At 35.6% G+C, this 57456-nt stretch overlaps 3 protein-coding genes, 1 long non-coding RNA gene and 1 pseudogene across 4 annotated transcripts; 4 read left to right on the top strand and 1 right to left on the bottom strand.

Annotated features, from left to right (window-relative positions):
* The first annotated feature begins 1911 nt into the window (after positions 1–1911).
* Positions 1912–4665, top strand: LOC132038514 (uncharacterized; annotated as a pseudogene).
* Positions 4666–4737: 72 nt separating this feature from the next.
* Positions 4738–8290, bottom strand: LOC132038507 (uncharacterized). Its single transcript, XM_059429167.1, has 2 exons — positions 7979–8290; positions 4738–5217 (listed from the first exon to the last, which is right to left on the bottom strand). The coding sequence occupies exons 1-2, from the start codon at positions 8190–8192 to the stop codon at positions 5087–5089; spliced, it is 345 nt and encodes a 114-aa protein (XP_059285150.1). The 5' UTR covers positions 8193–8290; the 3' UTR covers positions 4738–5086.
* On the top strand, positions 5869–6155 carry LOC132038521 (uncharacterized). Its single transcript, XR_009410162.1, has 2 exons — positions 5869–5900; positions 5963–6155. It is a non-coding gene; the product is annotated as an uncharacterized LOC132038521 (long non-coding RNA).
* Positions 8291–9685: 1395 nt separating the features above from the next.
* On the top strand, positions 9686–16816 carry LOC132038498 (protein TRIGALACTOSYLDIACYLGLYCEROL 2, chloroplastic). The gene is made up of 5 exons (XM_059429159.1): positions 9686–10390; positions 10928–11257; positions 13086–13201; positions 16162–16252; positions 16334–16816. The coding sequence occupies exons 1-5, from the start codon at positions 9857–9859 to the stop codon at positions 16424–16426; spliced, it is 1164 nt and encodes a 387-aa protein (XP_059285142.1). The 5' UTR covers positions 9686–9856; the 3' UTR covers positions 16427–16816.
* A 19145-nt stretch (positions 16817–35961) lies between these two features.
* Positions 35962–36450, top strand: LOC132047616 (uncharacterized). The gene has a single exon (XM_059438634.1). The coding sequence runs from the start codon at positions 35962–35964 to the stop codon at positions 36448–36450; it is 489 nt and encodes a 162-aa protein (XP_059294617.1).
* Positions 36451–57456: the final 21006 nt, after the last annotated feature.

Raw genomic sequence — 57456 nt, 5'->3', positions numbered from 1 at the left:
TTTGGCATTAAGTTATTGAAAAAATAGTTCAACATTTTTTGCAAATTCTTAAAAATAAAATCATATTTGAGAGTTAAAAGAAGAACAATTTTCTCATTCTAGAGTTTCTTTTTGTTTTCAAATAAATGCAAATGCATGATATAAAAACACCTCTTCTTTTAATTTTAATGAAAGTTTTTTAGAGTATACACTTCAATAACTCAAATTGAGTTTGACTATATGTAGGATTAACTTTGCTTAATTTTTGTGAATTAAATCAACATATATTGACCAACCAACTTATCATAGAAAGATATTTTGATATTCAAAAAATGCTAACATAATTTTCAACATCACATATGTAAAGATACTATGAGTTGTTAATAGCGGAGAAGTGACAGACATATACATGCAAAATGTGCAACAAAACGATACATCAGTTAGCAGGAGTCTACATATGAAGGTTATCATTTGTTTACAAATTCTCTTCTTTATTTTTCTTTAATGTTTTGGGTATTTCTACCTTTGTTGCAATTATATTTTAACTAACTTTGAAGATCAAAACAAAGTATGTTGGTTCATTCTCTTGTCTAGACATTCCTAGAAGAAAAAAAAAAATTCAAGTGTCAATTTCAAGCTGAAAGTAATAAATAACAGAAAACTACTATCCTCAAACCATTACTGATAGCAAGCTCATTATATAAGAATTTGACAGATTGGTCATGAGTATGCCTAAAGTCCAAAACCTCTCGAGGAATGTCATAATCAATGGTGGTACCGGAGCTCATTATACAAGAATTCGACAGATGGTCATGAGTATGCCTAAAGTCCAAAATCTCTCGAGGAATGTGTCAATCGATGAGCCAATCTTTTACATGGTTTTATTCAACATAATGCGTTCAAATTCTGTTTTAATTAACCCATTCCATAAGACGGAATCATCAAACACTGAATATGTACAATGTCAAATGTGTCTTAATCTCTTAATACATTTATTATATCATGGTCTGATATGTGGAAGTTAAGAAAATAAAAAGCTAATAAGTCTAATACTCTTTTCTTTAACTTGAAAAAGTAAACCTATATTGAATGCAATTTCATTACGTTTACTGTCACTTAAAATTTACAAATAGTTATTCTCAATTATTAAATATATAATAACACATTTTCATAATACCATGCGAAATTATGTATCCAAGGAAAGTGAAACTTCGCTAATAACTACTATAGTTTTTAATATTGATATTATTTTCTGTATAAAAAAAATGACTTTTGTTAGTGGAATTATCAGAAATGGAGTAAAAGCTGTGTTGGCAATTTTAATAATTTTTCAAAAGATATTAAGTAAGATTTTAGATTAATATACAATTTCGGTTTGATTAAATTACCCAAAAAATCTCATATATGATGCAACGTACTTCTTTTGTCCCGGTTATATGGTACTTCGTTTTTCAAGATTTAAACTGTATGAATTTTAATCAATATTGTAAAATGTATTTATTGATCATATTGATATGATAAGAGTTGCAACTTGTTGTATTTAATTCAATTTAACTTAAAATAAAATCAAATCGACTCTTGACAAATAAAAAATATCACATAAATTAAGGTAAAGTTATCACGTGACATTATTGAGAAAAACTTTAAAAAGAAATAAGTAGCACAAGAGGAGTTGGAGCTAGATTGTTATATGAGCCTTACAAAATGTCTCAAAGGTTGCTATTATTTACAAAATTACATGGTGCCAATTGAAGCAATATGAAATTAACTCAAGGGCAAACTAAAATGGGACAATAAATTTAAAAATCGGACAACACATATCAAGCTTTCAATGGAGGATGCAAGTTTGTGAGGACGACAAAACCCCAACATTCTTATTTAGCAAGTAAAAGTAATGTAAGTGAAGTTATTGAGAGGAAGCCAAGTTTCTCTCTATACTAGGTAGGTTGTTCCTTTGACTATTCAATGTCCATCATTGTACTCTCGTACGCATTACAATAATAGAGTAGCACTATGCTCATTTATCTCATCAGCTATATATCCAGCTCGAATTAAATGCCTGTGGACACGTACTCTCTAATATAATGACATTTCTAAGATTTATCATCACGTGCAAAATTTGACAGCCACAAATTATTCTGCTTCAAGCATTAATATAGCTATCTAAACATTGTTACCAAAGAGGTGATCAAGAGAAATGGAACTTCCAATTCCAAACAGAGTGAAGAAAGCTTGGGATGAATGGAATCTACAAGTATTTCTCCTCTTAAGCCTCTTCCTCCAAGCAATTTCACTCTTATTAGCACCATTTAGAAAGAGATCAAGGAACAAGTGGCTGATGTTGCTTATTTGGCTGTCCTACCTGGCTGCTGACTGGGCTCCTGGCTTTGTTATTGGTCTTATTACCAACGCTGTCAGCACTAGCTGTCCTTCTTCTAGTAATAGTCCAAATGAAGAATATTACAAGAGTATTATTCTCACATTTTGGACCCCTTTCCTTTTGTTACACCTTGGTGGGGCTGATACTATAACCTCTTTTGCTCTTGAAGATAATGAGCTGTGGATTAGGTATGTTTTTGCCTTCATTTTCCAGGTCGTTGCCTCTGCTTATGTCTTTTATTTGTCACTTCCTCAGAATAGACTCTGGCCTCCCACACTCCTCATTTTTCTTGCTGGAATAGTCAAATGCATCGAGCGGGCACGCGTGCAATATCTTGCTACCAGGGAAAATCTAAAAAATTCTAGTGCTGAAATATTGAAAAAGAGTGCTGGTCCTAATGATGCTACCAAATTAAAGAACTTGGATGTTGTTAAATTTGCATAATAATCTGTTTGAGAGGTATAAAGGTCTTATTGTGGATGATAAATTTACACCGGAGGAATATAAGGCAAGTCAGAAGTTAGTCTGCAACAATATAAAGGATGGGAATGAAGCATTTAGGGTAGTGGAGGCTGAAATGTATATCATATACGAGGCCTTACACACGAAGGCCCCACTTTTAGTTCGTTCCAAAAAGAAGTACGTACTCATCTCCCGTTCAGTTTATTGGGTTTTGTTAGTAACTACATTGGGTGTTTTTGCTTTCATGGATAAAGGAGGATTTCGCTCAGTGGATGTGGCTGTTACCTATGCTTTGCTCTTTGGTACTGTTATTCTGGATGCAATAGCTGTGATGGTTATGATATTTTCATCCTACTTGGTCGTTGCATCCATGTTGCAGTCTCCAATTTTGGGCATTTTGCTACGTCGTCCCTCAGAACTAGTGATGCGAATTTGGAGCCGATGCTTCCCACAAACTGTGCACCAGTATAACCTTATAAGTCATTGTCGACAACAACGTTCAAGAAGTTGTCAAAACTTGTTGAGTTTCTTTGGCCTTGCTGGCTTTTGGGACGAGCTAAAGTATGTATCCCAGGTACTGTTGACCTGTGTAACCAACTCAATTCAATAGCTTAATCTGATAAGAGGAATTAGACTTTTTGTTGTTTAATTATATTATGCCAAGCTCCCTCACATGTTGGAGTGGTCCACTTTTTGGGTGACGTTAAGATTTGAACTCCGAACCTTTTGCCTGCTCTGATACAATGTTGAACTGTGTGATAATTTCATCTAAAAGCTTAAGATATTCGAGAGAAAGCACTTTTAGTTATTTAATTGTATTATGTCTGAATAGGTACCAATCCCGCAGGCTGAAAGGCTGCAGCGCAGAATATTTTCAAAGGCCAAACCAGTTTTCGATCTGCCACGGAGAAAAACAGATGTCCTAAAGACCACTGGGCTTATCACTTCCCGTACCCAACAGAAAGTTCGCATAAGCTCTTCTATGCAACTAGTGATGAGGAATTCCTCATACTCTCCCACATTGCCACTGAAATCTGCTTCCATTTTGATGATGATCATAGTAATGTGATGATCTTAAATTCCTTGAAGTCTAACCACGTTAAAGATTTTCGCGTTCGGTGTAAGCTTATGTCAGATTATGTGTTGTACCTTGTTGCATTCAATCCATCTAGCATGGAGACTGCTTCAAAATATCAGAAAACTATTGAAGAGACATTGGCTGAGGTCGCGGAGTTGTTCCTTCGAGGAAACAAGAAGTCATTAACAGATCAAAGGAAAGCTTGTGAAGAGATTCTTGGCCTAGCCAAGACCAATAATATTACTAATGATTCTATGAAAGAAGATGATCAACTAGTCCTTGATGAATCTGAGAAAGGTAGTAGGTCCAAAGGATCAATATTGTATCGGGCGAGCCTATTGGCAAATGTTTTGATAAGTAGCCAGGATGCATATACAAGATGGAGCAGACTCTTTGATGTGTGGATGAAAAGGTTACTGGAGGCAGCAAAATGGAGCAGACCAAATTTCCACGCTCAAAATCTGTGCCAAGGGGGAGAATTTTTGAGTTTGGTGTGGCTGTTAATGGCTCATTTAGGAAGTGGATCGCAATACCAAGTTGAGGGGCTTAACTTGAGTCCACTGTGGCTCCAACCGTTGCTTCCAGTCAGCCCCCAGTTCGACACCGATGAATAGTAGGACAGTTGGGAAATGCCGGATGCTATTTGCTCCTAGTAGAGAATAGAAGTCTATGTACTATTACTGTAAATATATAATGGTACTACTACCGTTTTTCTGTAGAATAATTAAGGGTGAACATCCTTAAACTTTGGTTAAAAATATGAACATCTTAACAATTGGAAAACGGTCAATTTTTAACCATGTGTAACAGTCAGCCAAAAACCAAAACAAGGGTGGTGTTTCCCACGTCAACCTGATTTATCTGAAAACTAAAACACCTTAACATTGTTGGTTTACATTCTACATCTTCGTAGTTCCATGAAGTCGCATATTCAACTAACCGTAAAAGAAAAAAAGGAAACAGATGATCTATTTGGACAAATTCAAGGACTTGAGGCTCATTTTGACAGCAAACAAAATTTGTATGAGCATAATTTGCATATCCAAATCACATGCTCAAGTTCCAATATAATACTAAAATGTATGCGCAGAATTTGTCGACAAGATCTTGCAGTAAGCAGCAACAAGATATCTATAACCTTAAGCAAGAGGACCATCAGAAGCTACCAGAGGACAAACAGCCTGCAATTAAACATTCTTCCTTCTGATCTTTCCCTTGCCATGATTCTTCTTCTTAGCTATTTTAAGCTTCTTTTTCATCTTCTTTCCAAGAGGTTTTAAGGATTTTGCACTTTCATTGCCATCAGCCATCTCCACATCTGAAAATCAAGATGATGATAAATTAGCATATTGGGAGAAGGCTAAAAATACAGATGTGCAGGTTCCTGTTCGTTTCAGCAGCACCAGCAGATACACAACACTGGAGTAGAATGAGCAGTTAAATCTCACTCACATGCATTGATCTTTCTACAAGAAGTAAATGGAAGAGCACTTACATATCAGGAAGCTAATTTTACCAACATGCGAAGACACACTCAACAGGGGTGTCTTGTTCCCCAGATATGTCTTGATTGTGCATACTGATGAGTTACAAGCTAAACTTAGTGACACTAATGTATTCAATGGACTCTAGTCACGAGATATCTTCCTTTTGTCGCAATATGCTTCAGAAAATTCATACAACTACATTTTTTTCCCAATATAACTACTGAAATCACTGGACATACAGATTGAGACAAATTAGATGACGCTGATAAGTGGCTGTTAATCTAATGGAGTATCAGTGTTAAATGGCCAAACATTATCTCAATCTCTTAAATTGCCTCATCTGCAGCATCTTAAGAGTTAGCCAAAATTTACTAACCATATTTAGAAAAAGAAAGAGGTATTTATGATTATATAATATCGGCCTTTGAAAGTTAGCAAAAAAAACATCTCAATCCCAACTAGTTAGATCGGATATATGCATCATTCATGTTGCTTCATTTTTTTAATAACGGTGGTGCTCTGGCCAACTTGTGCGCTCCTTGACTATTCATGTTGCTTCATTTTTCAACAATTTAGGACCTTAGAGGCCTAAGGTCCACTCTCATTTAACACAGGCGGTCTTAAAACTGTTTAAAGGAAGTTGCCTGCACTTCGGTAGATATCCTTCAATCATCTAACACTCTTGATAACATGTCTCCATTACAACCATCTTATATTAACTCTATATGTTACACTCTTCATCTATTATACCATACTATTGGGAGAGAAACCTACATGTATGAATTGTCTGCATTTAGGCACTACAATCCCGTCTAATCTAACTTTTTCAGTTTTTATGTTGGTTGACGTGGTGTCCTGGCAAGCTTACGCGTATCTCAACTATTTTTTTTTCTAACAATGGTATTCGGGCCAACTTGCGCACCTCGACTATTTCACTGCACATGCTGCCTCTCACCAGAAAAGGTACCGGGTAACTCAGTCTCCCAAAGCTTAGGCAAATGTGAAGAAATCACCTAGTGCTTTTGTATCTTCTAGGATTTGAGTCTAGTCTCCAAGGTTTGCATCCACAATGCTTGATCACTAAACCACACCCTTGGATGCATTACTTTATAAGACATAAACCCTCGTTCACCAGAAACTCTTTGAAGAGCAAAATGATGTTAAGTAGTTTTTGATAGCATTATCAACTCTACTTTGGTAGAATTACTAATAAGCCGAAGTGCTAGTCCAGCACATGAAGGTGAACGCCCAGCCATAAATTAGGGGTGAAGTGGAAACGATTTCCGTCCACCCAAAAGCTCACGCCCCTCCGTTTAAAGTAGGCCTACTCTCCGTTTTTTTCAACGTAGGTTAGTTTGTCTTCTTTTCATTTTTTTGTCCTTTTGTATATTTTGTCTTTTCCCTTTTATTAAAGAAAAAGAAAAAAAAAAGGGGGGTGGGGGGGGTGGGGGAAGACAAAAGGACAAAAAAAAATGAAAAGAAGATAAACTAAGTACACAAATTAGAGTCCGGCGCCCAAATGGCACGTTTTTGGAGCTTAAAGACAAAAGTGGCATGTCCTTTTTTTTTTTTTTTAATACCATAATGGGCATTTCGTTGGATATCCAACAAAATGGTAAAAAAATCTGTTGCATTTCGTTAGACGTGTAGCGAAATGCAAATTAAATTTTTGATTCACGTTTCGCCACAATTCTAACGAAATGGAACAGATTTTTTTTACTGATTTTGTTTCAACACTAGAGAAACATACAATTTTTTTTTTTTGCATTTTGCTGGCCGTGTAGCGAAAAACTAATTTTTTTAATCGTTTTCTCAACCTCTCCACTTTACCCTAAATTTCATTTTAACTCATCACTGTTTGTGGTGGGTCTGATTATTGGATAAATATACAAGTCTTCCTCCATTCTTTCTCTTCTTCCTTTCTACGAATCCATCACAAGGATACCTCAACTTTTGCTCCATAATGTTCTTCAAACTGTTTTGAGATAATTTATTAATTTTTATCAACAATATCCAAAAAACCACACAGGAAAATAAATGAAGAAAAAAAGACATAAAACTAAATTCCAAACTGGAATCAGCCAAAGCAACAAAGTTTTTCCTTTTAGCAAATATATCCACTGCTAGACCACAAGCAGACTCTTTTTATTCAATTTTGCAGCACATATACATATAAGAATCAGAATAACATTTACTTCTTCCAATAAGGAAAGCACCCAAGAAAGAACATAATAAACCCAAAAAAAAAAAGACATCATATTTATTCCAAATCAAACAAACAGATAACTGATTAAGGGTGTGTTTGATATAGAGTAAATTTTCCAATTTTCCCATGTTCAATTGTCAAATTATCTGGAAAACATCAGTTCCTTAAAAATAAAGGAAAAATACATTTCAACCTCATCTTCACCACATATTTGTCTAGATTATATACAAATGCTATAGAAAAATAAGTAAGAAACACACTTATTTTCCAAGAAAACATTTTTCTTCCTACCAAACACACCCTAAATTGCAAAAACATGAAATGGGTTCATGGAGAACACTAAATTAAAAAGAACATAAATAGAAGAAAAAAAAAAAAAAACATACCCATTTTAGTATCATTGTTAGAAGTAGACACATCTGTATCCATAGTTGTGGAACTAAAAGGAGACTTAACAACAAGTTTAGGGGCAGCAAGGGCAGCTTCTTGGGCAGCTAATTTAGCAGCTTCTTTCTTAAGTACACTTGGCTCTGTAGCAACTATTTCTCTCCTTATTGCTCTTAACCTCTTTTCCCTCTTACATCTCATTGACTTTGCCATTTTTTTCTTCTACCTTTTTGCAAATCTTTGTTTTAGTAGATGTCTTTGGTTTTTTTTCCTCCTGTTGAGCAGCTCTGTTAGCTCTATGGAGAAAGTTTTGTTTAGGGTTTAAAGGAGGCAACAACGGCGGAACTTATATGTCCAATTACTACAAGGCTTAAATTACGTTTCGCTCCCAAAAATAATTCTTTATTGCACTTTGTGCCTTTTTTTTTTTTTTTTTTTTTTTGGTTTTCCATCCGGGTCCGGTACCCGCATTGAACCCGAATAAATCCGGATTGATTTGGATTAGTGCCGAATAGTCCCAATGGGAAAACACTCCCTAATAATGGTGAGGCTCAAACGAGCCTGTTAGATGAAGGATAAAATATTCCATCCACTATATCACTAACCCTTGTTGGTGCACTTTGTACGTTTCGTATGGTGGAAAATATTTTTTATGAATAATGTCTCAATGTTATTGGGTCATGTAAGGTGAAAATTAGAGTACATAGATATAAGTGTTTTGATGATTCATTTATTGCAATTAAAGATTGATGATAATAATTAAGTAGTGGGAAAAGGTTCAAATATACCTTTCAAGTCTAAAATTTATCTTATATTAGTATTTTCTATTTTAAATATACCGCTCTCGCTAACAATTTTTCATAGTAAAAAAATTAATTTGATTTGGCTAATATGGTAGAAGCTACGTAGGGTATATCTGAACTTCTTAAATTGTTCAAGAATATATTTAGACATTTTCAATTCTCCAGTGGAATGTTCTAGATCATTGTTGATGGCGTATATAAATCAATTTGATAATTTACAGGTAAGTTTGAATCTTTTGTTTGTCTAAGTGATTCCAGTATGACAGATTATAGATCCAAAGTGGACAATCATGAAAAGGAGGAGAAAAATACTAGATAAAATTAATGGTGCATGCATTTTATGGACAGAAAAGTAAAACAAAACAAAAGAAAAAAATGTAAGACAAATCAAATATAGTGTGATTGAATTTGGTTAGGTGAAACCAAGAAAATTAATAAAAGTGTATTGACAGAGGGAAAGGAGTAATATTTAATAATTTTTGAAAATATTATTCAGTGTAATTTGGAGAAATTCTAAATTACAAAAATATGCAAAGGATGTTTTTTTTTTTTTTTTTTTTTTCCATTTTGTGTCCAATATTCGCATTGAGACCCGATTAAATTTGAATTTGCGTCGAAAAGTCTCACATTGGGGATAAAATCTCCTAACAAAGCGACTTCCGTATAAAAACGACTCGGTTATCCAAAACGATTCAAGAGAGGTTAATTGAATTTTGTTAAACTAGAGGTGTGCCAGGTGATTGATGAAAAAACCCCCTTCGCCTCCAGGGCCCAAAGATCTTCAAAAAAAGGCCCAAAGCATCTAATCTTCCTCACTACCAACTCCAAGTTATCTTGGGCCTCCAAGATGTTCTTAGCCTATTTTCTCTTTATCAGCCCATTTTTGTCACTCTCCCAGTCTGAAGTGTAGTGTCTAAAAATAGTTTTTAACAGATTCACTCAGTGGTTGATCTGCTCTAGGGTTGCTTCCAGCCTGAACCATCCAAATATGCTTCCATTTTGTTGATCTTCAATCTCTATTCCCATTTTCCCAGCTCAATTTTGCCCAAATAACAACAAAAGTACATAAAGTAAATGATGGCTGGAAATGCTTTAGTCCATGTATCAACAAATTCTACCATGTTTCCCATCATACCCACTAGAAAAAACATGTTGGGTGATCGTTTGTTTTGTTCAAAAACACAAATCAGGCCTAAAAATCAAACCTTTAGTGTTAAATCAATGTCTGCAAATACGGGTCATAATCAAGAACAAGAACAACAACAACCTGCATCATCTTCAGTTCCACTCTCTGTTATTCTTGATGTTCCAAGAAACATATGGAAACGAACTATGCGTCCATTGAGCGATTTTGGGTTTGGAAAAAGGAGCATTTGGGAAGGTGGGGTTGGGTTGTTTATGGTTTCGGGTACTGTTTTGCTGGCATTGAGCTTGGCTTGGTTGAGAGGGTTTCAGTTGAGGTCTAGGTTTAGGAAGTATTCGGCTGTGCTTGAGTTTGAACAGGCTTGTGGCATTTGTACTGGCACGCCTGTTAGAATCAGAGGAGTAAATGTTGGTAATGTGATTAAAGTCAATCCTTCCTTGAGAAATGTTGAAGCTGTTGTTGAGGTGAGTCACATTTAACACCTTGTTTGGATGGTTATTACATATTGTTTCATAATGTATGGTATTATATTGTACTCTGCTGTACTGTATTGTATTGTTTTGATGAGTACAACGTCTGGATAGATTGTATCGTTGATATCAGCACTTTGAAGGATAAACCTACAAGAAAATTAGGGGTACGGTGTAGAACTATCATAAAAAGGTACGGTAAAGGATAAAATATGATTATTAGATAATAAGAAGAGACAAATGAAAAAAAAAGGTAACTACGCAACCACTCTATAAGTCGTTACATAAGATGGGACTATTCGACGTTACATAATGATGGATTTAATAATATGATACAATAAAATTTAACTAACAATCAAAACAAACGTTGTATCTAAACTAACAACACAATACAATAGGTAACAACCTTCCAAACAAGCTGTTATATTTGCAATTGTATTTTACTCTTTTATTTATATTTTTTAAAAGTAATAGTAGTTGTATAGTTGATTGTGTATGCTTTGATCTTAAACATTGATTATGTTTTTATAGGTTGAAGATGATAAGATAATTATTCCTCGAAACTCGTTAGTTGAGGTGAACCAGTCAGGTCTTATCATGGAAACCATGATTGATATCACACCTCGAGATCCAATCCCAATACCTTCTGCAGGGCCCCTGGATCCGGATTGTGTTAAGGAGGGTCTGATAATTTGTGATAGGCAAAAGATAAAAGGAGAACAAGGGGTTAGTTTAGATGCATTAGTTGGAATATTCACACGACTTGGCCGTGAAGCAGAAGAAATTGGTTTGTCCAACACCTATGCTTTGGCTGAGAGAGCCCTAAATGTTGTTGAGGAGGCACAACCACTTCTTACAAAGGTCTGATGCGCTTTAAATTTATTCACCTCCCACTTTTTTCTCTTTGCATGGATGAGGTTTAATTCATTCAAGGAGATAAGAAGAAGGTCATCTGATAAACCGAGTGAATTTAACTTCTGTACTTTTAGCTTATACTCCATGTGTTTCAATTTGTTTGTCTTGATTTCATTTTTTGTCTCTTTAAAAAAGAATGTCTCTTTCCTAATTTGGCAACTCGTTAATTGCAATATCCCACATGGCATGTTTAAGACCACAAGATTAAAAGCCAATATACACATGGCATGTTTAAGACCAAACAAGATTAAAAGCCATTTTGGTACATCATAATTCATATCTTTTATAATAAGAGTTTCAAGACCTTAAAAACAAGGAACATCTTTCAAAACACTGCTATCTTAAGCTTAGGTTAAATCACAAATTTCAACTTAGTTCTTTCCACCTAAGCAATATGTTTTACATCCTATAAAAGTGTAGTGTGTGCTTTATGCCCAATCATGGACTTGATCCTCTTTGGCAGCATCTGAAGACAAACAAATTGATAACACTTCGTTTTGGAGCGAGAAAAAGGACATAAATGGTCCCTTAACTATGAGAATATAGTCCCTCAACTATGCAATGATTTCACAGTTTGAAATTAAAAATAGCTAAATATCTCTATTTATAATTCATAACATCTTTTATAATAAGAATTTCATTTTGTATTTTTGCCTTAAAAACCAAGTGTCATGTGTGGGAACATCTTTGAAAACACTGCTATCTTAAGCTTAGGTTAAATCACAAATTTCGAAAAAATGATGGATTAGTTCTTTCCGGACCGGTTATTTTCGAAAAAATGCAATATGTATTTACATCCTATAAAAGTGTAGCCGATTGGGTGTGACACAATTTTATGAGTTGTACTCGAATGTTATGGACTTCAATCCTCTTTGGCAGCATCTGTATAAAGAGCATTGGTGTAAATATTTCACTGTGATGAAATTTGGAAGTTGGATAACAAAATCGTTAAGTGCATTTGGACTATTTTGCTCTCTTAGTTAAGAGAGCTCTCTTAGTTAAGAGAGCTTGTGAAGTTATTATGTTTCTGCAAGTGCAGAGTGTGACTACTGAGGTCATTAGCTTGGGCAAGCCAAATTATATTAAAAATTATATTATACCCTGAGTATCTGACCTGGGAAGAGGAGATATGTGAATGGTTTGTCAGACAAGGCCTACTTGATTGCTTTGCAATTTTTTTTTTTTTTTTTTAATGAAGGATTTATTTGAATTGAGTTGCATATCTTGGTTTAGGACACAGTGAAACTATTAAACAAGTGCTTCATAGTATGAGATTAGTTCTATAAGTTTATTGGACTATTATTAGTTCTAGTATGTGTATCCATTCAAGAATTCTGTCAAAAACTAGCATCTCGTGCTTCATGCAGCCATCACTATCAGCAGAAAAATGCTCTAGTCTTGACAAAGTTTTGGTCTAACCCAGTATGGAGTTATTGATGTCCATTCAGTACACTGATATGTCATGCAGTGCATATTCTAAATAATATGTCAAAAGCAAGTGCACAACTATTATTTATTTGTCAGATGTTAGGTGGTAAGTGTAAAACCATGAGTTGTAAGTACTGCTGCAATATGTGTTTTCTATACCACATTCATCATTATCAGTCTGTACGGCAATTTATCGAGGGGGAGGGGAGAACTGAAACAGCGGTCAATGTTTAGCATACAATTGCGCTCATCCTATTATGCTGCTTGAGCAATTTATGTGTTCCTTGCAGGTATTTAGTATATTCTCATGTTTAAACATTGTACCTTTGATGTAGTGACACCTCAGATTAAAGCCATGGCTGAGGATGTCCAACCTATGCTTGCTGATGTTCGTGATAGTGGCTTAATGAAGGAAGTTGAGAGTTTAACCCGAAGTCTGGCACTAGCATCTGAGGATATAAGGTGAATCAGTAACTTATGATAGCTTCTTTTCTAGAGACATCCTTTTTTCAACTGCCTAACCAGCATTTTGAAGATGCTTCTGCAATTCCACTGCAGATATCAATAAATGCATATTTACTACTATCAAAGACTTTCTATAAGAAGGGTTTTTGTGCTTTGAAATGCTTGATCTGTCACTTCGTCTCTCCCTTCCTCCATTTCCACATCTATCTCCACCAGTCTCATATGTTTATTTAATGGGTATTATAGAATTTCTACATGTGAAAGTATCTAAGAATCCGCCCCAATATCTTAAGGCAAGGGTGAAGTAGTCATGGACCTTTATATAAGTTTCTTTGAAAGCTCTCCCACAGCTAATTTGGGGAATGTATATAACTCAACACCTTTACACATGTGTAACTTATTTTCTTTTACATGTGAGCTTTTATTCGAACATATGAGTGTGAGTGTGCTCTAGAGAAGATCATACGAGAACAACAAAAAGGAAAAAGGAAAAAAAGAATGTTCTTAGGAAACATTGGCTTTTGTACCATGTGAAGTCCAAGAGTCTGTCGATGGGTCAATTGACCTCTATATACGCCTTTGGAATCTGGACAATTATGTAACTCAACAGTACTCGCTTAATAGAGATGCTAGATAAAAAATTCCGAACTTGGCCATCCAATGCTACTGAACCCTGGTCTGCAGAACCTTGTCAGGGCTTCAAACGATCATCTTTAAGCCATGTTATTACCTCAGCCTTGTGAACAAGATAAAAAAAAAAAAGGATTCAGTAATAGTGATCCATAAGATGTACTTGATAATTGTTCCGTTGGCTGATAATAGAACTGAGTGATATGAATTAACTTTTGCTCATGCTGCTCACTTGTGAGGCCAAATATTTAGCTTAAATTTGGTGTGAACTAGGCTAATGAAAGAAAAACTCAATTAAGCAGCTAGCAAGTTTAACAAAAAGATGGATTTTAGACTACCCTGCAAATAATTAAACACTGTATGCATCTTATGTTACATACTACTTAACCTGAGTCATAATGTCTGTGTGCTATATGTGGATTTTGCGCTTTTTGTTTATTTATTTATTTTTAATTTTTAAGAAGTAGAGAACCACCTAGTTCAAAACTTGGAGCTCCAAATGTCATGCATTTCTTTACCAAGGTGTATGTGATGTGTGTTGATTCGGTCAATATTTATCGAGCGCATAGACCTATATATCGTAATAGTTTTAAGAATTGGGACTGCCTCAAATCTAAAAATAGTGCATTATATTCACACAGCCGACACTATATGCATATAAATTTGTTCTACATATCTTATACGTGATCTGTGCTTTTTTTTTTTTAAACATATAGACACATTATCTGTACTTATTCATTTATGTGATCTTGACAGAAGGCAAGTTTGTATGCATTATAATTCAAAGGAAAAGATACACTATTTGCATAAAGTAAGTGGAAAATTCAATTATGCAGTAATTATGAAACTGGACGGATTAGTTCATTTCAAAGAGGAACTTCCCACCATGTGACGAAGGCATTTTATCTATTATTGACAAAAAAAATAAAATAAAAAAAATTGCCTCTTTGGTCGTTATCTCTCTCTCTCTCTCTCTCTCTATATATATATATATATATATATATCTTCCCCGGACCCCGCGCATAGCGGGAGCTTAGTGCACCGGGCTGCCCTTTATTTGTATATCTCTGTGTGTGTGTGTGTTGTAAAAAGATAGAGAGGGAGAGAGAGAGAGAGAGAGGGGGGGGGGTGGAGGAGCGTAGGTTGCATTTTCTTTTTCTTGATTATGTTAGGGGGCTAGAAATTGATTTCGTAGATATCAGACGGAATTAAGAATTGTATCAATGAGTACTGGTTTAAAAAAGGAGAATCATATCAGTAGGCAGATGTTCGTCACTTTTTATTGTTCAATTCTGATTCATGATGGGAAAAAGTGACATCAATGGATAAGTTATCTTTCTTAATTGATTTTTAGATGGATATGATGGCTCCTTTATTTCTAAACAACACAAACACATTTTAACAACATTCATTGGGAAGCAAAGTTACTCCCCAGTTCCCCCACAAGCACAACTATTATTGAAGCAGATCTTTTGTTTTTTCACTTCCGTTTGCAAAGCAGACATTCCATACCTTGTAGCAATGGCTTGAGAAATGAGCTTATATCTGTTGAAACAAGCTAAAATCCTAAGGGAACATAGCTTATGGCCAGATTCCTCAAGGCCACCTCAAAGTTTATGCTCTTCTGTCCAATAATTTCATCGGCATTCCAGAAGTAGTAGTCCAAGAACATATTTAATCCATCGTTCTCACCCTAATGCTGTGTCATGCTCATGCAAAACTGGGCTAAGGATTGCAAAAGTTCTGATGTTATCTCTGAATAAAATAATGTTCTTGTGGGAAATGCATCTAATTGGTGTTTGTTTTCAGATTTTACTATTTGAGCTTAGACCGTTCAAGTTGAGATATTATTGATTATGCTAATTCGTTCCTGGTGGAGTACTACTTTTTATTTATAATAATAATGGTGTTCAGGCCAACTTGCATGCACCTTGGCTATTCCTCCGAGTACTTGCTACCTCCCACCATTGCAGGTACCACGTACCGCTGCTTACCAAGGCTTAGGCAAATGGGAAGAAATCACCTAATTTTTTTTTCTCCGCTTGGGATTTGAACCCTTGCTTCCAACGTTTGTACCCACTTCATTAACCACTACTCCACTAGGCCACATGTACACGTGATACAGAAAAGGGCCAAAGATTTCTAATTTCCTCATAAAAACAGTGAGTTCCTTTTATTGACAACAAAAGCAGAGTTCAAAAGCTTGTAACTCTTTCTAGGTGATCCCTAAGTTATGCATCTACTTCGAGGCTGCATCTGTTACTGTTTGCTTTAGGCATGGCAAAACCATATTATCTACTTATGCTGTTTTATGAACCAAATTTCAGGAAAGTGCACTCCACGGTCATGACTCCTGAGAACACTGAATTGATACGGAAGTCCATATATACGCTGGTCTTCACTTTGAAGAATATTGAGGTAATTTCCTGCGTTGTCTAGTCATTCTAACGTGTCAATCACTTGCATGCTTTGTGATTCATCATTTGTCACGTTATGCAGAGCATTAGCTCCGACATTTTGGGATTCACTGGTGATGAAGCTACTAGGCGCAATTTGAAAATGCTCATCAAATCGCTAAGCAGGTTATTGTAAAGTTGATGGAATGTTGAATCTGCTTAATGGCTTGCAATATTGGCCCGAGAGGTTCCGAAGGACCAAGGAAGATACTCTATTCGACACTGATAGTCCCTTGGTTGACGGATTAGATAGGGTTTATGGCTTGTTTCTGCTAATCGGGCTGGTAGTTACAGCATTGATCTGTAGGATTTTAAGGTGTGAAGGCTTCCTTTTTCACCTTGTTCTGTGATAGAAATTGCAATATAAATGTCATTAAAGATGGTTTCACAAATGACAAGTATGAGATTGAATTTTGATTCTTTGGTCACTTTTCTTTCAGTTTTCTAATATCAATACTTGTTCGGAACACTTCCAGCTGATAAAACATTTGTATTATTTAATTAAAGCCTTGTGGAAATTTCTACATGTGGTTCTTGAAGTTATTACTATTCCTCAGCTAATCAGCAGTGTCATTGGGAAGTTGCTTTCTCTTGTAAGGAAGATTGATATTTGTCACCCGCAAGGGTGGTCCAGTTGGTTGAGACGTAAGAACTTTCATAATGGAAGGCTCGGGTTGAAATCCCCCTACTACGACAAAGGGGATTTGCGCTTCAGGTCGAGGCTCGTCGCACGGGGGCTTGCCTAGTGCGGGTTCATCTTTTGTGTGGTTTCGAGAATTTATTGCACTTGAAATTTGGGTTACCACTGCGCGCACCCGAAGGGTAGCGGTCGGGTTCCCATATTCTCAAAAAAAAAAAAAAAAAAAAAAAAAAAAAGAAAGATTGATATTTGTCTATTTTAAGAAAAAAGAAAATTAAAAAAAAAAAGTATTCCGTCGGATCTGATTTTCTTACTTTCTTTTTAAGAATTTTGAATTATTCACTATGTCAGCTTATATTAGGATTTTTTATTTAGGTTTTAAATTGTTAAATATAAATACCATTTTAGAAAACTAGAAAATCCATGCTCCCAATTAACACAGAAAATGAGGTGCTTTGATCATCCTCTCCGATATATTTTTACATAAATAAATTGGGACAGGACAAGTATTATTTCGTCTCATGTATTTGTTAGTAAAGTATTTGCTGAAAATTTATTAAATCTGCTTTAATTAATGCACCATTTCTGAAACTGCTGTCCGCGTTTACAGTTTTTCCAGACAAAACAAGCTATTCTAAGCTGTTAAGCTACGCGCGATCTAATTATTTGTTCCAATTGATAATTGAGACTTTAAAATTCGGCTTGGTTAGGTTAAAAATATCTCTGCAAATAAAGTAGGAGGTACTACAAAGTTTACTCATTTGATTCAACAGCGTATCTATTTGCCCCTAAGAAAATACTAATATTTGGGAAACCTTTAATTTAGTTACCTTTTTCTTTATTTTTCAAATGCAAAACAGTTGTATGTCCTTATTTTGTGTTATTGTTTTTGTTATTCTTACTAATTTCAATTGCAAGTCGTCAACATACTTGCCGCTTCAAAGTTCTATTCCAAACATGAGTATCGATATTTCAGTATATCGTCCATTCAACTCACAGCGAGAAAAAAACTTACCGGCATCCGATATACGCATAATTCTATAACAAATCAAAATTTAGAAAATAATGGATACATGGCTTTGATGAATCAGTAGTTTCTCAGCGTTTTTCAAGATTTTCTTTTCTTAGAACAGAACAAAAATAATCCCTCCAACATATTAAAAATCAAATTCCTTGTCATATTTGATTCAAATCGTGGATCATATTTAAAAGAGAAAAGACAATTTATTCATAGATCGCTATTCCTAATCATGTAAAAATTTTCTAGCAGCTTCAGTTTTGACATTGCTAATAGATTCATGTTTTTCCAAAGCTTCACATGTGCAATGTCCACCCAGGCATATTCCAGTGCCTCTACCAATGGGGACATTACAGTAAACTACGCAGTCCTGATTAGTCTTACATGCTGGGCCCCAAGCATCCACACTTTGAAAACCTATCAACATAGTAAAAGTTGAGTTAGTAGTGTAAATAATATGAAAATAATTCTTTCAATTTACACAAAATCCTCTCAATCGGCTAAAGGTCCACACGTAAAAAAACAATTTCACGGGTCATGACATAACTAAAGAGGATTTGAAAAAAATGCGGTGACTATACTCTTTACATTAATTTCCAAATGGGATTTCTATAGTAAAATGCGTTATGCGTAAAAGAAAGGACAGGTCGGTGCACGAAGCATCTCGCTTTTATCCAAGATTCAAAAAAAGTGTGTTATATGTGTGTGTATATATAATTAACAAGCGTGTATGTATTATATAGTAGAGAGATATAGATACCAATCGAGAGAAGAATCACAAACACCACAGCGAAAAAATTGTATGAAGCCTTCTTTATAGCCATGTCTTTAGAGTGTCTTATGTGATTGGTGATTATGAAGAATCTCTATTATGATTTGTTGCTTGTACAAAACCTTGCAACCCCTATTGAGCTATATATAGTGTAGACCGTAAGTTCATATGAGGTGACTACTATCTCTATTAATTGGGCAAACATGGACAATAAGTTAATTTGAGGTGATTGCTATCTATATTAACTGGGCAAAAATGGAAAATAAGTGAATTTGAGGTGATTGCTATCTATATTAATTGGGCGAGAATGGAAAGTAAGTGAATTTAAGGTGATTGCTATTTGTATTAATCGGGAAAAATGGAAGAAAATCTAAAAACTCAATATTCAATGGATGTCACCACTCGCTTAAGGCATGTAATTGATTTTGTCTTAGAACTTATTGAATAGAGACACTATAGATTTCACTCATTTCCTTTTCTCGTCATCTATACCATATTATATTCCCCAGAAAAGACACTATAGAGGGAGGCCACTAGCCTATTAAATATTTGTCTAATTTCTACTCTCAAAGTAGATGAGAAGATTGTATAATTTGAATGTATTTACTTGGAAAAAAAAAATCAACATGATGATTTTAAATTTACTAAAAACATCAACCAAATTAACATTGTCATTTTCTTAAATACAATAAAAATAAAAAGGTTGCTTGAATATCAAAAGAAAAACAAACAACGTTTTTTTTTTTTTTTTTGATAAGAAATGAATTGTATCTGCTGTATAGAATTCAAAATATATACAACTACAACTTGATAATTATAACAAGAATTTAAAGTAATTGTAATTTTATATGAAACATTTAAGCGTATGATAGAGATCTCATTAAGAATCAAAATGAATTAATATACGTAATATTTATAATTAGAAGTAGTGAATTAATAAGGGATATACTTGGTGAATACTCTCTCCGTCCTAATTTATGTGATATAGTTTGATTAGGCACGGAGTTTAAGAAAGAAAGGAAATTTTTTGAAACCTGTGGTCTAAAACAAGTTATAGATATTTGTGTGACTGTAAATCATTATTAAGGGTAAAAAGGAAAATTTTAAGTTAAATTATTTCTAAATATAGAAAGGTATCATTCTTTTTGGGATAGATTAAAAAAGAAAGTAGACAGAGAGAGTGCGTATTTTATGGTGGGCATATTTTTTCTTTACTCTGTTTGGAGGGTACTGATATGATAATGGTGTTGTATTGCATATTGTCTTAGTAACATTTTATTGTTTGGTTTAACCGTATTGTTTGGTTTATGTATGGTATTTGTATAATAACTTGTAAGTTTACTAAAATTACTCTAAGGGTAGAAAAGTTTATATATATTAATTTTCGGTTAAAGAATAAAATAGGAACTTTAAAAAATAAGTAGGTAGTCGGTGGGGGGGGTGGAGGGGTGGGTGGTGTGAGATGAGTGGGGTAGTGGGTGGTCTTTTGATAGTGGGTGGTAGAGGGGTGGGTGGTTATGGGATGAGGATGGGGGTAGTGAGGGTGGGGGTAGATGGGGGTGAGGGGTAGTGCGTGGTAGAGAGAGGGTGGGTGGGTGGGATAAGCGTGGGTGGTGGGTGGTGGTGGTAGCGGAGGCGTGGGTGGTGGCGGGATGGTGGGGTGATGGGGATGGGTGGTAGGGCGGGCGTGGGAGTGGTGGTAAGTGGAGTGGAGGTGGGGATGGGGTGGATGATGGAAGGTGGGGGGGAGGGGGTGGGGGTGGTGGTTCTGGATGGTGGAAGTGGGGTATAATGGAGAAATGAAACGGAAAAAATTTTTTAAAATTGGGACTTTTTTCATGGTTATATAACCTAGGATGAACCACGGGTTTACAACACAATACCATTAATTTGAAGAACGATGGAAACAAACTTTTCATATAAAACCATACATTAATGAACCAGAAACCACCATCCAAACAGGGGGTTAGAAAAATAGTAATTTTCTACTTTTGCTTTTCTAAAGAAGCAAATTTTTTAGCCTTCTCCCTTATTTTAGAAAAACTGTTTCTGCTGTTACTTCAAAACTTTTTTACTTATTGGTCAAACACCTCAAATTTTCAAAAATAAAATGCTCCCCCTCCCCCTTCCCCCCGACCTCTGCCTAACCCCACCCAAAAGAAAAGTGCTTTAGACCTCTAAACCGCTTAGCCAAATAGGCTCTCAATCTACTTTAATTAATGCACCATTTCTGAAACTGCAGCATTTCTGAAACGGCTGTCCGCGCTAACAATTTTCCCAGACAAAAGAAGTTGTTCTAAGCTCTTAAGCTACGCACGATATTTTGCAGAACAATAATTTGTTCTAATGATAATTGAGACTTTAAATTCTGCTTGGTTAGGTTAACAATATCTCTGCAAATAAAGTAGGAGGTACTACAAAGTTTACTCATTTGATTCAACAGCGTATCTATTTGCCCCTAAGAAAATACTCATATTTGGGAAACCTCTAATTTAGTTATCTTTTTATTTATTTTTCAAGTGCAAAACAGTTGTATGTCCTTATTTTGTGTTATTGTTTTTGTTATTCTTACTAATTTCAATTGCAAGTCCTCAACATATTTGCAGCTTCAAACATATATCGTATAAGGTTCAAAATATATACAACTACAACTTGATAATTATAACAAGAATATAAAGTAATTGTAATTTTATTTGAAACATTTTAATATATGATAGAGATCTCATTAAGAATCAAAATGAATTGTTGTATATAATATGTATAATTAGAAAGTAGTGAATTAATAAGGGATATACTTGGTAAATACTCCCTCCGTCTTAATTTATGCGATATAATTTGACTAGGCACAATGCTTAAAAAAAAAAAACTTTTGAAACTTATGGTCTAAAACAAATCATAGATATTTGTGTGACTGTAAATCTTCATTAAGGGTAAAAAGGAAAATTTAAAGTTAAATTATTTCTAAATATAAAAATGTATCATTCTTCTTGGGACAGACTAAATAAGAAAGTGTATCACATAAATTGAGATAGAGGGAGTATTTAAATTTTATGGTGGGATATTTTGTCTTGAAAAAAATAATTTTCTTCTTTTGGTTTTCTCAAGAAGCAATTTTTTTTAGCCTTTTCCTTGATCTGCTTCTACTTAAAAACATCTTTACTTTCTGGTCAATCACCTCAAATTTTCAAAAATAAAATGCTTTCCCCCCAAAAGAAAAGTGTTTTAGACCTCTAAACCGCTTAGCCAAATAGGCTCTCAATCTCTTTAATTAATGCACCATTTCTGAAATGAAAAAGGGCCAAATATATCCTCGTTATACTTTGGGTCCAAATATACTCCTACTGTTATACTTTGGACGCAAATATATCCCTCCACCGTTAAAGTTGACTAAAGTGAAACCCAATCCTATATTACTATAATATATAAGCAAGAATGAAGAGTTTTTGTAGTCCTCACAATGTTTTGTAATTTTCTAGAGTTACTTTCAGAAGTGACATGTGACATGTGTTGTTGATTTGTTGTTCAACTTTAAGATTTTGTTTTATTCCTCTCTTAAAGTGCCCTTAATTTAGTTTAGTATTACTTTAATTATCATCACATAATTTGGTAAATAAGAAAAAACACTTTTGAGATATTTTGCAAGACCCTAATTAAATTCTCGCTCTCCGCCAACCCCCCGCCCCCACCCCCACCCCACCCTTCCCCCACATCTACTATTTTGTGTTGCATGCATTGATGTTTTGTCACTAATTTTCTACGTGGTAAACAAACATGTGTTGCTTGTATTATTTTATTTATAAGCTTTCATCAACAAAAAATAATCTTCAAAAAATATAATGATTCACGTAGGAGTTCAATTATTCAATTAATAAAATAACTAACAATTCATATATTTTTTGTGTAATTTTCTAATATATAAATTTTATTTTGATGATCCAAAAGTATTATTAGTCCACATAGTTAGTAAATCAAAATATTAAAAAAAGTAAGAAAAATGGTCTTATTACCCAAATAGTAATACCTTCACATAAAATGACACGGAAGGAACACTTTTTTCCTTAACAAAAAAAATGAAATAAAGAAACAAATTGCGCTATGCATAATAAATCTACTAAGGCAATATAATTAGACATAGTGCATATTCATTACTTAATAATTCCGTCTTCTCAGATGGGTATCACTATGTAACACCTCGTAGCTTCGGGCGAAGGTTTGACTCATAAGATGATAATATAATGGAATCAATATGAGGGTTATAGGAAGTGTTTTGAAAAGTAATCAAGTAATAAGAAATGCCTTTGGGCAAAACAAAGTTGGAAGCCACTCCATGGGGCATGTTTGGAAGTGAGTTTGTATAAGGTCTTACTTCCAACGACCATAAACCCTTTATTAATTATGAATTTGGGAAAACTTCCTAAATGAAAGTTGTAGCCCTTTGAAATACCTTTCCAACGGTATATTATGGGGGTCAAGGGGACATCTGTACAAAAAGTTATGGCCATTTTACTGAAGGATTATAGAGCAGTCCGTTCACTGGTCATGTTATACGAACTTGTTATACGGCCCATATAATTTTATACGGACCGTATAACTCGTCCGTACTTCATGAAACTTCAAATCGACGTTCTGTTTTCAGCCATGATAAAATATGGTCATATTATACGGACCGTATAACTTTATCGGACCGTATAATATGTATAACATATAAAACCTCACTTTTGTATAAATTCAAGCCTTCAGTTCTTTTATTTCATTATTCACAATTCCAAGCTCTAGCAACAATCCAAAACATCAAGGTAAGTCAATCCAAACCCTTCCAACTCAATTCTAACATATACTCTAATAATCTAAGCAAGAAATCATTGTTCCTAAACTAGGGTTTTCAAGAAAACCCATCTCAAGGTTCAAGAATTCATGATTTTGGAAATCTTCTTCAAAGTTAAAATCTTTAATTCAAGTTTGGAGCATTACCAGGTATGTAGAGTTACTATCTATATGTGGGAACATCATTGTTCTTCCCCAAGCCTCATAATCCATAAATTATGATTCTCTACTAAAACTAGGGTCACTACTAAAAAAACGGGAAAAATCGACGGCCAAAACCGATGGACCGAGTCGGTTTTTTTAATGAAACCGACGGGAAACCGACCTTTTACGGTCCATCGGTTTTCATAGCCTCGCTTTATGGAAACCGATGGACCACGTCGGTTTTTCCCGACGGACAGCGTCGGTTTCGTTGTCCGTCGGGTTTTTTTCAATAATTTTAAAAAATAAATAAAAATTAAAAAAACCGACGGACAGGGTCGGTTTTTTAATTTACGATTTTTTTATCTTACATAATAATAATATATATTTTATGAAAAAAATGGCGCACCGCGTCGGTTTTCTATTTTTTTTTTTAATTTTAAATATATATCGACAAGATCGTCGGTTTTTTCATAAAATTTAATAATTAATTTCCGTAAAACCGTAATTTGAGTCGGTTGTCAAATCGATTTTCTGGAAAATTTGCAAAATTAATTTCTAGAGAAACGAACAATTGCGTCGGTTTTAGAAAATTTCTGCATGCAAATCTTGCATTTTACGCAACCACACCGTAAACCGACGCATAGAAACCGGTACCAACGTTTTCCGAACTAGTATTAAAATGCTCAAATCAATTCTAAAAGAGCTACACACATAAAATCACCCTAAGTAATAATAAAACACATCAAACACTATCTAAACACATCAAATCTTGTCTTAATAGACCTTCAAAGTTCAGAAATATTTAAATGTCCAACCAAAAGTACCATTAACTAGTTTTAACATAAGTCCATTATTAAATCCAAACTACTACAAGCGATCATCGTAATGGGACTACGAAATCACCGTCATCGTCATCTTACGGGTCGGAGAGGGGGGGGGGGGGGGGGAAGGGCACACCAAATTGTCCACATGCAATGTGGCTTTTAACTTGTGCCATTAGCGATTCAAGGCTCGCTTTCATGGTGTTACTTTCCTCAACTCTTTTTGCCTCAGTCTCAGCTAATTTCCTATTAAGTTCAGCAATTTGCTGCGCCATAGGCTAGCGACGACACGAACACCATCAACTCCCTCGGCTTGTCGAAGACCCTTCACCTCGCAACTCGACCGAAGGCGACTTAAGTTGTTCTTTGGGCCTAGGCCGTACGCTCGACCCTTTTGTACTCCCTGACTACTCTACCAAAAATCTATCTCTAATTCGGTGGAGGACGACTCGGATGCTCGGGCTAAGTTTGGGTGTGTCTTTGGTCCACCTCATCCATAAAATGCGTCTGTATATTAAAAAATGAAACTTAGTATATAACGAATATATCATAATTAAATTTATATATAATTACCTAAATAATAAAATTATCACTTACATAGGAATTACGAGCCTGTCCTCGGCCGTACGGTCGGATCGACTCATGCTTCTTCTTTTTTTTGTGTGGGTCTTTAGGTGTGGGTCTTTAGGAATAGGCGATCTGAGTTGGCATACGTCCGTAGCTTTTTTTAAAAAAAAAAAAAAAGTTAAACATAAAATTAATAGCTCAATAATGATATATTGATCGTAGGTAACTTTAAAAGTATAAAATTACTTACCATTGTCCTAGCCACGTGCCACGACTTGCACCCGCCGGTGTGCAAAGAGCCACCTTCAGGCGGTAGATTATATGGAGTAAGAAATACGAGGCCAACAAGAATAGGGTGCGGCGAAAAAACGAGTATGGTGTGAAACCATCCGCACACAAACCCAAACGAATGTTTCTTGGTTCACTAGCAAAATCGGGGATAAGTTCTATCAAAATGTTTCCACGCGTCTCCATCCGATGGATGACACATAACACCAGGTGGCCTTCTATTTTCGTTGTGCCATCTCATGTGAGAGAGCGAGAACTCGCGATGCAAACAACCTCTTTAACCCTAGGTATAATAGGTAAATAATGCATTGCCTTAATTGGAGCCGTCTTTCCACTAGGTGTCCGCTTATAACGCGTATGTCCACATATTTTACATTCATTTAAATCGACATCTTGCTTATAGAACAACATACAACCGTTTGGACAACAATGAATTCTATCATACGACAATCCTAATTTGGAAACCAATCTCTTTGCTTCATAGTAACTCTTAGGTATGTCGAATTTCGGACTAACTAGTTCCCCTACAAGCTTAATCATTGAGTTCTGCGACTTCAAACGGATTGATCGATTTGATGTTAATCATTCTAAGCGCAAAGAACAACTTAGAATCGACTCCCCAACCAAAGTGGACGACTAGCCTCTTTAATTCTTGATAGAAGCGCATTGCTTCTTCGTTAGGAGGTTCCTCAAAATTTTGCTCGAGTTCAAACCCCGTAACGTACGCCAAAAAAGCATCATTAACCATGTCATTAACTCTATCATATTGGACATGACTATATTCTGCGACACACACTACTTTCACCGACAACCATATTGTAAAATATACCATTGACCCCATCGGTCTCTCATGATCGGTCAAACATAATATTTAAACCCACGACTATATAAATGAATCCTAACGCTTCCGGTTTCAAATACTTCATACACCGGCAATGAGAACAAGGATACCTAACTACCCCTTCATTTTGAAAAGGGTGAAGTGTCATTTGCACGTGTGATAAACCCATCAACACCTTTAACAAATTCATCATGTACACCCACACGATTACTATTATTCATATTATACATCCACATACGATCCATCTACAAAAATATACCCACAAATTATTGAGGTTATAGAAATATATTATAACTTAAGAATACTAACTTAAAATATAACTTAAGAAAACACAATCCCAACCACTTCTAACTTTGAATTCTCAATAACAATTCTAACTTTAATAATTTATAAATTCTAACTTTAATATAATTTTGAAAAGCACAATCCCAACCAATTCTAACTTTGAATTCTCAATAACAATTCTAACTTTAATAACTTATGGATTCTAACTTTAATTCTAAAAATTGAAAAGTAAATCTAGTCAAATAAAGTCTACATTTTAGTTTTTGAGGTTATAGAAATATTATAACTTAATAATTCTAACATAACTTAATAATTCTAACTTTGAAAAGCACAATTCCAACCAATTCTAAAAATTGAAAAGTAAATCTAGAGAAATAAAATCTACATTTTAGTATTGAGGTTATAGAAATACTATAACTTAACAATTCTAACTTTGAAAAGCACAATCTCAACTAATTCTAATTTGGAATGATCAATAACAATTCTAATAACTTATGAAATTCTAACAAAAAGCACAATCCAACAAAAAAAAAAAAAACTAGTCAAATAATTAAAGTATACATTTTTGCACATATTCAACATCAATAATATTACAAAGAATGACAACTAAGCTAACACAAATATATCGACAAAGAACATGCAAAATATAACACAATCTCAAGCCAAAAAAAAATATGACAACTAAACTAGTCAAATAAAGTTTACATTTTTTTCACAAATTCAACATTAATAACATTGCAAATGATGTTTAATAAAGCTAAATAGATTAGCATTAGGCCTAAAATCTACAAATAAAACTAAAATTGAAAGAATTTTAAAAGCCCTAATTTAAGAGAAACTAACCTCAACTAATTAACTTCAAAACGAGTACGGGGTTGGTGGGGACGGGCGCGGGCGGGCGGCGTTGGGCGGTGGCGAAATGGGTGGACGGGCTGGCCGGAGGAGAGGGGGCGGCGGGTAGGGTTTGGGTGGGAATGGGGTTTTAATTTTGGAAGACAAGAAGAAAATGGTGCAAAACCCGTCTGGTTCTATTTTAAAGAAAAACCGACGGACAAAACCGACCCTGTCCGTCGGTTTTTCCCGCATGTTTGACCCGAATGTTTTTTAAAAAAAATAGGAAAGCCCGTCCGTTCGGTTTCTAAAAAAAAAAAAAAAATTATTTATTATTTTTAAAAAAAAAATTGAATTGCATATTATTTAAAATGTTTTTAAAAATAAAACCGACGTACGACGTCGGTTTATATTAATTATTATTATTTTTTTTAATAAAACCGACGTTGGACGTCGGTTTTTTTGATTAAATATTTTTAAAAAAAACCGACTTTGTCGAAATCGGTTTTACGATTAAAATAATTAAAAAAAAATAGAAATGTAAAAAACCGACGCAGGAAGTCGGTTGTCCGTCGGATTTTTAAACCGTCCGTCGATTTTTGGCAGTTTTTTAGTAGTGGGTTTCTACACCATGTTCATGACAACCCTAGGTCCATGTCCATGAATAAATTATGTATGAATTGCTATTATTCTATCATTGTGTTCTTAATAACTCCATATGATTAGTGAGAATCGATCAGTAATCCATGAAAACCCCATATCTTGTATTCCATGGGTTCTTGCATGCATGTTTTTAACTAAGAATGATTATTTCATGAATATCCTACATGTCTACAAGTTTTCATGCAACTATATTATATAATTACTTTCATGCCATGATACAAGATACATACATGCTAAAGACAAGCTATTTCATGACACCATGTTTACAAGTTATTTCGTGAAATCATGGTTACAAGTCAAGTACAAGTTAATTCACGAAAATCATAGGCTTCTTAGCCAATTATATCATGTTCATGTTTTTAGGAGTTGCACGAATTAAAACTCGGATAACTCGAAACTACGTAGCCACCGTAGGACAAGGATCGCTCCACCCGGTTAGGACGATTCTTAATTTTACAATCGAATGGATCCATCGTACGTTACCACCCTCATACCTGCAAGCAGGTATGGGGGCTCTATTTGTCGGCCCGAGGTACCGGACTCCGCGTATCCACGTGGTGATATCATGTTGTCGGTTTATGAAATGCTCTCCTACTTATCATGTTTTACTTATGTTATATATATACATGTACCCGTACTTTCGTACTCGTATTCGTATCCCGGGTTTTTAGTTTCGGTTTTTATCGTATTATTCCATGTCATGTTATTTCTTTCGGTTGTTTTACATGCGGTACATTCATATGCCGACGTCCCCTTTATTGCCGGAGAGCTGCATTTACGATCTTTGTGCGGATTTACGGAGGACGACGCCTTTGCTCATTAGGATGCGCGCGTACCGAACATTATTGGTGAGCCCCATCTCATTCGGGGTTTAGGCATTGTCTTTCTTTATTTAGTTTTACATCTAAAGGTATCTCGGGGGGCCTTGTCCCGACACAAGTATGTTACGTGTTTCGGACTCATGTTAGAGGTTTTCATAGACAAGACAAGTGTCATGTTAGACTTCCAGAGTTAGTTAGCCGGTTTGGCTCATTTATGATATTGTCCGCATTCGTGACTTAATCAAGTACTTATGTTTAATATTATGACTTACTATGTTTTATAAAATCTCATCATGCACTTCACGTTATATTTCCGCTCATGTATGCCTCATGATGATTCAGCAAACCATGTGGTTCGCTCGGTCGCGTACGGTCGGCACGCAGTGCCGTGTTACGCCCAGGCCATGGTTCGGGGCGTGACACACTAAGATAGATATTTGCAAGTCTATTTATAGATCTTATTCTCCTATCTTAAGCTCAAAAATTATAGATTACACTAACAATATTGATTGTGCACTCCTCTAGAGATTTTAGAATTTAACATTACTACGAATAATTTGTTGAGTTCTTATATGATGAGCTTGCTATTAAGAGTAGTGCCTTTTAGGGTGGCTAATAAAATCATATGATGTGCTTGCTATTGAGACTAGTACCTTTGGGATAGCTAAAAATCAACTAATATATTTTTGTGTTATTTATTAATTTGAGCTTAAAATCGATCTTCGTATTTGTTCTTTCTTCTTGGAATGTTTTTCAAAAAAGAATAAGACAGTCTATTTGATGTTGAATTTCAACAATAACTATTGAAAATACCCAGTGCGATAAAGAAAAATAAAGAAGAAAAGCGTTTGCAGACAAATTAATTAATAGCTTCATCAATAGACTGCTTCTTTGTAATGCATAATTTCAATTCTCGTTAATTATAACATCACTTATTTAATATTAATAAATCATAGTTTCTTTATTTATTTGTGGTTGAAATCATGTCAGCATTTCTTGAACACTCAAATATTCTTTTGCAATAATTGGTTAGTCAACATTGATTTAGTTCTGAAAAAATAAGTGAAATTAATCCAACATATGATAAAGTTCAATTTGGATTATTGGACACTATATTCTCAAAAGCATTCAATGAAATAAAAAAGAGAAGAGCTCTTATATCATGAATTTATTTGAAAGTAAAAAGAAATTCTTCTTTAACTTTCAACTACTTTAATATTATGATTTAGTTTTTAGGAGTTCGTAGAAAATGTCGAACTACTCATTCAATAACTTAATGTCACAAGAAGCGAGAAAAAAAAATGAAAAGTAATTATAAATTTAATTTTAATGTTAGTATTGAGTGTTTTCACGGGCCAAGTGACACTAGTAACATTAATATTTTAATGAAATTAAACCCAAATTTGCCCCTTCGCACCCCCAACCCTTCCCCTCCTTCCATATCAATTTCACCATTACAGAAGTCTTTCGAACCCGTAAATATTTGTCCTTAAAGAAAACTGTAATTGGATTGCTTTCTTCTATTTTAACAGAGGGTACGTGAACCCCTCCCTCCAATTATTAATTGTGGAGCTAGCATCAGATGAACAAGGCATGACGATGAGTCTATTTACATTGGAATCTGGGATCGAACATATGGAAGCTTGCTAGAATACAACTGAAGGCGTTCTTGCGGATATCTCGACTCGTTCGCATAGTTCTTCAAACCCATTTTTAGGACAAAAGGGTTCTGCAGTTTGAGCCCCAATATTTTGCACAAATTTGTTTAAGGCATATGGTTATCAGTTCTTGATCTTGCACCTTGAATTCATTAAAATATTAATGCCATGTGGGATTGGTTTTCACCTTAGTCAACTTTAACGATAGACGGGTATATTTGTGCCTAAATTATAACGGTAGGGGTATATTTAGACTTAAAGTATAACGAGAGTATTTAGACTCAAAGTATAACAAGAGGTCTATTTGACCCTTTTCTGTTTCTGAAACTGCTGTTCGCGCTAACAGTTTCCCAGACAAAAGAAGCCGTTCTAAGCTCTTAAGCTACGCACGATATTTTGCAGAAATATAAATATTTGTTCTAATTGATAATTGAGACTTTAAAATTCTGCTTGGTTAGGTTAACAACATCTCTGCAAATAAAGTAGGAGGTACTACAAAGTGTACTACTGTACTCATTTGATTCAACAGCGTAGCTCCTAAAAAAAAAATATTTGAGAAACCTTTGGTTTGGTAAGCTTTTTCTTTATTTTTCAAATGCAAAACAGTTGTCTGTCTTTATTGTATTATTGATTTTGTTATTCTTACTAATTTCAATTGCAAGTCCTCAACATATTGCAGCTTCAAAGTTTTGTTCCAAACACGAGTATCGATATTTCAGTATATCGTCCATTCAACTCACAGCGAGAAAAAATCTTACTGGCATCCGATGTACGCATAATTATATACGAATCAAAATTTAGAAAATAATGGATAAATAGCTTTGATGAATCAGTAGTTTCTCACCGGTTTTCAAGATTTTCTTTTCTTAGAATAGAATAAAAATAATCCCTCCAACATACTAAAAATCAAATTCCTTGTCATATTTGATTCAAATCATGGATCAAATTTAAAAGAGAAAAGACAATTTATTCATAGATCGCTATTCCTAATCATGTAAAAATTTTCTGCGAGATTCGATTCGGCATTCTGATAGATTCATGTTTTTCCAAAGCTTCACATGTGCATGTCCACCAGGATATTAAAGGCTCTACCAATGGGGGCATTCTGAAGAACTACCTTGATCTTTGATTAGTCTTTACATCTTTGGGCCCAAGATCCACACTTTGAAAACCTATCAACATAGTAAAATTTGAGTTAGTAGTGTAAATAATATGAAAATAATTCTTTCAATTTACATAAAATCCTCTCAATGGGCTAAAGATCCACACATAAGAAAACCATTTCATGGATCATGACATAACTAAAGAGGATTTGAAAAAATGTGGTGACTATTCTATAGTGAAGTGTGTTATGCGTAAAAGAAAGGGCAGGTTGGTGCACGAAGCATCTCTCTTTTACCCAAGATCCAAAAAAAGTGTGATATGTGTGTGTATATATATAATTAACAAGTGTGTATGTATTATATAGTAGAGAGATATATATACCAATCGAGAGAAGAATCACAAACACGACAGCGAAAAAATTGTATGAAGCCTTCTTTATAGCCATGTCTTTAGAGTGTCTTATGTGATTGGTGATTATGAAGAATCTCTATTATGATTTGTAGCTTGTACAAAAACATGCAACCCCTATTGAGCTATATATAGTGTAGACCGTAAGTTCATATGACGTGACTACTATCTCTATTAATTGGGCAAACATGGACAATAAGTTAATTTGAGGTGATTGCCATCTATATTAACTGGGCAAAAATGGAAAATAAGTGAATTTGAGGTGATTGCTATCTATATTAACTGGGCAAGAATGGAAAGTAAGTGAATTAGAGGTGACTACTATCTCTATATTAATTGGGAAAACATGGAAAATAAGTGAATTTGAAGTGATTGCTATTTATATTAACTGGGCAAAAATGGAAAATAAGTGAATTTGAGGTGATTGCTATCTGTATTAACTGGGAAAGAATGGAAAGTAAGTGAATTTGAGGTGATTTCTATCTGTATTAATTGGGAAAAATGGAACAAAATTTAAAAGCTAGCTCAATATTCAATGGATATCATGACAATCGCTTAAGGCATGTAATTGTTTTTTCTTTTTGAAAAGGTAACATTTAAGGCATGTAATTGATTTTGTCATAGAAATATTTATCCAATTTCCAAAATGATGGATGGAACTAGCCTATTAAATATTTATCCAATTCTGCTCTCAAAGAAGACCATGAAACGATTGCATAATTTGAATGTATATACTTGGAAAAAAAAGATCCAAACACAAAATGTAGTTTTTTTTAGTGTAAGGTGCAATAGCAAAAGAAAGTGCTTGCTTGCTTTTTTTCTTTTTGACGAGCGCATTGCCTTAAACGATTACTGAAGTAGTGAAAAATAGGTGAATGAAATTACCTTTTTTTTTTTTTTTTTTTGTATTATAAAAGTCACTTATATTTTTTATTTTTCTTCAAAAGGTCACTCAAGCGTCCGTCTACTTTTTAAAAATGTAACACCTGAAATTTTAACCCAAATAAAAAATTATTAAACACAACCGATTCAAATAAAAAGACACTTATTCAATCCGTAGAATCCCTTTATATGCTAAAATATACGCCCAAAAGTCTCTTTATATGCCAAACAAATTTCTTTATTTTAAAAAAATGATAAATGCGTTGAACATAAATATAAATACTTTTAATAGAGAGAGCTTGGAAGCACCATCTGAGATGGTTTTGGACTTTTGGGAGATACCTTTCACAAGAAACCTGAATAATTGATATAATATAATATAATAATTAAACTTTTCTGTGCGCTACGTGTTGGTTTAGCAACCTAATTTTTTTTTTCCCTTTCACGGGAGCTTGTTTGCTCACAGTTAAATGGTCTAACATTATCCTATTTCACTGATCTTGGCTAAAAGGAACAAAAAAATCGTCTAAGTTAAAAGGAGCCATTAACTTCAATTAGATATTTTTTCATATTAGCAGCAAAATTCGAGTATGAACCGTAGCTATATGAATTTATTAAGCGATGACAAACCAATTAAAGGTACCAAACTTAGTAATTTTAATTTGGACCTTTTGTTTAGTATATAAAGAGATTTTATGAGTCAGGTATTCGGTTGGATAGAAGTTTCTGGACTAGATGATGAAAGCCGGTTCTAGCACGGGCCCAACACAAAAAATAGTACAACACTTTTTTTTTTTAAATTTGTCAAAAAAAGAATGGTATGTTTTTATGTTTAGAAATCATTTAACTTGAAACTTTCCCGTTTACCTTTAATGAAATGATTTAAGTTCACACAAATATCTATGACATTTTTAGACCCTGAAGTTTTAGATGCTTTCATTTTCTTTTTTAAGCTTAGTCAATGGTATTTATGTCGCATAAATTAGGACGGAAAGTACCTTTTAGTAATATAATTATGGAAATTTTATTATAGAAAGTATTATAATTCAATTAATTGAAAATATCAATTAATTATTTTACTTAGTCAGCTTATTCCATTTATGACTTTCCTGGTTTGGTTCTCAATTGAAAGATTTGAAATACATATCTACTCTAGGGTTTAATCATCTCTTTCTACTCAACAAAAACTGTTTTCATGTGTTAGCGTACGTTATCACTCTTAAATTTTTAAGTATGAACCCTTCATCGTCATTATTTGTGTGAGACAACGTGTGTCTAAAATTAGTACATTTTTATCCTTACCCAAGGTATAAGTTTTAAATGTTTTGGTTTTATGACTTCTTTATGGCGGTTTTGTGTTGATTTAAATCGTTATTCTTTTTTTAATTTCTCTTCTTTAAATTTTTATGCAAGCGTCTTTCTGCTTTACGAGCTTATTATGTATCATTATTTAAATGTCCTTTTTTTTTTTTTTGGTTGCAATTGTCTCACTCTTTACTTTTGCGGACCCCACCCCTCAATTTTTTTTTTTTTGCAATTGTGTCCTACTTCTTCACGTGGGCCCCACCTTATTTTTTTTTTCCAATTTTCTCCTAATTCTTCACGTGGACCCCACCTTAATATTTTATTTTTTACTTTTTATTTTCTACTATATTAGAAGAGTGGGTTAGTTTTAAATTTTTAAGTATAAACCACTTCATCATTTTAGGAAAATATGTGTATACGTTTCTTGACCGTTTATATTTCGTCTTCTTGATGTTATTCCTCATTATTTGTGTGAGACGTATGTGTATAAAATTAGTGCATTTTTATCCTTACCCAAAGGTATAAGTTTTAAATCTTTTGGTTTTATGACTTCTTTAGCAGTTTTGTGTTCGATTTAAATAGTTATTTTTTTTTTCTGAATTTCTCTTCTTTAAATTTTCTCTAAGCATACCTTACCATTTTCTGAACTTATTATCATTATTTAAATGTCCTATTTTTTTTCTTTTTGCAATTGTCTCATATTTCTTCTCGTGGACCCCACCTTAATTTTTTTTTTTTTTTTTTGCAATTGTCTCATACTTCTTCATGTGGGCCTCACCTTAATTTTTTTTCCAATTGCCTCCTAATTCTTCACGTGGACCCTACCTTAATTTTTTTATTTTATACTATATTAGAAGAGTGGGTGGTTGACGACCAAACCCACTCTTCTAATATGGTAGAAAAGAAATGGGTCGAGTTTGACGCGTTTTATTTGTGGCTTGAAAATCAAGTGCCATGCTATTAAAAAGTGGATGGATATATCCCTTTCTGTTATAAATATTATTATAATATTGTGATGTCTGTCTTTAGGAGGAATTTTAGGGTTTGTGACTTTGGCACCAAGTCAATTCTCTCCTATAAATAGAGAGGTTCTCTTCATTGTATTTCATCCCTCATAAGAAATAAGAACTGTCTTCTCCCTTGTTCTACATATATTCTTGCTTTAGTTTATTATTTTATAACACGTTATCGAGACGAGAGACTACCGTCTCAAGAAATTTTTGAAGGCTAAGGTACTATTTTTATTCTCTCTATTTTATGGCTAACCTTACAAAACGGGAGTTCGTTTGCCCTTGATATTTCGGGCAAGAACTACCTATCATGGGTGCTAGATGCTGAAATGCGTCTTGATGCTATGGGTCTTGGAGACACCATTAAAGAAAATAATAAAACATCCAACCAAGAAAATCAAGGCTATGATATTCTTGCGTCATCATCTTGATGAGGACTTTGAAAATTGAATATCTTACTATTAAGGATCCACTCGTTTTATGGAAAAACTTGAAAGAAAGGTATGACCACCTGAAGATGGTCTTCCTCCCAAAAGCACGACACGAATGGATCAACCTAAGGCTACAAGATTTCAAATTAGTTGTGAAGTATAATTCTGAGATGTTCAGAATTACTTCTATATTGACACTATGTGGAGAAAAAATTAGTGATTCTGATAAGCTGGAAAAGACGTTCTCCACTTTTCATGCCTCGAATGTGCTCCTGCAGCAATATCGAGAGAAAGGTTTCACAAAGTATTGTGATTTTATTGCTCATCTTCTTGTGGTGAACAAAATAATGATTTCTTGATGAAAAATCACGAGAATCGACCTCTTTCGGCGCATTTGCACCAACTCCCCGAAGTGAATGAGGTGTATGCCCACTACTCCAGGCGTGGAAAAGGTCGTGGCCCCCGTCGTGGTCATGATAATAGTCGTGGTCGTGATAATGGTCAAAGAAAAAATTATTTTCCTGGTGTTAATCACTCTTCAAAGAAAAATCACCACCAAAAGGGGAAAAACAAGGATGATAGGCATGAAGTGCCAGAAGCACGTGGCTCAGAAAACAAATGCTATCGATGTGGTGGAAGTGCACACTGGGCACGTACCTATCGTACGGCAAAGCACTTGGTTGAGCTTTATCAGGCATCAATTAAAAGAAAAGAGAAAAATCCCGAAGCTAATTTTATCTCTGAAAATCAAATTGACATCACACATTTGGATGTGTATTTCTTTGAGCACCCTGAAGGAAAGATAGATCACTTGATTAGTGATGGTTCTGTGGTTAGAGATGATTGAGTTGTTTGTTTTAATTTTTGCTAGTCATAGAAGTTAGTGAATAAGAGATCATGTAACATTAATTGTCTACATGAGTACTAGTCTTTAAATTCGTATTAGTTAGTAGTTAGTTATTAATAAAATTAATCTGATTCGTCTTGATATTGTTGGCGTTGGATTTCTAGTTTACTGCAATTGTAGAAAAGCTTAGCGAAGCTCTTAAGTTCTATTGATTGAAGTCCAACTTTACATCTGAATATTCTCTATACAAAGAAAACTAATGACATGCATGGAAAAACGAGCCTGCTGAGAAAATAAGCAATACTGCATAAAAGAATAAAGATGCCTGCATTTTTTTTCCCTCTTTACACGAGTCTAGTAGTAATAGATATGCCAGTACTTTATGTTATCCTACTTGCTCTACAATTTGTAAGCCTTTATTTTTCCTAAACTAAAGGTGATATGGGTATAGTACTATATATGACAATTATTCACAACAACTCTTTTAATGATAATTATTGAGTCCTTGTTTCGTGTATAAGATATTTATGGTTATCCACAATAATATGTTATTAAATTAGTATATATAGATCATATAAGTTAATTAAATATCCTACACGATTATTGGTTTGGATTGTTATATTGAAATTTTGTATTGATATAAGTTCAATTTGTTTGTACTTGGTCTGTATCTACTTTCACTGGAAGCACTAATATTTAATATTTATTTTGCTTTGTTTATGTCATTCCATTCGAAGATATGGATAACTCTCAAAGCAAGTTTGGATTAAAATCCAATAATGAAGATATTTGTTTGATTGATTCTGCTACTACACACACGATATTCAAAGACAAGAAATATTTTTCTCATTTACTTATGGGTAAGGCGAATGTTAATACCATATTTGGTAGTACTAGTTTGATTGAAGGCTCCGGAAGAGCCACCATAATTTTGCCTAAGGGAACAAAACTCATTATAAGCGATGCTAAGTTCTCTCCTAAGTCCCGAAGGAACTTATTAAGTTTTAAAGATATCCGTTAAAATGGATACCATATCAAAACAATGGATGAGATGAATCTTGAATATATTGGTATCACTAAGGATGTCTCTGGACAAAAAGTTGTTATAGAAAAGTTTCCCGCTTTGTCTTCTGGCTTATATTGGACAAAAATTGGTGTAATTGAGACACATTCCATCGTAAACCAGAAGTTTACTGACTCCAATACGTTTGTACTTTGGCATGATCGACTGGGACACCCTGGATCTATAATGATGAGACGAATTATAGAAAATTCAAATGGGCACCCATTAAAGAACCTGAAGATTCTTTTAAACAATGAATTTTCGTGCCCTTCTTGTTATCAAGGCAAGTTAATTATTAGGCCATCACCTACAAAGGTTGAGTTTGAATCCCCTGTATTTTTGGAACGTATACATGGGGATATTTGTGGACCAATTCACCCCACTAGTGGGTCGTTTAGATATTTTATGGTCCTAATAGATGCTTCTTCTAGATGGTCTCATGTGTGCCTACTGTCATCTCGCAACCTGGCGTTTGCGAAATTATTGGCACAAATAATTTGATTACGGGCACAATTTCCTGATAATCCGATAAAGTCTATTCGCCTTGATAATGCTGCAGAGTTTTCATCCCAAACATTTAATGACTATTGTTTATCAATTGGGATAAGAGTTGAACATCCTGTAGCTCATGTTCACACTCAAAATGGCCTTGCAGAGTCATTAATAAAACGTCACGTTGATTGCAAGACCATTACTCATGAAAACGAGGTTGCCACGATTGTTGGGGGTCACGCTATTTTAAATGCAAAGAACACTTGTTCGTCTCGTGACCGACAAACTATCATAAATTTTCTCCGTTGCAATTGGTTTGGGTCAAGAACCTAATATATCCCATCTAAGAATTTTTGGATGTGCCGTATATGTGCCTGTAGCACCACCACATCGCACCAAGATGGGTCCCCAAAGAAGATTAGGAATATATGTTGGGTTTGAATCGCCCTCCATTATTCGCTACCTTGAACCATTAACCGGAGATTTGTTCACTGCTCGATTTGCAGATTGTCAATTTGATGAGACAATTTTCCCAAAATTAGGGGGAGAGAATAATGAAATAAAAAGAGAAATTTTGTGGAATAATTCATCATTGTCTCATCTTGATCCACATGCTTCTATTTGTGAGCAAGAAGTTCAAAAGATTATTCACTTGCAGAAAATAGCAAATCAAATGCAGACGCATTTCTGAGTTTGAAAGGATTACCAAATCACATATCCTGCAGAGAATGTCCCAATTCGGATTGATGTCCCTGTAGGACCATCTACTAGTGTCATAGCAAATGAGTCCAAGGCACGCCAGAAGCGTGGTAGACCATTGGGTTCTAAGGATCGAAATCCTAGAAAAAGAAAAATAAATGGTCAAGATGACACTACAAAAGAACCTCATAAAGAAATTCAAGATTTGAACAACACTGATATTCTTGAAGAAATCAATGAGCCTGAGACTCAAGAAAATGAGGAAATATCAATTAATCCAATTAATGTTGGGACTAATTTGAATCGATTGGAAATAAATGTGGATTATGTCTTTGCCTATAATGTTGCAACAAGAATTATGCAAGATAGTGAGGATCTTGAACCCCAATCTGTTAAAGAATGCCAAGAAAGATGTGATTGGCCAAAGTGGCAAGAGGCAATTCAATCAGAGTTAAACTCGCTTACCAAACGGGAAGTTTTTGGACCTATAGTCCAAACACCTAATGGCATTAAACCTGTTGGTTATAAATGGGTTTTTGTGCCAAAAAGAAATGAGAAAAATGAGATACAAAGATATAAGGCATGCCTTGTTGCACAAGGATTTTCACAAAGACCTGGTATTGATTATGAAGAGACATACTCCCCTGTTATGGATGCAATAACGTTACGTTATCTCATTAGTTTCGCTGTCCATGAGAGACTTGAGATGCATTTGATGGATGTGGTTACAGCCTATCTATATGGATCACTTGAAAATGAAATATACATGAAAATCCCTGAAGGATTTAAGATGCCTGAAGCATGTAGTTCAAAGTCTCGGGAAATGTATTCAATCAGATTACAAAGATCATTGTATGGTTTGAAGCAATCTGGGCGCATGTGGTATAATCGCCTTAGTGAATATTTGTTGAAGGAAGGCTATACAAATGATGCAATTTGCCCATGTGTTTTTATAAAGAAAGCAATATTGGAGTTTGTTGTACTTGCTGTATATGTTGACGACATAAACCTTATTGGAACTCTCGCAGCTCAAAAAGGCAATTGATTATTTAAAGAAGGAATTTGAGATGAAAGATCTTGGAAAGACAAAATTATGCCTTGGTTTACAAATTGAACATTTGACAAATGGCATTTTTATCCATCAATCTGCCTATACAGAGAAAGTATTGAAACGGTTTTATATGGATGAAGCACATCTGTTAAGTACTCCCATGGTTGTTCGATCACTTGATGCGAATAAAGATCCGTTCCGACCTCAAGAAAAGAATGAGGAAATTCTTGGTCCTGAAGTACCATATCTTAGTGCAATTGGTGCACTAATGTATCTTGCCAATACCACAAGGCCTGACATAGCATTTTCAGTTAATGTGTTAGCAAGATATAGTTGTGCTCCTACAAGGAGACACTGGAACGGAATTAAACACATATTGAGGTATCTAAAGGGGACTATCGATTTGGGCTTATTTTATTCTAGCAATTGCAGTCCCGATCTTGTTGGTTATGCCGATGCAGGGTATTTATCTGACCCACACAAAGCTAGATCTCAAACAGGCTATGTATTTATTTGTGGGGGTGTTTGCCATATCTTGGCGATCTACAAAGCAGTCTATTGTGGCTACCTCATCAAATCATGCTGAGATAATAGCTATTCATGAAGCGAGCCGTGAAGTTGTGTGGCTGAGGTCAATGATACATCTCATTCGAGAAAAGTGTGGTTTGAAATGTGATAAAATATCCACAATCTTATATGAAGATAATGCACGGCATTGCCCAATTGAAAGGAGGATTCATAAAAGGAGATAGGACAAAGCACATTTCACCAAAGTTGTTCTTCACGCACGAGCTCCAAAAGAATGGTGATATCAACGTGCAACAGATTCGTTCAAGTGATAATATGGTTGATTTGTTCACCAAGTCTCTACCAACCGCAACTTTCGAGAAGATGGTGCACAAGATTGGAATGCGAAGACTCAAATATTTGGACTGAAGTTCTCTTCAGGGGGAGTTAATACATGTTGTACTCTTTTTTCCATACAAGGTTTTGTCCCACTGGGTTTTTCTTGTAAGGTTTTTAATGAGGCAACCAAAATGTATATTATTAGAAATATGTACTCTTTTTCCTTCACTAGAATTTTTCCCACTGGATTTTTTCTAGTAAGGTTTTAATGAGGCATATTATCTATCGAAATAGACATCAAGGGGGAGTGTTATAAATATTATTATAATATTGTGATGTCTATCTTTAGGAGGAATTTTAGGGTTTGTGACTTTGGCACCAAGTCAATTCTCTCCTATAAATAGAGAGGTTCTCTTCATTGTATTTCATCCCTCATAAGAAATAAGAACTCTCTTCTCCCTTGTTCTACATATATTCTTGCTTTAGTTTATTTTTTTATAACACTTTCCAAATTGAGTGGTTTTTTGAGTAATATTGCTCACCTCTGTGGCCTCGAAAGTTCCTTATCTTTTTCTCCTTTCTTGCTGAACCCCCCCCCCCCCCAAAGTTTTTTGTGTGTCCTTAAGAAATCTAATCCCCTCATCGTTGCCAAGATTAATGGACTAATTTCTCCCAGGATAGAATGGAAAACTATTTTGCAATAGCGGCAATGTAAATTGTAGAACTTCGGCGAACTCAAAGAGAGGCAGCAAATCACACTGGACACTTACGTTTTTGGTTTGGAAAAATATGCAAAATGCAGAAGAGAGAGGGGAGTAAAAACGCAAAATTTCAACTCGAAATTTTTTAGTAATGAAAACTGAGGCAGAGCCTCTGAATTTATAGCCACGAGTTTGGAGAAGACACAAAAATATCAGAATTTAAGAAAATAAATAATGGCATTTAGAAAATAAATTTGGTCTAAAAAGATTATCAATCAATTAGATTATTGACAGAATCCGGACTCAGACCCAATCCGAAACCGAATCGAGCGACGACGATGGCGCGTCCCTTTACTCAACTCTTTAAGAGTTAGAAGAGGCGATTCTATATATAAGCACACAAGAAGTGCTTTCCCCCAAAAATGAGGGACAAAGTGTCACAAAGTGCCTTTTGCACAATGAAATTTATTTGAACTTGATTTCCCTCCATTTTATTTTCCCACAATTTCCCAATTCACACTACAGTCATCTTTAAAGCCCATGTCTTTAAAGTCTAACAGAATGTTCGGTACCGTATTGGGGGACTGACTAATTCAAATTTGCGGAGCTACGTAAGCTTCATTTAGAGGGGAAGCACTCTCTAACAAATTTTTTTTCATACCCAAAAAACTCGAGACATCTGATTAAGGGTGGAGGGACCCTATTGAGCCCACCACAACCCTTATTGGTTATACAATTCAACATATTATTTCTTTAAAGGTGCTTCATCTGAAATTGGGTTATGACATTGTTTTGTCAATCTTGACCCAGCTCATGTTAGCTCTAGAAAATTTTGAGCAGAATTGTAAAATAACTTATGTATCGATTCAAGCAACTTTAACCCACCCAAACTCAATTCCTACATTTGGCACCCCTAGGTCAAACAAACAAATAGAATGATAAATAAGGCATTAAATGGCGATGATTACCCTAACTAAACAATCGTGAAAGTGCATTCTCAACAATGGGGCAGCCATAGTAGGAACACTAGAAACGGAGTCCGCAACAACCCTTTCGACACTGGCCTTTTTGACATGTTTTCTTGTAGAACCCTATTTAGCTACTTCCAATATGAAAAAAAGTTGAAGAATTAGAAATGAAACAAACTTTATTGTTGCCATTACTTTCTTGGACAAAAGGAGAAAATTTCTCTTAAGTAACTTCTATATTTGAGTAAGATAAGTGAAAGGTTTCAGGGTACAAAATAAAAATGTGATAGGAAAAATATTTTTAAATTAAGATTTTGTAGTCAAACTAACATAATTTTGTAGGCCATCATAGTGCAAAGTCAGGCAAAGAAGAATATAATGTGGTTAATTTTTAAAATCTCAATCCAAAATAGTTGGGATTATACTCACTTTGTTATACTAGAATTTATAATCCACATGAAAAGAAATTAGATTCTCGAATAGTAAGTGGTTACTTCGTTAGTAATCCAGAGAAATCTAAAAGGTATAGGTTTTACTGTCCAAACCAGTGTTTTAAAAGGCGGGGCCGGAGGCGAGACGTTTATGCAACAAGGAGGGGGGGGGGGGGGTAAGTCCCACGGATCTACGCGGCTTATGTCTCATGTATCTTCAATTTTATAACTTTATTACCAAAAGATAAGCAAAAGTAAAATTTTCATTAAAATTCCACAAATAAATTCAAGTAAATCACCAATAAATTATTTAATTATTTGAGAAAAGTAACAACACAAAGAATGATAATAGCCTAGATAATCTTTAAAATGAAATCTTCATTCACTTTGTCATCAATTTCTAGATCTATTAGTCCTTTCCATGCTCAACTAATATTTGCACTGATTTTTATTTATATGTTCAAAGAAGGAGAAGGGCAAAAAGTGTAAGAGCAATGACAAAAATGGATAAAGTTACTTCAAGAACATAGTGCTATGAAATCTCTATCATATCAATTTCAGACATAATCACTAAAAAAATTATTTATTGTAGTGTTATTTTCTATGAGAGTTGCTTCATTTATTTATACATTTTAGGAAAAATCACTACTACATGGAAACGTGATAACATAAAATATAAATATCATTACATCAATAATGAAAATCATAATCTATAGCAAAAATAATTTTAAAATAATAAAAATCAAATTTAACGCCTGGGGTGTGCGCCTTTACACCCGGGTCTTACGCTTTTGCGCTCGGGACTTATGCCCCAAATTCTGGGGCGTACGCCCCTATGAATCTACACCTTTCATTTGTGTCCGGAGCGTTTTTGGTACGCCCCGCCCCAGGACTCGCCTCAAAAAAGCCTTTAAAAACACTGGTCCAAACCATAGCTCGAGAATTATTGAAATCGGTAATGCAAGAGAAATAGTGCCCTAACAGATTGGCGCTGATGGGTATCTCAGTGAATATTTTCTCTAAATGAATTAGACCTATGAATAAGTTTAAAAGTGATTTTCCCCCAAGAAGTAATGAGTCTAAGGGTCCATTGCATTTTGGACAGGAAGATCATGATCATCTATCCAGATGGCAATGAAATTGGAGATGGACGTGATCATATCTTTATATACTTGTCCATAGCTGAGACAAGCTCTTTAGCCTGGTTGGGAGCTGAATGCCACATTTAGCTTCTTGATATTTGATCAAATTCATGGCAAATATCTTATAATGAGAGGTATTTATAGTGTTCCTTTCTATGAAATTTTCTTCTTAGAAGTCTTTTTGAAGTTCCCAAAACATGAAAGTAAAATTACTGGATACTTTAAATTTAAATATGAATTACTAATATGTCTTAAAAGGAATTCATAATATACTCATACTTTATTACAGGAATGAAGCAACGTTTTCACAATATCAAGACTGAATGGGGTTTCTCGAAATGTATATCTTGTGAATCATTCAGAGAGCCCTCTAAGGGTTATCTTGTTAATGAGAAATATATTTTTGGAATAGAACCAAGAAGTGGGTGAATTTGTGTCCTCATTGAATGAGCTCAAGTCTTATAAGCACGAATGGAAGATTTCTGAATTTTCGAAAGTTAAGAATATAGTGCTTATAAGCATATATTGCTTAAGAATATAGCTCAAGTCTTATAAGCACTATATTCTTAACTTTTGAAAATTCAGAAATCTTCCATTCGTGCTTATAAGACTTGAGCTCATTCAATGAGGACACAAATTCACTCACTCCCCGATTCTTGATGACATATACATGTACTCCAAAGATACATTTCTCACTAACAAGGTAACCATTAGAGGGCTCTCTCAATGTTTCATGAGATATACATTTCGAGAAATCTCATTCAGTCTTGATATTGTGAAAACGTTTGCTCCATTTTTGCAATAACGTATGAGTATATTGTGAAGTCCTTTTAGGACATATTAACAATTCATATTTAAATTTAAAGTATCTAGTTATTTTACTTTCATGTTTTGGGAACTTCAAAAGACTTCTAAGAAGAAAATTCCAGAGAAAGGAACACAATATATACCTCTCATTACAAGATAAATGCTATTAATTTGATCAAATATCAAGAAGTTAAATGTGGCATTCACCTCCCAACCAGCCTGTAGAGAGCTTGTCTCAGCTATGGACAAGTATATAGAGATATGATCATGTCCATCTCCACTTTCATCGCCATCTGGATAGGTGATCATCTTCCTGTCCAAAATGCAATAGACACTTAGACTCATTACTTGGGGAAAAATCACTTTTTAAACTTATTCATAGGTCCAATTAATTAAAGAAAATATTCACTGAGATACCCATCAACGCCAATTTGCTAGGACACTATTTCCTCTTCTTTGTCCAAACCATAGCTCGAGAATTGTCGAAAGCGGTAATTCAAGGGTGATTTCAATCCATTCATTAGTTTGAGAAGAGAAATTTTCAATTGTTACTGTTGATTCTATAGGAATCTCATAACGAACAACCGAGAATGAAATTATATCCTCATTTGGGTCATCCACAACGCAATTAAACCCCATTGCCACATATTTAACACACGCTTTTGTTTCTCGGAGGGAAAAATATTGCCCTGCGGCCGGATTATAAACATGGTAATGTTGTTCGTATATGGTTTGCTTACAACAAAGAAGAAATCCCATAGATGATGCAATAATGTAGAGGCGGCAATCGCGTAGAAAATTCACAGACTCATCGAAATTTTCTTTGATCATCTCTGATGAAGTGAAGAAAAAACAAAATTAGGAGCGTTTAGGGATAGCTTGGTAAGAAAATTCAATTGTACGATTACAAGATCTTTGAGAACGACTGTCATGACCCAACCGGAGGGCCACGACGAGCACCCGGTGCTAACCCACCCGGGCACCTCTTAACATACTTTCACATTACATCTAGGTGAGCCACGTAGCTAAAGCATACTTTTCACTCATCATCATACAAATCCCATTGGGCGATAGTTCATTTATATCATCATTAACAACTATGCCCAAATAAATGTACATAAGCTGACAAGGCTTAACAAAGTAATATCCCAAAATATAGGCCGACAAGGCCAAACACATCTAACCATTTACACATGTCTACGAGCCTCTAAGAAGAATATGTCATGTCATATAGGCGGGACAGGACCCCGCCATGCCTATAAATATGTACACAAAAAAATCTATACCAAAAGCTGTAGCTCCGAATGAAATGGAGCTCTGCTATGTAGTCCCTGAATAATGAGGCTATGGATCAAGTCTGTCTCCCTGGCCACCTGCGGGCATGACGCAGCGTCCACAAACAAAAGGACATCAATACGAAGAATGTACTGGGTATGTAAAGTATGATCAACATCAATAAGAAAGCATAATAGACAACATGTGAAATATCATAGGATGAGAGATAGTAGTATCATCATCAAAGCACTTACTTGCCTTTCATAGGGACATTCCATTTCTATTGCGTATCCGTGTACATACATCTATTCTCGCATTCGTAGTCCTATTTCCATTCATACTCATGTTCATATCATATACATATCACATATATTGCATATACTTAGCATATTCGTACTCATATTGATATCATATACATAGCATTTACATAGCATACCCGACCACGAAAACACCACATACCTAGCCCTACCAAGGCTCAGTGTCATACATACCTGGCCCTACCAAGGCTTAGGGTTATCCGTACCCAACTGCAGTGGTGTGCGCGCATTATATATATACATACATATTTACTATATTCTACCCGACCATATAAGCTAGGGGTTTCATAATAGCCATACATAGGCACATATACATATAAGCTCATAAGCATCTTTAGCATCGTTACTATCATCTTTCATTTCATCTATCCCTAGAGGATTACTCATCGTATAAGGAATTTAGTACAATCGTAACATATCGAGGATCATAAGCTTAGTAGCTTTTTCGAGATAGGATCATTTGGAGAATATCATTGGCTCATAGAAGAATAGATATTTGGCCAAAGAACCATGCCTTATGAAAGAAGGGTTAGCCTTACATACCTTTCCATTCAACTATTCTATCACTTGCACGTTCTTCTTCAATGCTCACGTTTCTACCTTCATTAGAGTACATACTAACATTAGAAAATCGATAGCTTAGCATACTTGACTAAAACTAGAGAAAATTGTACAGCATCTCCTTTCTTTATACGACTTCCTCTTTATCGTATATCAACTCCCAAACATCAATACTAACATTCACAACATCATGATAATAGCCTTTATTCACCTACATTATCCTTACTTCTCAATTCACTTTCAATCATCCATATTCATGGTCATAACACACGATTACGTTCATTCACATACAATGTCTATTCCATACCCTCAATATAATTTATAACATGGTTATAATCATAATGTATCAAGAATCGTAACTCAATCCAAACATTTACTCAAAAGTGACACTATTCCCACATTCATGACCCATTTCCTATTTCCTTATATAATCCAAGTGTTTCAACTTTCAAATACCTTAAACAACATGAAAATATCATAAAACTTACCTTAGATGGTATAGGAATGAACCTTGGGTGCAAACACCTCACTTGAGCAAAACCTTAGTTTCACCTTCACTTGGATTTCTTGTCTTGGATGAACTTTAATGGGTTTCTTACACTTGATTCACTTAGTTTGATGTAGTTGATCACTAATATCTCTTGAATTTTTTGGGAGAAGTGTTCTAGAGAGTTCTAGAGAGAAGGAGTGAAAATGGAAATGAAATAATGAACTTGGTCCCCTTTTTTAATAACTCAAAAAATCTCGAACCGTCGGGAAATTATACTTGACACTTATACGGTCCGTATAAGTGACCGTGAAATCGATCCTTCGGCTTTCTCTCGACCTCGTGACCATTATACGGTTCGTATAAATTTATACGGTCCGTATAAGTGACCGTATAATCCCATCAGTGAGGGACCTTCACTGTGATGGTTCTGCGGTCCATTATACAGACCGTATAACATTATACGGACCGTATAATCGACCATATAACCCATCATTTCACTGATCTTATTCTCGCCACTTCGTTTGATCCCCAATCCTTATGGAACCTTCTTAACACTTGTTTATCACCTCATTAACAATCTAAGGGACGTTATAACTCTCCTCCAAATCATTATTAAGCCATCATTAACTCGTTACTCGTAAATCTCTTCCGATACTTATCGTATGCCTTGTCTTCTCTTGGCAAACTTTCTCCCTTACTTCGAATAACTTTGAAATCTTAATTAGGGTCATCAAATGTCATTCCTTACTTATCGAAATACCATATACTTCGTGCTCTTCGTTAGCCTATTCACTATGCATCAACGGAAAATTTTTCGAGGTGTAACATTCTTCCCCCCTTAAGAACATTCGTCTTCAAATGTTAAGTTCTCGGGGATTCTATAAAAATTTTGCCAGAGTTTCCCCTATAATATGGCACTACCATCCCGTCAACCCATAACAACAATGCCCCACAAAATGGCCACAACATAATAGCAATAGAATTTGGCCGCACACGACCTAATGCATAAAAAGGAAAACATACATACCTTATGATCTTGATGTCTCATCTTGGCCCTCTTCCGGGGGATGAAATAAGTGCGGGTATTTGGATTTCATGATTTCTTCCGCTTCTCATGTCATCTCTTCTCGGTTATTATTTCTCCACAAAACTTTAACTGAGGCCACTTCTTTGTTTCTAAGCCTCTGTACTTGCCTATCTAATATGGCAATGGGTATCTCTTCATAAGTCAACTTTTCTGTCACTTGAACATCATCTACTGGCACGATCCTAGTAGGATCTCCAACACATTTACGAAATATTGAAATATGAAAAACTGGGTGAACTGACTCCAAATCAGGAGATAGATCTAATTCGTAAGCCACTTTGCCTACTTTGCGCACAATCTCATAAGGCCTAATGTACCGGGGACTAAGCTTCCCCTTTTTGCCAAATCTCATAACACCCTTCATTGGTGACACTTTCTAGAATTCACAATCTTTAACTTGAAACTCTAAGTCCCTTCGACGATTATCAGCATAGGACTTTTAACGACTTTGGGCTGCTAATAACCGATCTTGTATGAGCTTAACTTTTTCTATGGCTTGCTGGACCAAGTCCGGCCCTATCAATTTAGTATCTCCTAATTCAAACCACCCAATTGGGGATCTACACTTTTACCCATGTAAAGCCTCATACGGGGCCATTTGGATGCTAGAATGATAACTATTATTGTAAGCAAACTCAACGAGTTGTAAGTGATCATCCCAATTACCTCCAAAATCCAACATACATGCCCGTAACATATCCTCAAGAGTCTGAATAGTACGTTCAGCTTGTCCATCAGTCTGTGGATGAAACGCCGTGCTAAGGCTCACATGAATCCCCAAACCCTCTTGGAAGGACTTCCAGAAATTAGCCGTAAACTGAGTTCCTCTGTCTGAGATAATAGATACCAAAACACCATGAAATCGCTCTATCTCTTTAACATAGAGCTTTGTATAATCTTCTACTACATATGTCGTTCTGACTGGTAAGAAATGAGCTGACTTCGTAAGTCTATCCATAATCACCCATATGGAATCATACTTACGTCAAGAACAGGGTAAGCCTGTAATGAAGTCCATGTTAATTACTTCCACTTCCAAGTTAGGATTTCTATGGCTTGCAACAATCCGCCTGGCTTTTGGTGCTCGATTTTCACTTGTTGACAATTGGGACATTTAGCTACAAATTCTGCCATATCTTTCTTCATCCCATTCCACCAATATATGGATTTGAGATCATGATACATTTTCGTTGCTCCGGGGTGGATAGAATAACGGGAACAATGAGCTTCTCTCAATATTTGGTGGGGTAAAACTGCCACATCAGGAACACATAATCTGCCTCGACACCGGAGAATTTCGTCTCCTGCAATCTTAAATGATGACTTCTCCTTCTGAGGCAGTGTATCTTTGTAATGCATTAGCATGGGATCTTCGTATTGTCGCTCTTTCACTTCCACTACTACCGACGAGACCGTGAATTCCGGGTGGTAGTTCCCCCGCTACTCCGAGTCCACTATTCGAACTCCTAGGCTAGCTAACTGCTGGAGCTCACGAGCCATCTCTCTTTTCTCCGGCTCAACATCACACAAACTTCCAATGGATCTACGGCTAAGAGCATCAGCCACAATATTTGCCTTCCTAGGATGATACAGAATATTCACATCATAATCTTTTAGCAACTCCAACCATCGTCGTTGCCGCAAATTCAACTCTTTCTGCTTGAAGATATACTGAAGGCTCTTATGATCTGTGTAAATATCCACATGAACACCATACAAGTAATGTCTCCACATCTTTAATGCATGAATCACTGCAACCAATTCTAGATCATGAGTTGGATAATTTTTCTCATGTTTTCGTAATTTCCTTGAAGCATACGTAATCACCTTACCATGTTGCATTAATACACAGCCTAGCCCAATGCCTGAAGCATCGCAATAAATAACATAACCTTCCAATCCCTCTGGAAGTGTCAGGACCGGTGCAGAAGTCAATCTATCTTTTAGCTCTTGGAAACTACGTTCACAAGCATCTGTCCATTGAAACTTAGCTAATTTCTGGGCCGCCTGCATGAGTGGTGCGTAAATAGAAGAGAAACCCTCAACAAATCTCCGTAATATCCCGCCAAGCCCGTAAAGCTACGAACCTCCGTAGGAGTTAGGGCCTTGGCCAAGTCTTCACGGCCTCAATCTTTTGGCTATCTACCCGAATACCATCGGCGAAAACAATGTGCCCCGTAAATGTTCCCGAGTTCAACCAAAACTCACACTTAGAAAATTTTGCAAACAACCCTCGAGTTTGAAGAACCCTAAGGACAGTACGCAAATGATCCGCATGTTCTGCTTCGGATCTAGAATACACCAAGATTTCATCGATGAATACAATCACAAATAAATCTAAGAAGGGCCTAAACACATTGTTCATCAAATCCATAAACACTGCCGGTGCATTAGTTAGCCCAAATGACATTACCCTAAACTCAAAATGGCCATATCTTTTTCTGAAGGCTGTCTTAGGGATATCTTTCTCCCTAACTCTCACTTGATGATACCCAGATCTTAAATCTATCTTTGAAAACCATTTGGCGCCTTGTAATTGGTCAAATAAGTCATCGATCCTCGGAAGAGGATATTTATTCTTAATCATCACCTTATTCAATTGCCGATAATCAATGCACATTCTCAAGGAGCCATTTTTCTTTCGAACAAATAATACAAAAAGTTCTCCCACGGGGACGAACTAGGCCTAATAAAGCGTTTCTCAAGCAAGTCTTTCAATTGCTCCTTCAACTCTTTCACTCCCGCGGGAGCCATTCTATAAGGAGGAATAGATATAGGCTTAGTGTCCGGCAACACATCAATAGCAAAATCAATCTCCCGCTCGGGAGGAGACTCCGGGAGCTCTTCCGGGAACACATCCGAAAATTCATTCACTACTAAGAATCGATCGAAGAGTCGGCGGTTCAGCTTCTACATCTTGAACCCGCACTAGATGATAAATGCAACCTTTTGTGATAATTTTTCTTGCCTTTATATAGGAAATAAACCTACCCTTTGGTGACGCCGTATTTCCTTTCCATTCTAAAACTGGTTCTCCCGGAAATTGGTAGCGAACCATTTTCATTCTACAATCGACATTGGCATAGCAAGAAGCCAACCAATGCATGCCCATAATAACATCAAAATCCACCATTTTTAACTCATGCAAGTCAATCATAGTATGACGATCACGAATCACAATTACACAATTTCTATATACTCGGCTAGCTATTAGCGATTCACCGACGGGTGTAGACACCTCAAAAGGTTTGATCGACTCCGGTTTGACTCTAAACCGACCCGTAATATATGGAGTAACATATGACAATGTGGAGCCCGGATCTATCAAAGCATATACATCATGAGAAAATACCGATAATATACCTGTGACAACATCAGGAGAAGACTCAAGATCTTGGCGTCCATGCCCAAAGCATAAATACGTGCCGAGGACCGTAGAACCGGGGACTCTCCCTCTCGCCTCTACCATGGCCAACCGGGCGCATGTGAACCCGGCCCCATAGGGCGTATAGATGACGAAGATCCGGCCACCGACCCCCGAAGGCCGGGTCCTACCTCTACCACCAACCGAGGGCAATCACGCATAATATGGCTCCGGTCGACCACATGAATAGCAAACCTCTCGAACCCAATCTCGCACCGACCCCAATGTAACTTCCCACACTGGGAACATCGTGGTACGGGTGGCCTCGCCTGACCCAAATCACCTCTAAACTGAGATCCCGAAAAGCTCTGACTCGGCCCGGGATGAGTGGATCTATCAAATCTCTATCCTGAAAACCGTGGAGGCGCACTAGTCATGGAATGGCCTGAATGCCTCGAAAACTGCTGTCTGTGCCCGCCTCTATACTCACTCATCGGACCCGAAGATCTAGCCCTCTTGTTATGCCCTTTATCATGCTCACGCTCACTTCTTTGTTGTTGTAGGCTTTCTTCTAAATTCTGAGCATGGGCTTAGATGCGTGAAATGTTCATATTGTCCTGAAGGGACGCCGTCAAGCACCTATCCATCAAATGTGGCCCTAGGCCTTTCATAAATCGGTGCACTCGGTCACCCATATCCGCTACCATGACCGAAGCATACCTAGCCAAAGAATTGAAGCGGAGACTGTACTCTAGAGCACTCATACTTCCTTGCCTCAAATTCAAGAACTTGTCGGCTCTAGCTCGCCGAACTTCTGGAGGCAAATAATGTGTGAGAAATGCATCTACAAATTCTTGCCATACCGGAGGAAGTGCACTGGCCCCCCGTGAAGCCATCCAAACCGTGTACCAATGAACCGCAACATCTCTCAATCTATAGGATACTAACTCCACTGATTCGGTGTTCGAAGCATGTATCAACCGAAGTGTCCTCAACATACCATCGATAAAATTCTGAGGGTCCTCATCCGGCTTTGATCCAAAGAATTTCGGAGGGTTCAAACTAATGAAATCACGGACCCTTGCACTAACGGCCCCCCCCTATCACCTTGCCCCGTACTTTGCCGCCGAGTCCGAGCAAGAACCAATTGAGTAAGCAAACGAATGGCCTCTTTACATCTTGGCTTTCCGAAGCATCCGCGGAGGAGCCGGAGGTGGCCGGAGCCGGGCCGAGGCTCCCTCACGCTCCTCTAAAATAGGTACCGAACGGGAGGACCGAGATCGAGCCGCACTCGGGACTCACTTTCCTCTACTACCGCCGGCGTTCTTTTAGCCCGCTTTTCCGCCACCGTTTTTCCCTTTTGACCGCCGTAGCCTTTCTCTTTATAGGCATTTCGAAATACATAACACACGGTTAAGGAACAAGAAGTTCTTATATCATAGCTCTATCGCACGATTCTTATGAAGAAGGAAGGTCATTCATTCCTAAAATGCTTGTTTATAAGTGTGACGCGCAACACACCCATAACCAAGACTCTACTGGACACGGCTCGTAGACACACCCTAGGACCGAACTGCTCTGATACCAATTTTGTCACGACCCAACCGGAGGGCCGCGACGGGCACCCGGTGCTAACCCACCCGGGCACCTCTTAACATACTTTCACATTACATCTAGGTGAGCCACGTAGCTAAATCATACTTTTCACTCATCATCATACAAATCGCATTGGGCGATAATTTATGTATATCATCATTAGCAACTATGCCTAAATAAATGTACATAAGCCGACGAGGCTTAACAAAGTAATATCCCAAAATATAGGCCGACAAGGCCAAACACATCTAACCATTTACACATGTCTACGAGCCTCTAAGAAGAATATGTCATGTAATATAGGCGGGACAGGACCTCGCCGTGCCCATAAATATGTACACAAAAGAATCTATACCAAAAGCTGTAGCTTCGAATGAAATGGAGCTCCGCTATGTAGTCCCTGAATAAGGAGGCTATGGATCAAGTCTGTCTCCCTGGCCACCTGCAGGCATGACGTAGCGTCCACAAATAAAAGGACATCAGTACGAAGAATGTACTGGGTATGTAAAGCATGATCAACATCAATAAGAAAGCATAATAGACAACATGTGAAATATCATAGGATATGAGAAAGTAGTATCATCATCATAACACTTACTTGCCTTTCATAGGGACATTCCATTTCTATTGCGTATCCGTGTACATACATCTATTCTCGTATTCATAGTCCTATTTCCATTCATACTCATGTTCATATCATACATATATCACATATATTGCATATACTTAGCATATTCGTACTCATATTGATATCATATATATAGCATTTACATAGTATACCCGACCACGAAAACACCACATACCTAGCCCTACCAAGGCTCAGTGTCATACATACCTGGCCCTACTAAAGCTTAGGGTTATCCGTACCCAACTGCAGTGGTGTGCGCACATTATATATATACATACATATTTACTATATTCTACCCGGCCATATAAGCTCGGGGTTTCATAATAGCCATAGATAGGCACATATACATATAAGCTCATAAGCATCTTTAGCATCGTTACTATCGTCTTTCATTTCATCTATCCCTAGAGGATTACTCGTCATATAAGGAATTTAGTACAATCGTAACATATCGAGGATCATAAGCTTAGTAGCTTTTTAGAGATAGGATCATTTGGAGAATATCATTGGCTCATAGAAGAATAGATATTTGGCCAAAGAACCATGCCTTATGAAAGAAGGGTTAGCCTTACATACCTTTCCGTTCAACTATTCTATCACTTGCATGTTCTTCTTCAATGCTCACGTTTCTATCTTCATTAGAGTACATACTAACATTAGAAAATCGATAGCTTAGTATACTTGACTAAAACTAGAGAAAATTGGATAGCATCTCCTTTATTTATATGACTTCCTCCATATCATCTATCAACTCCCAAACATCAATACTAATATTCACAACATCATGACAATAGCCTTTATTCACCTACATTATCCTTGCTTCTCAATTCACTTTCAATCATCCATATTCATGGTCATAACACACGATTACGTTCATTCAACTTTCAAATACCTTAAACAACATGGAAATATCATAAAACTTACCTTAGATGATGTAGGAATGAACCTTGGGTGCAAACACCTCACTTGAGCAAAACCCTAGTTTCACCTTCACTTGGATTTCTTGTCTTGGATGAACTTTAATGGGTTTCTTACACTTGATTCACTTAGTCGATGTAGTTGATCACTAATATCTCTTGAATTTTTGTGGGAGAAGTGTTCTAGAGAGTTCTAGAGAGAAGGAGTGAAAAATAGAAATAAAATAATGAACTTGGTCCCCTTTTTAATAACTCAAAAATCTGACCCGTCGGGAAATTATACGGACACTTATACGGTCCGTATAAGTGACCGTGAAATCGACCCTTCAGCCTCTCGTCTCTGTGACCATTATACGGCACACTATACGGTCCGTATAAGTGACCGTATAATCCCATCAGTGAGGGACCTTCACTGTGATGGTTCTGCGGTCCATTATACCGACCGTATAACATTATACGGACCGTATAACATTATACGGACCGTATAACCCATCATTTCACTGATCTTATTCTCGCCACTTCGTTTGATCCCCAATCCTTATGGAACCTTCTTAACACTTGTTTATCACCTCATTAACAATCTAAGGGACGTTATAACTCTTCTCCAAATCATTATTAAGCCATCATTAACTCGTTACTCGTAAATCTCTTCCGATACTTATCGTATGTCTTGTCTTCTCTTGGCAAACTTTCTCCCCTTACTTCGAATACCTTTGAAATCTTAATTAGGGTCATCAAATGTCATTCCTTACTTATCGAAATACCATATACTTCGTGCTCTTCGTTAGCCTATTCACTGTGCATCAACGAAAAATTTTCCGAGGTGTAACAATGACAATCAAATATGTGTCGTGCCCAACTCGTAGACACACATTTAAACCTTATAAGGGATTTCGAAGCCGACCGATTCAATATTTCCATTACAGTGTCCGCCCCCAGTGCCATAACAATCAACAGATTAAAATAGAACTTCAACAATAGAACGAAACTTTAAAGCCAAACTTTAATAAGAGGCCTTAAAATAAAAATTGATCAACAACTAGACATATATCGGGATGGATTTCATACTAATCAAAACCATCAATGCATCTAGATCTTAACTTGTAATTTAATCATGACAGTACTACTAGTAGTAAGTAAAATTACACATACAATTAGTAAACTACTACATGGAAAAAAGGCAATAAACATACTAACCTTAGTAGCTTTATAGATTGAATAACAAAGATGAGAGTTCAAGGCTTCTATTGATGTGTGATGTTGTGCTTGTACATGTGTTTAAATATATAGACAATCAAGTTAGGGGTAAGGTCAAATACATAGACCGCCACCTAAAGTTTTCACATTTTTTTCATTTAAACATCTTAACTGGAGATATTACCTATTAAACGCCTAATGTATATTTAAAATGTGTCAATTCAGCATCTCAATACTTACTCGCGCCAGCTTTTTACACTAAGCCAATAAAACATACCATAGTTAAATAATTTAATGAAGTAAATATATATGTTAATTAACCATGATTAGTGTTTAAATAAAGATTGGTAATTTCACTTAGAAATTCATTAAGGTTGGAATTCAATCAAAAGTAGAAATCATGTAAAGGGATCTGCTACATTCAATATATTAGATTAGTGTGTCCTCAACATTGACTAAGTTTTTTTCCATAATTTTGTCTCAGTTAATGATAATTAAAAAAAAAGTATGAGAAATTTTGTTATCGTCTTTTCCGTTTATAATTGTTTAAAATTAACCAACATTGTTATTTTATTGTATTTTTACTTCTTTAGACATTACATGAAAATCAGCTTTCTTGTCTAATCAGCCATTATAATACTGGAATAGATTTAATGTTGTGTTTGCTGAAATTGAATACAGTCATGTTAAATTCGTGTATATTAACAAAGGAAAACCAGTTTAGGGACTTAAAGTTAAATGAAACTTATAACTTTAAAACTTAGAATATGAGAAGTTTATGATACTCCCTCCGGATAAAAAAGAGTGTCCACTTAGCCATTTGCACACCCCTTAAGAAAATACTAACTCCTAAAAAACAAAAATACTCCCTCCGTTTCAATTTATGTGAACCCATTTGACTAGGCACGGAGTTTAAAAAAGAAGAGAAAACTTTTAAACTTGTGATCCTAAATGGGTCACATATATTTGTGTGGTTATAAATCATTGCATAAAGGTAAAGTGTTTCCAAATATAGAAAGAAGTCAATCTTGTCTGCACGGATTAATAAGGAAATAAATTCACATAAATTGAAACAAAGGGATTAAGTAATTTGACTAAACTGCCCCTAATTAAATAGGTATTGGAATTTGATCACATAGCACTTAATAGGGGCAAATCTGAAAAAATAAGGTTAATTCTTTCTTGATTTGATAAGTGGACACTTTTTTTCGACTCAAGAAAAAAAGGCTAAGTGGATACTCTTTCTGATCTGGAGGGAGTAATACTTAGGAATAATTTCAAGGGCATCCTGTCAGATTTGACTTCATTACACTGACTTGTGGCCTACGATATTACACTTACCTCACTATTGATTATTTGTAATAATTATTTTTC

The sequence above is a fragment of the Lycium ferocissimum genome, chromosome 2 (genome assembly GCF_029784015.1).
Source record: "Lycium ferocissimum isolate CSIRO_LF1 chromosome 2, AGI_CSIRO_Lferr_CH_V1, whole genome shotgun sequence".
Taxonomy (NCBI): Eukaryota; Viridiplantae; Streptophyta; class Magnoliopsida; order Solanales; family Solanaceae; genus Lycium; species Lycium ferocissimum.
Note: the sequence above shows the minus strand (reverse complement) of the source record. Positions and strands in the feature narration are given on the sequence as shown.

Excerpts from the sequence above, each read along its gene's own strand:
- LOC132038507 (XM_059429167.1), bottom strand. The coding sequence starts at position 8,192 with ATGGCAAAGTCAATGAGATGTAAGAGGGAAAAGAGGTTAAGAGCAATA. Across the intron at positions 5,218-7,978 it reads TAACAATGATACTAAAATGG|ATGTGGAGATGGCTGATGGC; the intron begins GTATGTTTTTTT and ends CTTGATTTTCAG.
- LOC132038498 (XM_059429159.1), top strand. The coding sequence starts at position 9,857 with ATGATGGCTGGAAATGCTTTAGTCCATGTATCAACAAATTCTACCATG. Across the intron at positions 11,258-13,085 it reads CACAACCACTTCTTACAAAG|ATTAAAGCCATGGCTGAGGA; the intron begins GTCTGATGCGCT and ends GTGACACCTCAG. Across the intron at positions 13,202-16,161 it reads CTAGCATCTGAGGATATAAG|GAAAGTGCACTCCACGGTCA; the intron begins GTGAATCAGTAA and ends ACCAAATTTCAG.
- LOC132047616 (XM_059438634.1), top strand. The coding sequence starts at position 35,962 with ATGAAAAATCACGAGAATCGACCTCTTTCGGCGCATTTGCACCAACTC.